A 72,089-nucleotide genomic window follows, 5' to 3' on the forward strand; every position below is an offset into this window, starting at 1 on the left:
TTTCTGATTGTCGCCGCTGTGCCGAAGCCTTCTGCGGACTCTATTTGCCACAACGATATGCCTTACGTTTAACCCGTTAAACACCAGGATTAAGGCTATTGGTATCAATGGTGTTAAAATACCATCCAGTAATGCGTATCCTCTCCACACGGGTGAATTAGCGTACTCATATGTGAGGGCGCAACGCCAGGGCATGTTGTCAATGATGACGTAAGGTTCAATGGCAAAGTAAAAGGGGGCACATTTCCCGCAGCTCACTATAACAACGGTCACGATAACCACCGTTGCTGTTCTCTCGGTGCAGTATCGCTCCCGCAGCTTTCGGCAACATATTGCGATGAAGCGATCGAAGGTAAAACTGACCGTAAACCAAACAGAACAGTCCCTCGTTACAACCCGAAATACAAGTGTCAGTGCGCATACAGGAGTGATGAGCAGGGATTTGGAATAAATGTAGATATTGTTGGTCTGTTCCACTAAAGCAACAACGATAACCACCATTAGATCCGCTGCTGCCATTCCAACCAGGTAACGGGTGATGCATTTGGAGAGTCCGCATTTTCCCCGAGACAGGATCACAATCGCCGTTAAATTAACTGCAAGAAATTTGGAAATAAAATAGAAATATGGTCAGCTCCCTGAATGCCCCCATTCTACCGATGCTATGCAGGTTATGGTCTGTTTGGAAGTGGAAAGCGGCAATCCAGTGTGTGCGGTCTCGGTCGCTGCACTCCGGCTGGAGGACAATGACGGATGTGAGTGTCAGTGGATTGGCGACATTCCCACAGTTTCGAGCGAGGCATCCGAGTTCCACGACTCACGTACCGGTGAGCAGTCGATCGCTCCTGTAAACAACACCATTTCCATTATTAGAGGTGAAATAGCTGAAGGGATTGTTTGTAGCCGTGACAAAGTGGCATCATGGAGATATAAAGCACGAGTGCTCATTTACTGACTCACGGAAGAACAGTCCTACATGTTGGAAATATACTGGACCTTCATTTAAATAAACTGCCACGTAGTTATATGGTCGAAGAGTCTGCACTGATAGAGACTCGGACCTAGAAAAGCAGAGACCAGCATCACTTAAGAAAGCCTAGGGTGGTTAAATTATGAAACTGTGGCAATGGCGGCACCAACATAATTGACAGAAGAAGAAAACACTGCGATCGAAGTACGGAAAATGGAAATAAAACCATTAGATGCCTGAATCCTCCATTCCGGAAACACGTTTCAGACGACGGTAGAATCTGTGCTCAGTAACAGTGCGGATACCGCAGCAGAGTAACGACGGCACCATACATAAAGTGACCAGCTCCGGCATCTTACCGGGGACACCAACCGCTACAAGTGTGGGATAGAAAATGGCCGCGATGTAGTAAATCGCCGCATATCCCATATTCCGTCAGAAGCAGCGTTCAGTTGTACGGTACGTTTCAGCTGCTCAGATGGACTGGTGATCGGTTTAGCGGACTTTTATTGAGGTGAGAGCAATTCCACTGAGGCAATTAGCGTGGCGATCACGTCAGGGACATGAGTGACGACCAACTGCACAAACAATAACGTTAAACTATTTTTACTCAATGTCCCTGTGTCATTAATTTTACTCCTCAAGGGATACTGCAATCTATTTACTTTAAAACAAAACATGATGTGAATTTTCCATGTTAATTTCCATGATACATGGCTTCAGCTATTTAAGTAGGACTTTTTTTGTATCTATGTTACTTTTAAAGTCGTCATGCATATTGAAGTCGATTTATTGTGTAATATTTGACCGTGCACATTCGCTTCTGAAATTGAGGGAAGGAGTTTGTTCTGGCGGGTGAACTGGAGAACACTTCTTTATTAAAGGGGAACATCCGTTCATTCTTTTCTTTCGTTCATTCCAGTCATTCCGGGCGGTGTGAGTGATGGAATTGACAATGCCAGCTGACATGTATTACAATAACACTGCACTTCTATTCCTCCAAACAATTTAAAAGATCGACAGTGATATTCCAGAGGCCTGTGATCAAAAAGGGAACGTGTCCTGGGAAATTAGCGAGGGCTGAGGACAGTTTGAAGAACAATGATTTCCAGCGCACACATGGGCCGTTTGGCAGGAACCTGACCTCTGCCAGTGAATGACCTGACCACCACATACCCGTGACGTGCGATGCATTCTATTTAACTTTAAAGATATGCTCAAACCAGCTACAATTCTACCAGCATTTTGTCATCCATTCTATGTTTGAACAAAAGTAACAGGTAAAATCTGTGAACATTCCGCAGGTTTTCAGGATATTAATTGCCACGTAGTTGTCTGTTTTTCTCCTGATCTGCTTTCCGGTATATTGTCTTTCATACAAACATAGAAAACCTACAGCACAATATAGGCCCTTCGGCCCACAACGTTGTGCCGAACATGTCCCTACCTTAGAAATTAATAGGTTTACCCATAGCTCTCTATTTTTCAAAGCTCGATGTACCTATGCAAAAGTATCTTAAAAGACCCTATCGTATCCGCCTCCACCACCGTTGTTGGCAGCCCATTCCACGCACTCGCCACACTCTGCGTAAAAAAAACATACCCCTGACATCTCCTCTGTACATACACCCAAGCACCTTAAACCTGTGTCCTCTTGCGTCAGCCATTTCAGCACTGGGAAAAAGCCTTGAAACTTGGTTCGAAAAAAGAGGGATGTCTACAATAGATATAGGCAGCATGGAGTAAAGGAATTGCTCGAGGAATATAAAGAATGTAAAAGGAAACTTAAGAAAGAGATTAGAAAAGCTAAAAGAAGTTACGAGTTTGGTTTGGCAAATAAGGTGGAAGTAAATCCGAAAGGCTTCTACAGTTATATTAAAAGCAAGAGGATAGTGAGGGATAAAATTGGTCCCTTAGAGAATCAGGGTGGTCAGCTATGTGTGGAGCCGAGGGAGATGGGAGAGATTTTGAACGATTTCTTCTCTTCGGTATTCACTAAGGAGAAGGATATTGAATGGTGTAAGGTGTGGGAAACAAGTAAGGAAGTTATGGAACCTATGACAATTAAAGAGGTGGAAGTACTGGCGCTTTTAAGAAATTTAAAAGTGGATAAATCTCCAGGTCCTGACCGGATATTCCCCAGGACCTTGAGGGAAGTTTGTGTAGAGATAGCAGGAGCTCTGACGGAGATCTTTCAGATGTCATTAGAAATGGGGATTATGCCGGGGGATTGGCGTATTGCTCATGTGGTTCCATTGTTTAAAAAGGGTTCTAGAAGTAAACCTGGCAATTATAGACCTATCAGTTTGACATCAGTGGTGGGTAAATTAATGGAAAGTATTCTTAGAGATAGTATTTATAATTATCTGGATAGACAGGATCTGATTAGGAGTAGCCAGCATGGATTTGTGCGTGGAAGGTCATGTTTGACAAACCTTACTGAATTTTTTGAAGTAGTTACGAGGAATGTTGACGAGGGTAAGGCAGTGGATGTAGTCTATATGGACTTCAGCAAGGCCTTTGACAAAGTTCCACATGGAAGGTTAGTTAAGAAGGTTCAGTCGTTAGGTATTAATGCTGGAGTAATAAAATGGATTCAACAGTGGCTAGATGGGAGATGCCAGAGAGTAGTGGTGGATAATTGTTTATCGGGATGGAGGCCGGTGACTAGCGGGGTGCCTCAGGGATCTGTTTTGGGCCCAATGTTGTTTGTAATATACATAAATGATCTGGAAGATGGGGTGGTAAATTGGATTAGTAAGTATGCTGATGATACTAAGGTAGGAGGTGTTGTGGATAATGAGGTGGGTTTTCAAAGCTTGCAGGGAGATTTATGCCGGTTAGAAGAATGGGCTGAACGTTGGCAGATGGAGTTTAATGCTGAGAAGTGTGAGGTTCTACCATTTTGGCAGGAATAATCCAAATAGAACATACAGGGTAAATGGTAGGGCATTGAGGAATGCAGTGGAACAGAGAGATCTAGGAATAACAGTGCATAGTTCCCTGAAGGTGGAGTCTCATGTAGATAGGGTAGTGAAGAAGGCTTTTGGAACGCTGGCCTTTATAAATCAGAGCATTGAGTACAGAAGTTGGGATGTAATGTTAAAATTGTACAAGGCATTGGTAAGGCCAAATTTGGAATATTGTGTACAGTTCTGGTCACCGAATTATAGGAAAGATATCAATAAATTAGAGAGAGTGCAGAAACGATTTACTGGGATGTTACCTGGGTTTCAACACTTAAGTTACAGAGAAAGGTTGAACAAGTTAGGTCTCTATTCATTGGAGCGTAGAAGGTTGAGGGGGGATTTGATCGAAGTATTTAAAATGTTGAGAGGGATAGATAGAGTTGACGTGAATGGGCTGTTTCCATTGAGAGTAGGGGAGATTCAAACGAGAGGACATGATTTGAGAGTTAGGGGGCAAAAGATTCAGGGAAACACGAGGGGGTATTTCGTTACTCAGAGAGTGATAGCTGTGTGGAATGAGCTTCCTGTAGAAGTAGTAGAGGCCAGTTCAGTTGTGTCATTTAAGGTAAAATTGGATAGGTATATGGACAGGAAAGGAGTGGAGGGTTATGGGCTGTGTGCGGGTAGGTGGGACTAGGTGAGATTAAGAGTTCGGCACGGACTAGGAGGGCCGGAACGGCCTGTTTCCGTGCTGTGATTGTTATATGGTTATATATGGTTATCCACACGATCAATGCCTCTCATTACCTTATAAACCTGAATCAGCTCACATCTCATCCTCCGTCGCTCCTAGGATAAAAGGCCGAGTTCACTCAACTGTTTTCATAAAACAATCGTCACTATAAGCATGTACAGAACAGCGGATGTGCTCAAGCTCACCTGTCAATCACACTTCCTTCTGCTCCTGCAGTGCACCGCTCCGTGCCGATTGTGGTTCTCGTACCGATGAGCGGTCCTCGGCTTATTGGAGGAAGTCTCTTCACTCTGTTTCCATTGTGGAACTCGCACTAATGTGCGGCCGTCGGTTGATTCGAGCAAGTAGTACCTCTGCCTTCAAATGTATTCTCCCAAAGAGAAACACCTCGTAACATTCAGATTGAGCTCCATATGTAACTTCTCAGGGCTGCTCTGCGTCCTGTCACTGTCCTGTTGAAATCGGTGACATCCTTCTAAAATCATTTATAAAAACCCAAAAGCCGGGGGTCTGAAACTGATCCGTGCAGGACACCACTGGTTACCGACATCCAGGGAGAAAACGCTTGATCTACAACTACAGTCTGCCTTCTGTGGGCGTCCGTCCTGAATCCACCAGCCAACTCTCCCTGGATAACAAGCCTTCTGACGCTATGAACGGTCCTACCATGGTTAACCGTTTCAAATGCCTTATTAAGATCTATTTATACCTGATAAACTTTTCTACCTTTACCAATCTGTTTTGTCACATCGTCACAGAATTGAACCAGGCAGTGAGCTATGACCTGCCACTCCCAAAGCCATTCTGATTCTCCGAAATCAAGTTCTCCCAAACCTTGCAAATTCGGTTTCTTGGAATGTTCTCCAATAATTTGCCCGTCACTGAAGTAGGATTCACTGGGCTATGATATACAATGGTATCTTTACTCCCTTTCCCGAGCAAAGAGATAGTATTTCCATCTCCAATCTCCTGATAGTGCATGTGCGGCAGTGATAACGCAAAGGTAATCGCCAAGGGCGCAGCAATCTCGTCCTCCGCCTCCCACCGTAACCTGGGGTTTCTCGCAACCTCACAAGAGGACTTATCTATCCGAATGTTTTTCAATCGTTCCTGTGCATCCTCTTTTCTAACCTCGTCCAGTTGTCGCACGTAAGCCCGTTTGACGCTTCCTCACAAACGCCAGGATCTCTCACTGGTGAAAATTGAAGTGAAGTCCTCATTAAGGACCTGTCCCACCTCCACCAGCTGCAGCCGTAAGTTTCATCTCTATCCCTGACCGGTCCTACTCTCACTCTAGTCACCCTCTTCTTCACACACAACCAGAATGTCGTGGGGTTTTCATTAATCCCGCTGTAGGCCTTCTGTAGAGGTTTCAAGTTCCCTAATTCCATTCTTTAGTTCGTCCCTGGCTGCCTTGTAACTCTACAGCCGTGTCCGATCATAGCTTTCTGAACCTGGTCAGTTTAATTCTTTCTCTTAACTAGATGAACATCTCTGTCAAACATAGTGTCTTCACCTACCCAGAACCCTTTGTATGTGCTGCCTAAAGTACCTCCTCATTTCCGTTGTGCATTTTCCAGGGTGCATCCATTCCCAGTTTTTGCTCTGAGATTCCAGCCTAAAACATCGTAATTCCATTTAGCTAATTCATTAATTTGGAAACTTCGGTCCTATGGGGAGATAGCAGGACAGTGCCGTCAGTTCGGGGACTGACATAGGTTCGTAGGGAGAGATCGTGGTAACGGGATTTGTTTGGGGACTGACAGGCGGGTGTGGGGACAGAGCAGGGCAGTGTGATTAATTCGGGGACTGACATAGGTTCGGGGGAGAGATCGCGGTAAGGGGATTCGATTGGGGACTGACACGCGGGTGTGGGGACAGAGCGGGGCAGCGGGTTAGTTTGAGGACTGACTCAGGTCTGTGCAGAATAAGCTGGGACTGAACGGGGCATTGGGGTTAGTTTGGGGTGACACGTGGCTGGGGAGATAGCGAGATGGTGGCATTATTTTGGTACTGGCACAGGCCTCTGGGATTAGTGTTGTTTTGTCTCCACGCCGTCCTCCTTTATTTCGAAACTTATTTAAAGTCAACATCTTGTGGCCACGGAAAGGCGACCGTTTCCACCTTAACGCTATCAACCCCGGCCAGGGTTAAACACACCGATAGCTCTCCACCGGCCATCCCTTTGTCCACACTGTGAGCAAAAGCCCCACCCTCGTCGTGGGCACTCAAAGCTCACCAGTGTCCTCCGTTCCTCAGGGGTCGTGTGTCTCCTGTGTGTCCCGTGTGTCTGAGTAAAAAGTCGACTGACCTGGCATATATCTCCAAGTGCTGAACACCAGCTCTCCAGCACATAGCTCCGCCTTTCGTTGTCCAAGGCAACTCATAGACTTTCTCCCTGCTGCTGAAATAGCACGCAAACTGTTCTCTCTCTCTCTCTCTCTCTCTCTCTCTCTCTCTCTCTCTCTCTCTCTCTCTCTCTCTCTCTCTCTCTCTCTCTCTCTCTCTCTCTCTCCTCTCCCTCTCTCTCTCTCTCTCTCTCTCTCTCTCTCTCTCTCTCTCTCTCTCTCTCTCTCTCTCTCTCTCTCTCTCTCTCTCTCTCTCTCCCTCGTTTAAAGGAACAGTCCACTTTAGAATAATCCTTCAGGTCTCGTCACACCCCTCTTCTTTTAGGAAGAATTTTGATGAAACAGCAAAATTTGCGTCTTAACTATCGATTATACAGCTAAAAGCAATACAGTGTAATTATTAGGTAACAGCAAAGCATTACAAACTTAAACTTCGCATCTAGACAAACAATCTGCTATATCACTGTCAGTGCCTTTCACGTGTTTTACTTCCATGTCATACTCTTGCAAGATCAGACTCCAGTTAAGCAACCTTCTATTCTTATCCTTCATTTTACACAGAAACACGAATGGATTATGGTCCGTGTAAACCACATGTGGTTTCCGCGCAGGACATATGTAGACATCGAAGCATTGCAATGTTAACATGAGCGCTAGCAACTCTTTTTCAACAGTGGAGTTATTTTCCTGATGCACATTAAATTTATTTGAGAAATAAACTACGGGATGTTCAATTCCATCATCATGCTTTAACCATATAACAACTACAGCCTGATGGAAACAGGCCATCGCGGCCCTTCTAGACCGTGCCGAACACTGACTCTCACCTAGTCCCACCGACCTGCACTTTTGCAACAATACCGCCCCAGCAGCTTCACCACGAGCGTCTACCGCCATTGAAAATGGTTTATTGAAATCAGGTGCTTTGAGCACAGGGTGACAACACAGAATGGTTTTCAGGCGGTCAAATGCCTCTTGGCAGAGGTCATTCCACACAAATCTTTCACTCTTCCCTAGGAGTTTCGTTAGGGGGAGAGAAATGCAATATCTGCGTTGTTCTTACAAAACTTACGGTAATACCCAACCATTCCTAAAATCCTTCATAACGCTTTCTTTCCCGTCGGAACGGGAACCTCAGCAATAGTCTGAACCTTGGCCTGCACGCGTGCCAGTTGGCCCTGGCCTACTACATAGCCGAGATACGTGACAGTGGCGTGGGCATATTCACTTTTAGCACGGTTTGCAGTGAGTTTTCCCTTGGACAGCCGTTCAAACAGTTTCTCTACTGCTGAGATATGCTCCTCCCAGTTGTCATTCCATACAACTAAGTCATCAGTATAAGCCCCAGTATTCTCTAAAGCCTGAATCACTGAATTCCTCATCCTTTGGAACGTCCTTGGATCATGTTTCATCCCAAATAGTTATACATTGTACTCATACAATCCAGATGGTGTCACAAATGCAGATATTTCTTTAGCTCTTTCTGTTAAAGGAACACACCAGTAAACTTTCAACAGGTTGATTTTGTAAGGTATTTAACCCTCCCCACTCTGTCAATACAGTCATCCGTTCTTGGGATGGGATAAGCATCTGCCTTAGTTGCTGCATTTACTTTCCTATTATCACTACAGAATCTCATACCCCCATCCGACCTTGGGACAATCAGGCACGGTTACGCCCAGTCTGAAGTGGTTGGCCTAATTATGCCGGCTGTTAGCATGTATTCAATTTCTTGTTCAACCATTTTATTTTTGTCCCGGCTCATTCTGTAAGGGTGCTGCTTAATGGGTTCAACTTCATCTACAACTACGTCATGCACCGCAGGAAGGTCAGGGAATAAATCTTTATGCTTGCTAGTTAAACTCTTTAGTTGTTTTCGTTGTTTTGACTGCAAATGCTGAGTCTTTCCATCAAGATTTTTCAAAACATCAGAATTTCGGAGTCTTGAGAAAATTACAGGGAGCTCTGGTATCCCAGTACCAGACACCACAATCTCCTCCGTTGTCATAACAGTCCTCACAGGTGCAGGATCGGGGTCATGATAACGTTTGATCAGACTTATGTGGACGAGCTGGGTAGCCTTTCACCGGTCAGGAGTCCTAACATAATGTAAATAATCAATTTTCTTAATTATTTCATATGGTCCACTAAATCGCGCTTGAAGGGGGTTGGTAAGGAGAGGGAACAGCATCAGGACCCTTTCTCCAGCACGATATCTCTGCTCCCTCGCTCTTCTGTCTCATGTTTATCCCTGTTTCATGTTTATTTGAGAGTGCTGTAAATTCTTCTTCACAAGGTCACAAGCCTTGTTAAGTCTGTCTCTGAATTCCAAAACGTAACTAAGCACGCTCCTACTCGCATTCTGATCTGACCATTGCTCTCTGAATAGGGTCAAAGGTGACACAATCTGCTTAGCTCTCAATTCATTAACTATCCCCGGGAATGTTTTCGAAGTATAGTTACTTCAGATTGGATTTCTTTTGGTAGACATACCAGTGTGAAAAATTTGTTAAGTGCTTTTACCACAGTCTTGGCCTTGATGTTCCTGAGAGGCACCGCTTCATGGAACCTAGACATCGCACACATGATGGTTAACAAATACTCATAGCCATCTGCAGTTCTTGGCAATGGGCCAACATAATCCACTATGATCCTAGAAAAAGTTTCACCAAAAGCAGGTATTGATCTGAGTGGTGCCGCTGGCATCACCTGATTAGGTTTTCCTGCAACCTGACAGGTATGACAAGTCCTGCAATAGTTCACACCATCCTTCCTTAAATTTGGCCAGTCGAATTCCTTCATAATGCTGTATACTGTCTTTCTCACTCCAAAGTGTCCACCTAAAGGCATACTATGAGCCATTTTTAAAATCTCAGTCCTGTAAACTTTCGGGACCACAACTTGATGTTCAATGGCCCAGTCCTCACTTGCAGGCACAGTAGGTGATCTCCACTTCCTCAGTAACATTCCATCTTTAAGATAATATCCTACCGACTCTCTCTAAACCTCCTCTTCTGTGAGAGCTGTCTCCTTCAGCGCAGCAATTTCAGAATCTCGACTTTGTTCCGCTATAAATTCATCCCTGGACAAGGACAAACCTTTCTTTCCGTCCTTACTACCCACATCCTGATGCAACATGGAAGGCAGAAAAGTCTCTGACTAATTCTCATCAATTAAACCACTGTATTTGCTAACTGCGTCAGCAGCTTTTTTAGACATGATTCGGGTAACTGCGCATGTGCGGTTCACATCAGTATCTGTGCGTGGAATGTTGCAAAATTTCATGGACGTACATACACGTGTAAGTCACGTGAACCTTTTCCCCGCTCCCATTTTATCGCAGATCTGCCTTGTTTCTGAGGCTCCGCCCCCAGCTCTGATGACATAAATTACAGTCTTGACTTCCCTTCAGTCCTGTGTTGAAGCGGGTCGGCGGCGGCGGCGGATCGTCTGCAGGATCCAGATTAGGAGACGACCATCACCCCCAGAGTCGGGAATCCGGGGGAGGGTTCACTGTCTGGGCGTGAAAACAAGTTCTCATCGGTGAGTACTGAGGCTGGTCCCGAGTGTGGACGTCTGATGTAAGGTAATGCACCCAGTTAACTTCCCCGATCTGGCGGCCTCTCTGCGCTTGCTGGACAGAACCTGCCGGGGTCGGTCTTTGTTGTGGGACCTTCACAACATACCGACTGAGATGAGCCGTCGCTCAGCCCCCCTTGCCCTGGTCCTAGGAGCGCGATGGGGTGGTGATACCGAGACTGCACTCATCCATTGTGGTTTATCCCGGGAACGTTACCTTCGTCACCCAGCCCCGCAACGGGTCCAAACTTCACCTGGATCGATAGCCGGTGTCTACAATTGTTTTACATCATTCCAGGGTGCGGGAAGCGGCTGTTCCACCTGTTGTGTTCTTGCAGACAGAGAAGGTTAAACCGAGTAACCGCACCTTCGGGGCACTGCTCCATCTGTCTGAGTAGATCCATCTTTCACCCGTTCAGACAAGGCAGTGAGATCCAGATCTCTCACGGCCTATCGTTCTGGGTGGCCATCATTGTGTTTATTTTTCAATGAATCCATGCCACTGTTCCGACTTGCCGAAGCGCAGTCAATGTTTCCGGTTTTATTAGCCCATTAAATGCGACAAATAAGCCTTTTCCAGTTATCTGGCCTTCTCAGAAGTGTACAGTGTACATCGAGTTAGAATGTGAGATCAAGAGTCCAACTTATAACGCGGGGAACATTCAATGTGCTTACAACAGCAGCCTGGAAGGTTTCCTGGAGCCTGGTGCTATGTGTTTTCAATGTTACTTTAAATCTTCGACCCGGCTGAGAAGAGAGAATAGCGAGGTTTATGAGGATCTTTGATGCTGCCTGCTTTACTGATGCAATGGGAAGTGCAGTCACAGTCCAGGGAGGGGAGTCTGGTTTCTGTCATGTCCTCAGCTGTGCCCACAGTTTTCTGCAGTTCCTTGCAGTCAAGGGTAGAGCGGTAGCCTTATGAAGGCGTTATATATCCGGATGGGATACTTTCTGTGGCGCTTTGATAAGGATTGGGGAGGAGCAATGTGCCTAAGCCAAAGTTATTGTTGTTTGATCTAGGTTTGTCATTTTAGGATCTTTTTCTATCGTATTATTCAGTGCCCGTGTATTGCTGAATGACCACCAGTAACTGTCCTTGATCCCTCACCCACATGGTTCCATCTCCTCATTCACTCACATCTAGTGCAACCTCTCTCCAGCCCGTGTGTACTCGCCTCAATGATGTACAGTACATCAGTAAAGTTTCCTGTAGCATTTGACTTCATTGTGAAGTATTATCTTGCACTTTCTATCTCATTGAGATTTCCAGGAATCGTTCTTTGTTAGTTAGGACTACCAGAGGTTGAATTGAATGCAACACCTGGTAAGGTGAGAGTTACAAGCTACGATCCTAGGGTGTGGCAGGAAAGATTCTAGCATTTATAGATCAGTCGTTGGTAGGCAGGAGACAAGGAGTGGGAAAAAAAGCGAGCCATTACTGTTCGGTTGCCTGTGACTAGTGGGTTCCACAGGGGTCCGTGACGGGATCGATTCTTTTTACCTTATATGTCAATGATTTGGATGATGAAATTGATGGTTGTTGCAATGATTGCAGAGCTTATGAAGAGAGGTGAAGGGGCACATAATTTTTGGAGAAGGACTTAGGACAGTTTAGGAGGACGCGCAAATGTGACAAATGCAATAGAGTATCGGGAAGGGTTTGGTCACTTACTTCGTTTGAAGAAATGAAGTGGTTTACTTGCTTTTAAATGGAGAGAAAACACAAACAACTGAGCTGCAAAGGGACTTGGGAGATATTGCACAGGATTCCATAAAGGTTAATTTGCAGATTGGGTCAGTGGTGAGGAAGGCAAATGCAATGTTAACATTCATTTCAAGAGGACTAGAATATAAAAGCAAGAATGTAATGTTGAGATTTCATAAAGCACTGGTGAGGACTCACATGGAATGCTGTGAACAGCTCTGAACGGCTTATCTTTGATTGGATGTGCTGAGACAGGCGATGGTTCAAAGGAAGTTCACGAAAATGGTTCCAGGCTTCTGCGGCTTGTCAGATAAAGAGCGTCTGATGACTCTGGGTCAATTAATCACTGGAATTCAGAAGACTGAGGGGTGCCCTAATGGATCATATCAAATGGTGTAAAGCGTTGATAGAGCGGATGTGGAGAGGGTGCTTCCTCTGGTGGAAGAGTCTAAGACCAGAGGTCACAGCTTCAGTAAAGAGAGGCGCCCCTTTGGAACGGTGTTGAGCCGGAATCTCTTCAATCAGAGCGGTGAATCTGTGGATTTCCTTGCCGCAGGCAGCTGCGGAGGCCGTTTGTATGTAGATTTAAGGTGGAGGTATCGGGAGAAAGGCAGAAGTTTGGGGAAAGGCAGAATATTGGAGCCGAAGAAAAACGTCACGATAAAATGACGGAGCAGACTCAATGGCCCAAATGGCCCAATTCTGCTCCTATATCTATGGTCTTAAAGGGCGAAAGCAGCCATTACAGTTTTTAGTTTCACCGTTACAAAATGGCTGCAGCATTAATATTTGTCACAATGAAGCTCACAGCATGTGATGTTGTTTGTTATTTCTTTTTTAGGTTATTTTAGGTTCATTGGCTTAAAAATGTTTCTTGATTTTGTAGCTTTTTAAAACATTATCTTGGAATGATTTGTGTTTTCTGGGAAATGGACTACCGTAGAATGCTCAGTTAAGATTTATTCCCCTACAGCGCAGAAGCAGTCCTTTCAGCCCATCTAGTCCGTCACATTCTCTGCCTGGACTCATCCACCTGCACGCAAACCACAGCCTCAATACTTCTCTCAACGATGTACCCCACGCAAACTTCTCTTAGACACTGCAATTGAACCCGCATCTACCAGTTCCGCTGGGAGCTGCTTCCACATTCGCCCCTCCCTCTGAGTGAAATAGTTCCCACTCTGACTCCCCTTAAATATTTCACTTGTCACCCTAAATTCATGACCTTACCAAAACCAAGGGGCAAATACCTAAATGCATCCCAAAGAACCATAGAAAATTACAGCACAGAAACAGTCCTTTTGGCCCTACTTGGTTGTGCCGAACCATTTTTCTGCCTAGTCCCACTGACCTGCACCTGGGCCATACCCTTCCAAACCCCTCTCATCCATATACCTGTACAAGTTTCTCTTAAATGTCAAAAGTGAGCCCGCATTCACCACTTCATCTGGCAGTTCATTCCACATTCCCACTCCTCTCTGCGTGATCCCTTTAAACTTTTCCCCCTTCACCCTTAACCCATGACCTTGGGTTTTTTTTTCTCCCCTGGCCTCAATGGAAAAAGCCTGTTTGCATTCATTCTATCTATACCGTTCATAATTTCATACACCTCTATCAAATCATCCCTCATTCTCCTACGCTCCAAGGAATAAAGTCCTAACCTATTCAACCTTTCTCTATAACTCAGTTTCTCAGGTCCTGGCAACATCCTTGTAAACCGTCTCTGCACTGTTACAAACTTATTAATATCCTTCCTGTAATTAGGTGACCAAAACTGCATGCAATACTCCAAATTCGGTCTCACGAATGTCTTATACAACCTCACCACTACATTCCATCTCTTTTACTCTGTACTTTGATTTATAAAGGCCAATGTAACAAAAGCTGTCTTTACAACCCTATCTACTTGTGACACCACTTTTAGGGAATTATGTATATGTACTCCCAGATTCCTCTATTTTTCTGCACTCCTCAGTGTCCTACCATTTACCTTGTATGTTCTACCTTGGTTTGACCTTCTGAAGTGCAACACCTTACACCTGTCCGCATTAAACTCCAGCAACCATTTTTCTACCCATTCCTCCTTCAACCTATATTCACCCTATATCCAGCCTGTATCCCACCACCTCAATGATATATATCAACCACTTTGTTCAACCTCTGTCCAGCCTGTATCCCATCACCTCAATGATATATATCAACCATCTTGTTCAACCTCTGTCCAGCCTGTGTCCCCCACCTTGAGGATATATATCGACAAGCCTGTTCAAACTCTGCCCAACTTGTATCCAATCCCTCAGTGCTATATAACAACAATCCTGTTCACCCTCTGTCCAGTCGTATCCCATGAACTCGATGATATATATATGCAATATTTATTCTAACATTGTTTTCGCTGTGAATTACTTTCTTCTTCCTTTTCCCTCACGGAGTCTTCCAAGAATTTTTTGTTTTGTTTTGTTTCTTTTTTTCTCTCTAGAAACAGCAGAAGGTTAATTGCATGCAGCTCGAAGCAGGGCTAAATTAGCCATTACAATTTTTGTCTCACAGTTATAAATTGGCTGTAGAGTTGATCCTTGTCACAATGAAACTCACAGCTGTGATTTGAGTTTGATATTTCCCTTTTCATTTATTTTCAGTTCTTCAACTTTTTAGTTTTTTTTTTCATTTGTGGCTTCTTAAGACATTACCCTGAAATGTTTTAATTCTTCTGGGAAATGGACTTGCATGGAACACTCAGTTTAGATTCATTCTCCTATAGCACAGAAGCAGGCCTTTCAGCCCATCTAATCCGTGCCATTCCTTGATTGGCCCCATCCACCTGCACCTAGAATATTCTCTTCCATAACTCTTTCATCCAGGTACTGTACATATAAACAACTGCTCTTAAATGCTGCAATTCAACCTGCAGCTACCACCTCTGCTGAGAGATGGTTCAATACACCCCTCGGTTAATCGGAGGAGTGCATGATATTAAAAAGTGTAGGAACCCCAGCTGGGATCTGCGCTGACTTTCCGATGCACCAGTTACTCAAGTTCAAATCTGTTCATCTTACCCCTGCCATCATTTCCTTAAATACCAGCAACATCCGTGTAATTTTCCCTGGATTCTTTCACGATTATTCAGATCTTGCCTTCAAGTAGCTGATGAGCAGTCCACACAATTCTGCAAATCTAGATTCACAGTGTCTTCTACAACTTTATCGTTAACATCCCAATTCCCCTGACCATGCCCTAATTTATTAAGACTAATATTCCCGGAGCTCTCTTTAAAATGCCATCGAACTCTAGTCCCACTTTCAGGGGATTCTGGATCAGTATTCCCATGTCAATTTATTTTGTCACACAGTGCAGACCTTTCCCATTCACTGTGTAAGTCATGTCCTGGTCTCCCCTGTCAAACTGCAGCAGCCCACCATTGTCCGCATTAAATGCCCTCTTCTAGATTTAGCCCAACTTTCCAGCTGGTAGAGAACACTGAGCAACTTCGGTAGCGTTTCTCACTGTCTCCTACATCCCCATCTCAGTATAATCCATGGATTTGCCGGTCCAGCTTGGTACATTCCCTCTTTCATCTAAATCATTAATATTAATACCAAGGAGCCCGTCCCTTTCCCTGCAGCACCCCGCAGGTCACATGTCTCTATTCAGCCGAGATGTACAATAATCTGCAAGCATTCTCTGGCTTCTACCCGTGATTCATCCTGAATTCTACGCACCTTACCGTTTTGGACCAGCCTGCCATGCAGAATGTTATCAAACACCTTGTTAACGTCAATATAGGCAAAGACCCCCACATTCACTTCATCAAGCTTCTTGATAATTTCCTCAAAAACGCTTATAATCAGATTAGATAGGGCCTGCCAGGTTGACTATCCCTTTCTATCGAAATCTTACATATATCATTCCTTGTGATCCCTTCCAATAACTTACCCAGGCCTGATGTCAGTTTCCCTTCTTATGTACCGAACCTTCCCAACACAAATGAGAACATTATGTCTCTCCTCTGTTCGGCTGGCACATCGTCTGTAGTTATGATCATTTTATATGTCTCTGGTAGCATTCGTGCAGTTTCAACACTAGAGTCCCAAATGCTTCCAGGGAATATGTTGTCAAGTCCTGAGATTTATCCATCCCAATTCAGCTCAACAGAGCAAGCACCTGTTCTGTAAACTGGATACAATCCAACACCTGGCAAACGTTTCCTCATTTCTATCATCTCTATAGCTGCCTCCCTAGTATATGCACACCCAAGGAAATCATTGAAGATCTCCCCCATTTCTTTTGGCTCCATGCGTACATGAGCAGGCTGATCTTCAGAAGTTCGTTTGTCCAGTTAATGGGGCTGTAAGGAAACAACAGGTTTTCTCAAATAAATATACTGCCACCAAATAGTTTGTTACTCGTGGAAATGTGCTCATTACAGTAGTTATTTATAATAATGATTTCTGGAATGAAAAGCTTAATGTATGTGAAGCATTTACTGTCACTGGGCCTGTTCTCAAAGGGATGATGGGGCACGCTAGCAGGGGGAAATTCATTGAAACATAGCAAATATTGGTGACTCCATAGAGTGGACGGATAAAGATATTTTCATCAGGAGAGGTGTCTTGGAACAGAGAACAAAACCTCGCGAACCACTGAGTTGTATCTACAAATCTTCTCCTCCATAATTCTATCCAGTAGCAGGGTCAGAAACTGGCCTGTATAGTCAACTGTACTTCTACATTTTTCGAAGCTACAACTAATTGTTTAAAAATTTTTAGTCGCTTAACTAAGCAAAGAAGGAAACTTCATGAATATCACCACAACGCAGTGTCATGTAGTTTGTAAATAACAGATAACCGACTTTTAAAGCAGACTGATCATATTTAATGACCAGCTTCAGCACTGCTGAAAGTGCTGTGGAGAAGGAGATGACAGCAGATCTACTGGTATATCAGTTTGAACATTAAAACTTTGCTGAGTGTTCAGTATTCATTGTGGTCATAAAGAAACTCACAGCATGTGAGTTTGAGACTGTTACTTCCTTTTTCATTTACTTCTGGTGGGCCTCTTCCTCAGTTACCAGGGTAACAGCCCACCAGAACTTCAAGGAGGGTTGAAAGTTTTATCGCACTGTAATCACTGTGGATACACAGTAGCCTCAGAAACAGGTGTGGATTCCAGGATGCTTTGAGCATTTACTGTATGGAATATATGATGCCTGTGTTGGAATGAAGAGATGAGTAATGAATGTTGGGATTGCATTTATGGAAATCCTTTCAGGCTGTCACGAACATCTTGCAATCAGTCAATATTTGTGTATCGGTAGAAAAGGCATATCTTCTCCCTCCACTCAACAATAAAATAATCAAGAAGTGGTTTTCAGTTTACCTGCGGAGACTAGCTGAAATATATCCGTGTCCGCGCTGTGACCCAAGGCCCAGGATCCAACCCCGATTCCCGTCCAGACAAAGCTGCCACTGGTTACTGAGATTTATCCATCACAATTCAGCTCAACAGAGCAAGCACCTGTTCTGTAAACTGGATGCAATCCAACACCTGGCGAACGTTTCCTCATTTCTATCATCTCTATAGCTGTCTCCCGAATACATGCACGCCCAGATAAATCATTGAAGATCCCCCCCATTTCTTTTGGCTCCATGCGTACATGAGCAGGCTGATCTTCAGAAGTTCGTTTGTCCAGTTAATGGGGCTGCAAGGAAACAACAGGTTTTCTCAAATAAATATACTGCCACCAAATAGTTTGTTACTCATGGAAATGTGCTCATTACAGTAGTTGTTTATAATAATGATTTCTGGAATGAAAAGCCTAATGTATGTGAAGCATTTACTGTCCCTGGGCCTGTTCTCAAAGGGATGATGGGGCACGCAAGGAGGGGGAAATTCACTGAAACGTAGCAAATACTGATGACTCCATAGAGTGGACGGAAGAAGAAGTTTCACAGGAGAGATTTTGCAACCACAACATCACTGAGTGTAATCAATCTTTTCCTCCATAATTCTACAAGATCGTTTCCTCCATAATTCTATCCAGCAGTGGGGTCAGAATTCCTTACGTCAACTCTTCGTAAGCTACAAAAATTTGTTAGAATTTTTAATCGCTTAACTAAGCAAAAAAGGAAACTTCATGAATATCACCACATGTTGTGTGATATATTTTGCAAATAACAGATAACCGACTTTTGAAGCAGACTGACCGTATTTAATGTCCAGCTTCAACACTGCTGAAAGTGCTGTGCAGAAGGAGCTGACAGCAGTTTTACTGGTATTTCAGTTTCAACATTAAAACATTGCTGAGTGTTCAGTTTTTATTGTGGTCATAAAGAAACTCACAGCATGTGAGGTTGCTTCCTTTTTCCTTTACTTGTGCTGGGCCTCTTCCTCAGTCACCAGGGTAACAGAGCACCAGAACTTCAAGAAGGGAAGATTTTATCCAACTGTAGTCACTGTGGAGACAGAGTGGCCTTAGGTACCAGTGTGGGTTCCAGGATGCTTTGAGCATTTACTGTATGGAAATAAGGCGGCTAACTAACCTGGTCGAGGTCTCACTCAACAATAAAATAATCACCAAATATGCTCAGTTTAGATTAGCTGAAATGTATCCGCGTCCGCGTTGTGACCCAAGGCCTGGAATTCAACCCAGATCCCCGTCCAGACAAAGCTTCCTCTATGTTACTATTCCGTCATGGGTTGGTTCAGGCGTGTTAGATTTGAACTGGGAATAGCTGAGACACTGCAGCACGTTACTGGTCAGTAAAAAATCCTGGGCCATGGGTTATAAGGCTAGGATGGGGAGACCAGGAATATAGTATTTGCAGTGTTTGGGCTTCGCCCGACCCCATTGCTTCAACAGATGGGACTGGCCTTTCCTCCTTCTGGAGGTCGTTTGGAATCAGTGAAGAAAATGATCTGTCTTTCCTCTCACAGTGAGAGGCTGTGAGTTAATGGGCTGCTCCGTGTTTACCACTGAACATGGTCGGGGGTTTAGTGTTCAATCCGTGTTTGGAAAGTCCCTCTCACTGTTCCCTGTCTCTCAGTTAGTGGCAGTCAAATAGAAACTCCAGAAGGAGAAGCTGAAGACAGGCGTATCGATATTACAGAGGTACCAGCATTACAGTGGTGAACAGGGAATTACAGAGGCAGGAGAGGGGAATTGGCCAAAATTGATTGGAAACGATGGGACGGCAGCAGAGCAGCAATTTGTGGGAAGTAGTTCGATTGGTAAAGTTGTAAAAACAAACAGAAGACAACAAAAAGTCATAAGAAAGGTAAAGGTGAAATACTACAGAAAACGAGCCAATAATATTAAAGATGTTGCTAAACATTTCTTCAGATATATGAAGTGTAAAAGAGAGGCTCGACTGGATATCAGAAAGCTGGAAAACGACACTGGGGAGGTAGTAAAGGGGGTGGGGCAGTAATGGCGGCCGAACTGAAGATACATTTTACACCAGTCTTCATAGAGGAAGACACTAGCAGTGTATTGGAAGTTCCGGGTGTCAGGGGGCATGAAGTGTGTGAAGTTAGCACATTTCGAGAGAGAGATTTCTTGGGAAACTGAAAGGTCTGAAGTTAGATATGTCACCTGGGCTAGATGGCATGTACCCCAGAGTTCTAAAAGCGGTGGCTGAATTGATCGTGAGACATTAATAATGTTCTTTCAAGAATCACTCGCTTCTGTAATGGTTCCGGAAGTCTTAAAAATTGCAAATGTCACTTCATCCTTCAAGAAGGGAATGGGGCAGAAGGGAGCCCATATGTCAGTTTGTTTGACCTCAATATTTAGGACGATATAGAAGTTGATTATTAAGGATGTGGTCTCAGGGTACTTTGAGATCCGTCAGAAAATAGGACGTAGCCTTGCCTGATAAATCTAATGGGGCATTATTTGAAGATATAACAAGCATGATAGACAAAGGAGAATCTGTTGATGCTGTACATTTGGATTTTCAGAAGGTCTTTGTTACGCTGCCACACATAAGGTTGCTTAACAAGCTATGAGATCATGGCGTTACCAGACAGATGCTGAAATGGATAAAGCAGTGTTTGATTGGAAACCACTCCCAGTGACTCGTGATACTCCACAGGAGTCGGCTTTGGGACCGATTTTCTTAAGTCATATGTTAATGATTCGGAGAATGTTATTAATGACTTTGTTGCAATGTTTGCAGGTGGTATGAAGATTGTTCGAGGAGCATGTGGTTTTGAGGATTTAGAAAGGCTACAGAAGGACATAGAATAATTAGGAAACTGGGCAATGAAATGGAATACAGTGTCGAGAAGTGTATGGTCATGCACTTTGGCAGACAAAATGGAAGTGTTAATTTTTTTCTAGATAGAAAAGAAAACTGAGGTGCAAAGGCACTTGGGGATCCTTGTGCAGGATTCTCTTAAGTTTAATTTGCAGGTTAAGTCTGTGGTGGGGAAGTCAAATGCGATGTTAGCATTCATCTCAAGAGGAATAGAATATAAAAGCAGGCATGTAATGTTGAAACTTCATAAAGCACCGCTGAGGCCGCACTTGGAGTGTTTTGAGCAGGTTTGGGCCTCTCAACTTCGAAAGGAATGTGTTTTACCTGTATAGGATTCAAAGGTTGTTCACGGAAGTGATTCAATGATTGAATGGTTTGTCATATGACCCGCGTTTGATGCCTCTGGGCCAGTATTCACTAGAATTCAGAAGCATGAGGGGTGACCTTTTTGAAGCCTGACGAATGGTGAAAATAACTTTGATAGAGATGCTATGGAGATGATGGTTCCTCTGGTGGGATAGTCTACAAGCAGATGACCGTACCTCAGAATAGAGGGGCGCCCTATTAGAACGGGGTGAGTAGCAATTTTTTTTGCCATAGAATGTTGAATCTGTGGAAGTTTATCTTTTGCCACAGACAGCTGTGGTGGCCAAATCTTTGTGTATATTTAAGACAGAGGTTGATAGATTCCTGATTGGTCAGAGCATGAAAGGATATGGTGAAAAGGCAGGAGACTGGGAATGAGAGGAAACTTGGATCAGTCATGATGAAATTGTGGAGTAGACTTGGTGGGCCAAATGGCCCTAATTCTGCTCCTATATCGTATGGTCGAGTGGAGATAGAACATAACATAGAAAAGTACATCATAGGAACACGCTCTTTGGGATCAAACCTGGAATCATTTTCCTGAACCGCCTTTTAATCCTCTCCATTGCTAACGCATCTTTTCTTATGTTAATGGCCCAAACGTGCTAAGAATGCTCTAAGTGTTGCCTCATCAGGACTTAATAAATGCTCAACAGTACATCCTTTCTTTTATATTGCAGTCCTCTTGAAATGAATCCATAGATCGCATTTGCCTTCTTCACCATCGATTTACCCTGAACACTAACCTGCAGGAAAACTACACAAGCACTCCCAAGTCTCTTTGCACACTTTTTAAATGATTTTTGGCCCAGTTTGTCCATTATCTCCACACAATTAAAATGGGAAATCTGTTTATTATTCCCCTGTAACGAAGTGCAATGAAAATCCCGTAGAGCATACCATCCATACCGATCAATAGAACAGAACAGAATATTGAAGTGATATCAGATAAAAAAAAATTAACAGAGAGTAGCAATGCATTATTGTTTCACAGAAATAGCAGGGCAAGTAAAGAAATGGTGCAACGTCATAGCAAGTTATATTGTTAGGTTAAAGTCCACCTTATTTTGCTGGGGACCGTTTATTTTTCTTATAACAGCAGAATGGAATCTGTCCTTAAGCCTGTTTGTAGTGTTTTTCATTTCCTTTCTATATTCTACCCAAGTAGGATTCCAGACTGTCCAGCGTTGTAAGGTAATTCTGTGCCTGCTTTACCGATCACACAGGAAGTACAGGCACAGTCCATGGTGGGCAGACAGGTTTCCGTGATGTCCTCAGCTGTCCACAGCTCTCTGCAGTTCCTTGCAGTCATGAGCAAAGCAGTAGCCGTACGAACGTGTGCAGTACCCTGATGGGACACTCTCCATGGTAGATTGATGAAATTTAGTGAGGGACAGAGGTCACAATTCAAAGTTCCTGTTGTTTGTTCCATCTTTATCATTTTAGAATCGTTTCATTCAATATTAATTTAGTATTTGCGTATTGCTGGAGGACAATCTGTGATTGTCATTGATCCTTTCTCCCACGTAGTTCCATCAGTTTACTCCATGACGATTTTGTTCAATATCTTTCCAGTCTGTATCCCACCAACTCATTGATATATATATATCAACCATCTTGTTCAACCTCTCTCCAATCCGCATCCCTCCACCTCAAGGAGAAAGATGAACCATCTTCTTCAACCTCTGTCCAGTCTGTATCCCACCACCTCAATGATATATATCAACCATCTTGTTCAACCTCTGTCCAGCCTGTATTCCACCACCTCAATGATATATATCAACCATCTTGTTCAACCTCTGTCCAGCCTGTATTCCACCACCTCAATGATATATATCAGCCATCTTGTTCAACCTCTGTCCAGCCTGTATCCCAGCAACTCAATGATATATATCAACCTCTTTGTTCAGACTCTGTCCAGTCTATATCCCACCACGTCATTGATATATATCAACCATCTTGTTCAACCTCTGTCCAGCCTGAATCCCACCACCTCAATGATATATATCAACCATCTGGTACAATCTCTGTCCAGCCTGTATGCCACCAACTCAGTTGTTATTTCCCGTTTCGTTTATATCCGTTTCCTTATATCTGGAGTGTGCCTTGCATTTGTAGCTTTTTAATACAGCTAACTGTGGGGTAAATCTTAAGCATTTGTGGATCTGTATTCCGATGTAAGTTCATTTTGTCAAATACCACAGAACCTTGCCATTACCTGTGCAAGTCAAACCCCGGTTTATCTTGCCAAATTGTAAGAGATTGTTGGTGTTTGCACTAAATTCCCTCTGCAGTTAGTAACCTGACTTTCAGCTTGTCCAGATCACAATGCACCTTTGGTAGCCTTTCTCACTGCCTGCTACGTCCCATCTCGGTATAATCCACAAATTTGCTGATCTAGTTTGCCACATTTTCATCTGTTATCTCAATCATTAACGTTAGTACCAAGCACCCAGTCACTTTCCCTGAGGCACCTCGTGAGTCTCATGCCTCCATTCAGAGAGGCAACCATCTGCCAGCACTCTACGGGTTCTCCACTTGCTTCCTCCTGAATCTTATTTACCTTTCCCTTTTGGACCAGCCTCCTATGCAGAATAATTTGATTAGACATGAACTCCCAGTCTGACTATCCCTCATCAAGCCCAGTATTTCGAAAACTATGAATTCCATTTCTTAAAATACCTTCCAAGGACATACCCAAGACTGACGTCAGGATCACGTGCCTATAGTATCCCTTCTTATTTTTCTAGTCTTTCTAACACAAATGAGCAAAACCAGCTATCTTCCCACCCTCTGGCATATCATTTATAGCCCTGTGCATTTCATATGTATCTAACAGTGTTCAGCAGTTTGTGCACTGGCCTTCCACAGTGTCCGAGGGAACACCTTTTCAGGCCCGGGGTATTTGTCCATTCTAATTCACCAAGCACCTGTTCTGTAATCTGCATACAATCTAAAACAAGACGAACTTTTCCGGATTTCTATAGTCACTGTATCTGTCTCCCAGGTAAATGCAGGCAAACAAAAATTATTGAAGATCTACCCCATCCTTTTCAGTGCCTTGACTAGATAGCACGCTGATCATTTTTGACAGTTAATTGGGCAGTACGAAGTAGTACATGTGTCTCAATAAATTATTCCGCCACCAAATTGTCTGTATCCGAGGGAATGTGCTCATTACTGTTGTTGTTTACAAAGTTCACAAGAGTGATTCTGGAATGAAAAGTTTTACGTATGAGGAGCATTTGGTGTTTCTGGGCCTGATCTCAATGGAGGAGTGGTGACTCTGGGAACAGGAACCTCAATGAAATCCTGAGGTCTGGATAGAGTGCATAGGGACAAGATGTATTCAACAGTAGGAGAGTCTAGTAACTGAGGTTACAAGCTCAATCTATTCAATTGTATCTGGGAACCTGCTCTTCCATCATTCTGTCCAGTAACAGGATCTGAATTGAACATGAATCAATGCCTGGGGTTGATCATAGATATAAGCTATTGGCAGCCACAAGAACATGATGGAATTTTAACCACTCAATTGAACAAAGAAGTAAACTTTATGTTTATCACCACAATGTATTGTGTGATATATTTTTAAGTATCCCATAGTTGCCATTTGAAGCAGATAGGCCTCATCCAACAACGTGTTTTTTTTTTTTTGGACCAGCTTCTGCACTGCTGGAAGTTCTGTAGAGATGGAAGTCACAACAAATTTATTGGATTGACCTCGGGACAGGGTTAACACAGCAACTGGAATTTTAGCTTCCCATTACAAAACGGCTGAGAGCTCAGTATTCATCTTTATCATGATGAAACTCAGAGCATGTGAGGTTCCTTATTTCCTATTTTCAGTTAGTTCTGCTGAGCCACTTCCTCCATCACCAGGGTAACAGCCCACCAGAGCTGCAGAGTGTTGAACATATTTATCACTCTCTGGCCACCGCCCCTCAGTGGCCTCAGGAGCCGGTGTGGATGCCAGGATGCCTTGAGCATTTACTATATGGAATATATGATGTTTATGTTGGAATAAAGAGATAACGAATGAATGTATGTATTTATTTATGCAAATTTCTTCAGGATGCCACAAACATCTTGCAGTTAGCCAATATCTGTGCATTAAAAAGACAAAAACCTGTACTGGGTTTCCAGTGATTTATTTTCAATTTTATATTAAAAGCATTTTCTTGTAGTTTCACTGTGGGAGAAGTGGCGGCGAATTGCACTGATCCAGGTCCCGTTCCTCAATACGATAATAAACAGAAGCGCTCAAATTACCTGCTGAAGACAAGTTAAAATATATACCCATCCACTGGCGACCAATGGCCCGGGTTCCCCGCCCAGTTAAAGAGTCATCAAGTTCTCGTTCTATTATGGGATGGAGCGGAGTGTTAATTTTAGAACTGGGATTAGACCAGACACTGCTGAATATTACCAACAGGAATGAATCCTGGGAGTGTTGCTGCTTGGGCTATAATCCTGGGATGGGACTCCAGGATTACGGAACTGGCAGTCTTCTCCTTAGAGATATTACAACTAAACATATCTTTACCATTCTCCCTCGCACCCCGCCTTCTTCTTTCAACAGGGTTCACTCTCTCAACAATTCCCTTGTTCATTTATCTCTCCTCACTGATCTCCCTCCGACAATTTATCCCTGCAAGCGCTACACCTACCCGTACAACTCCTCCCTCACCTTCATTCAGTCACAAAACAGTCCTTCCAGGTGAGGCAACACTTCATCTGCGTTTCTGCTGAGATCGCTTATTGTATTCCCTGCTCCCGATGCGGTCTCCTTTACATTGGTGAGACCCACCGTCAATTGGGAGACGTTTTGCCGAGAATCTCTGTACCATCTGCCACAAGGGAGACTTCCCAGTGGCCTAAGATTTTAATTCTGATTCCCATTCAAAGATCTCGATCAATGGCCTCCTCTTGTGCCAAGATGAGACTGCCCTCAGGGTGGAGGAAAAACACCATCTGGGTACCCTCCAACCCGATTGTATGAATGTTGAATTCTCCTTCCAGTAAACAAATCGCCCCCCACCCACTTCACTCTCCTCCACTCTGAACTTTTATTTCTGCTCACCAGCCTATTACGTCCCCCGGGTCTCCTTTTCCCGTTTCTCCTATTGACAACTCTCCGATTCTTTATTCTCCAGCCCTTGACCTGTCCATCACTTGACTTCACCAATCACCTTCCACCTCCCCCCTTTATCCTCGCCGACATTTTTATTCACATATCTTCCCCCTCCTACTCAGGAATGAAAAAGCCTCGTGGTCCAAAATGTCGACTGTTTACTCTTTTCCATACATGCTGCCTGTTGTCCTGATATCCTACAGAATTTTGTGTGTGTTGCTTTGGATTTCCAGCATTTGCAAGCTTTCTCGTGTTTAAGTGTGGCAATTACCGTAACAATTATTTGTGCTTTGCTGAGATTGTGCCTGGAATATGGTGTAAAATCCCGCTCCCCATACTAACACGGGTTAGACAGACAAAAGAACAAACTGCCGGAGGAACTCAGTGGATCGGGCAGCATCTGTGGAGGGAAATGGACTGTCAACATTTCGGGCCGATACCCTCCCTCTGGACTGAGAGTGGACGAGAAATAGTCAGAGAAAAGAGGTGAAGGGTGAGGATGGGGCAAGAGCTGGATCCAGTTGAAGGGGGGGGGGGGGTGGGAAGGTTGAAATAGTGACAGGGGTGGGAGGTGAGTGATTGGGACAACACGGGGCTGCAGAAATGGAATTCAATTCTATGGAGGATTATCTAACAAGTAAAAAAGAGTTTGTTTTAGAGATTCACCAGACTGATTCCTGGAGGACGATGAAGTCTCAGTGATCGTCTTCACATTAATCGGAGGCCGGCAGATGTGTGGAGACCGAAGGGATCGAGGATATGAGGATAAGGCAGAAACATGTGGCTGAGATGGGAGAGCATCCGTCATCTTGTTGATGGTTTGAGGGGCTGAATGGCCACCTCCTGTTTTTCACTTGATGTTTCAGTGTTCCTGTCCAGTGAGGCTCCAGAGGAATGTGAATAGAAATTAGTGTTTATAAACATAGAAGTGAATTCAACGAAACCTGCACAATTCTTCTTCGGGTGGGAATTCAGTGTCGGACCGGGATGAGAATTGATCCAGTAACTCTGAGAACCGGGTGGTGGAGCGATGGGGACGGGGAAGATGCAGACGGAGAGATTAAAAATGTAGCTGGGCTAAATATGAAATAATATATAAAAATGCGGCTGGTAGGTCGGGCACTGTGTAAGGGGCGAGTAGCAGAGTCACCGGTTCAGGTGGGAAACCCTCCACCCGTCACGTGATCCAGGTTCTCACTCCCATTTCAAACGCAGATTTGCAGCATCTGAGGTTTTCGCTTCCGAGGCCCCGCCCCCGCTCACACAGTCTCCGGAAGAGCGAATGTTTTCGTTCCGTTCTCTGTAGAACCGGGTCGTCGTCTGGGAGCCGGAGGACCGATCGCTGTCTGCGTGAACAATTGATCAAGTTCTCATCAGTGAGTATTGATAACCGGTTACTAGGGGTGAACGCGACCGATATTTTCCCATCGGTGAGTACTGAAGCCGATCCCGGGGGTAGTTGGGCACCTGATGATGGGCAGGGAGTCCCGTTAACATCCTTCAACCGGTGGTCTCGTCCCGCTTCCTGGACACAACCTGTCGTGGTCGGTCCGGGTTATGGGACCTTCACACCGAACCGCCTGAGATGAGCTGCCGCTCAGCCCCTGGTGTTCTGGTCCCAGGAGCGGGATGAGGTGGTGATGCCGAGACTGAACCCATCCATTAAGACGTACCTGGTGAACTTTACCTCCATCACCCGGCCCGGTATCGGATCCAAACTTCACCTGGATCGACGCCTGGGGTCGATAATGTTTTAAATATTTCCAGCACTTTGGAAGCAGCTGTTCGGCCTGTTGTGTTCTTGCAGACAGAGGGTTAAACAGAGTAATCGCACCCTCGGGAGACTCCTCCACGTGTATGAGAAGTTCATCTTTCCCCGTTCAGACAGGACAGTGAGATCCAGATCTCTCTTCCTCTCGGGGGACTGGGAAGTTTATTTCCATCTTCTTTCCATTGCTGCGACTTGCCGAAATGCTGACAGTGTTTCCCGATATCTGGCCCTATTAATGCGAGAATTAAGTCTTGTTCATTTATCTGGGTTTCTCGGAAATGTGTACACTCCCTCCAGAATTTCCAAAGGAGCGACCCAGGCTGTCTAAAATTCCCACACGATTGAAATGGGGAATGTTTTCCATCTACAGAGATAGAATGAAAATCGTGTCTCCGGTATTCTCCACACAGATCAATACATTGCAGCAGTACATTGAGGTAAAACAAATCATTCTGGTTACAGAGAAAGTGCAGTGCAGGTAGATATGTGGTGCAAGGTCACATCGATTTAGACTGTGAGGTCAGGAGTCCACTCATCCCGCTGTTCGCTTCTAACAGCAGAATGGACACCGTCCTTGAGCCCGGTGGCATGTTTCTGTTCTATTTTAACTTCGCCCCGATGGAGCATTAGAAGTGAGAATGTTCAGGGTTGTGGGGATCTTTCATTATGTTGGCTGTTTTACTGAGGCAGTGGGAAGAATAGACAGAGTCCATGGAGGGGAGGTTGGTTTCTATTACGTACTCAGCTCTATCACTGTTCTTCACCATTTCATTCAATTAAAGGAAGAACAGTAGCTATATGAAGATGTGAAGAATGGGGATGGGATACTTTCTGCGGTGAATTGATGAAGTGTGTCGAGTAGAAAATGACATATACCAAAATTCTTAGTGTTTGTTCTGGTTTTGTTTTATTGGAATCTGTTATCTACAATCTATTATCTATCACCTCAGGATCTATGTATTGCGGGAGGACCATCAGAGTTCGCCCTTCATCCCATTCTCACATCTGGTTCCATCTGCTCATCCCCTCCCGATCTGGTTCAACCTCTGTCCAGCCTCTGTCCCACCAACTCAGTGATATATATCAACCATCTTATCCAATCTCTGTTCAGACTGTATCCCATCACCTCAGTGATATATTTCGACCATCTTATTCAACCTCTGTCCAGTCTGTATCCCATCAGTATATATCAACCATCTTATCCAATCTCTGTCCAGCCTGTATCCCATAACCTCAATGATATATATCAACCATCTTGTTCAACCTCTATCCAGTCTGTATCCCACAACCTCAATGATATATATCAACCATTTGGTTCAAACTGTGCCCAACCTGTATCCCATCAGTATATATCAACCATCTTGTTCAACCTCGGTCCAGCCTGTATCCCATTGTTGCAATGATATTTCAGTAGTCTTTCTTCTAAACTTTGTCTTCATTGTGAAGTTTTGTTTTGCATCTTTTATTTATTTAGTTATTTATTGTTTGCTAGGACTACCAGAGAGTTAATTGAACACAGCACGTGGCAGGGTAAAAGCAGCCATTTCAATTTTAGTTTCACCGTTACAAAATGGCTACAGTGTTAACCTTTGCCATAATGTAACCCATAGCATCTGAGGCTGAGTTTGTTATTTCCTTTTTTGTTTATTTTCGGTGAGCCATTTCCTCTGTTTCCAGGGTAACGGCCCGTCAGAGCTGCAGCAAGTGTTGCACTTTTTATCGCTCTGTGGTCACCGCCTCTCAGTGTAGAGACAGTGGCCTCGGGAGCAAATGTAACAGAGTGATAGTGGGAGGAAAGGATGTTGTGAGCATTGACTGTGTGGGATGTGTTACACCAGGGTCAGAATGAACTCAGAACTAACAGAGTGGTTGGGGTGGGGGTGGAATTTACAGTTTAGGGTGGCAATCAGTTTACTATCTGTGCATTAAAATGAAGAGGGAGAAATACTACAGTTGCAGGAAATTTAAAGTGAAGAGCAGAAAATACTGGAGACGCTCAGCAGATCGGCAGCATCTTGGACAGTCTCAGTTCTGGAACTGGGTCTTCCGCCATTTGTCCTTTCAGAGATGTAGTCTGATGTACTGAGATCCCAGCATTTTCTACTTTATAATTTTACATTTTGTTCCTGCTACACTGCAGGAAACATGGCAGTCAGCTGTGCTGCGCAAGATCCCACACAGCAGGAAGATTGTGATCAAATGTGCTCGGTTTATCTGCTGGGTTCAGGCTGAAGTATATCCGCATCCTCTATACAGACCGGGGAACCAGCCTGAGCACCGGCCCCGGCAGAGGGTCATTAGGTTCCAATTCTAACTCAGTTTGTGAATCGGAAATGGCAGGAACACCACGGCAAATTGCCGGCACCAAAGCGTTTTTGTATGGGTGATAATATTGGGCTGGTGACTCTGAGGATATGGAACTGGCAGTTTACGGGCTTCTGTCCAGGTTGGTAATTCGACAGCTGGGATCGGAATTTTCTCAGTCTGCAGTGAAGCTGAAATCCCGGAATGTTGGACATTGGTTATCGGGGAAATCACCGTCAACACTGTCCAATAGGATATCATATCTGTCAAGTATTTAGGGGATTATTTTCGAGGTAACTAGGGAGTTAGGTGAAGTTGGGCAGTGATGTTGTTCATCTGAACTTTGTTAAAGTCTGTAACAAGATCCCGCATGGCAGCTGATCGGGAAGGTTCGGTCACGTGGGAGTCACTGGGAGCTGGCGAGGTGGATTCACACCGGGCTGCAGAACAAGAAGCAGAGGAAGATGATCGAAAATGGTTTTAGCGAATGGAGACCTGTGACGGGTGGGATGTGTGTGTCAGTGTCGAGACCTCTGTAATTCACTATTCATGCCATTGATTTGTATATGAATGTACATGGCACGATGAGCAAGTTTGAATTGAATTAAATTGAATTGATTTCTTAAATCCTTCACATTCATGTGGAGTAAAAATCTTTACGTTACGTCTCGGTCAAAATGTGCAATGTGCAATGAAAGTAATTTATAATAAATTATAATATATTGAACAGTCCATGTAATATAGAGACACTCAATTGAGCGTGAGTTAGCTAGTCTGATGTCCTGGTGGACGAAGCTGTTCTAGAGCCTGTTGGTCCTGGCCTTTATGCTGCGGTACCGTTTTCCGGAGGGTAACAGCTGGAATAAATTGTAGTTGAGGTGACTCTGGTCCCCAATGATCCTTCGGGCCCTTTTTACACACCTGTCCTTGTAAATGTCCTGAATCATGGGAAGTTCACAACTACAGATACGCCGGGCTGTCCGCACCACCCTCTGCAGAGTCCTGCGATTGAAGGAAGTAAAGTTCCCATACCAGATAGTGATGCAGCCAGTCAGGACTCTCAATTGTGCCCCTGTAGAAAGTTCTTAGGATTTTGGGGCCGATACCGAACTTCCTCAACCGTCTGAGGTGAAAGACGTGTTTTTGTACCTTTTTCACCGCACAGCTGGTGTGAACAGACCACCTGAGTTCCTCGGTGATGTGGATGCCGAGGAACTTAAAGCTGTTCACCCTCTCAACCCCAGATCCATTGATGTCAATAGGGGTTAGCCCGTCTCCATTCCTCCTGTAGTCCACAACCAGCTCCTTTGTTTTTGCGACATTGAGAGGAAGGTTGTTACTTTGCCACCACTGTGTCAGAGAGATGACCTCTTCCCTGTAGGCCATCTCGTTATTGCTTGAGAGGAGGCCAATCTATGTGGTGTCGTCCACATACTTAAATAGCAGGTTAGAGCTGTGTGTGGCGACACAGTCATGTGCATACAGGGAGACTAAATTCGGGAGACTGGCTTATAAGGCAACAGGTGACAATGAATTTCAAAGACATCTTGGTCAGTTATGGAGATGGGACTGGGTAATGTCAAATGGTTTTCAACTTGGACAAGTGAGCGATAGTGCATTGTGGACAGTCAAACTAGGTGGGGCTGGTGTAGTGAATGGGAGGGCACCAAGTGTTGTAGAACAGAGCGACCTGGGAGTACAAGAGTACAGTCACTGAAAGTGGACGGGCAAGTATAGAGGGTGGAAAAGAAGGATTTAATCATGCTGGCCTTCATCAGTTAGGGCATTGAGTTCTGGATTATGGGCATTATATTGTTGGTGTGGCTACACAGAGTATTCTGTACAGTTGTGTTGACCCTGCTATAGGAAAGATACTATCAAGTTGGATCGGTTGCAGACGAGATTGCTGAAGATGTTGCCTGGACTAAAAGGCCGAGTCATAGGAAGCGTTTGGCCGAGCTGGATCTTTATTCCAGAGGAGAATGAGGGTGACATTGTCTGAGTTGATGAAATCAAGTGGGAGCATAGATAATGTGGTTGGTCGTGGTATTATCCCCAGGGTTCAAGATTCAAGATTGTTTACAAGTGTAAAGGAGAACAAAATAATTGTTATTCTGTATCAAAAGCAAGTCCTTATAAATCTCCTCTGTGCTCCCTCTATAGCAGCCATATCATTTCCTGTAGTGAGGTGACCAGAACTGGAGACAGTACTCCCAAGCGGGGTCTAATCAAGGTCTTATATAGCTGTAACATTACCTCACGCTCTTGAACTCAATCCCATGGCTGATCAATGTCAACACACCATATGCTTTCTTATCAACACTGTCAACGTGTGCAGCAGCTTTGAGTGTTCTATCGACACGGAACCCAAGATCTCACTGATCCTCCAGATTGACAAGAGTATTACCATTAATATTATATTATCTTGAAATTTGACCGAAATGAACCACTTCACGCTTATCAGTATTGAACTCCATCTGCCGCTTCTCTGCCCAGTTCTGCATCCTATCGATGTTGCACTGTAAATTCTGACAACGCTGCAGACGGTCCACAACAGTCCCAACTTTTGTGTCTTCATCGAACATACTAACCCATCCTTCAACTTCCTCATTCCGGTCAGTTGTAAAAATCAAAAAGATAAGGGGTCCCAGAACAGACCCAACGGAACACTATCGGTCGTCGTCATCCATTCAGAATATGGAACATTTACATCCGCCCTTTGCCTTCTGTGGACTTGCCAATTCTGGATCCACAAAGCAAGGTCTCCTTGGATCTCATCCCTCATTATTTTCTGAATGGGCTTTCCATGGGGAACCTTAGCTAACCTCTTACTGAAATGCATATACAGTACTTCCACTGCTCTACCTTCATCAATGTGTTTTGTTACATCGTCAGAGAATTCAATCAGGTTTATAAGGCACAACCTGCCCTCAGCAAAGACTTGCTGACAATTTCTAATCAGATTATGTCTCTCCAAATGTTCAGAAACCCTGCCTCTCAGGATCTTCTCCAAAACTTGCCCATCACTGAAGTAAGACTCACTGGTCTATAATTTCCTGGGTTATCTCCCTTTCTTGAACAAGGGAACAACGTTTGCAACCTTCCAATCGTCTGGTACTTTTCCTGTCCCTATTGATGATGCAAAGATAATCGCCAGAGGTTCAGCAATCTCGTCCCTCACTTTCCAGAGTAGCTTGGGGGTACATCTCATCCAGTCAAACGGCTTATTCAATTTTATGACTTCCAAAAACTCCAGCAATCCTCTTTGTTGAAGTCTATGCACACAAGCGTTTCAGTCCGCTGTAAGTCATCCCGACAACTTTCAAGGTCCTTTTCACTTGTGAATAACGAAGCGAAGTATTCATTAAATACATCAGAATATTTTAAATGATCGGCGGATTGCGAAACATCTGTTGAGAATGTCGCGGTGAATTCTAACCATACCAAGTTGCCGTTAATGGCAACACCACGGATTTGTTATATTTGCATGGCGTCCCCTCAGCTCCAGTGATGATTGTTACAAATGTCGGTGATATGTATTCGATCCATTATTAGCAATCAGCAAACATACAATCTTGAAGGGATGAAACTGAAGTGTACCCAAGTGTAGGTTCAACGTATTTGATAGGATAATAACAAAAGTTATGACATCCCTCAGACCCCAGATGTGAACCGCATGGAATAAAGCACAAATATTTAACTGATTCCCTTCGCTTTTATCACAATCCCACTGATGTGACTAGTTACCAGAAAAAGCATCATATATAAACCACGCAGAATACAATGCAGATCGAGAACATGGCTCCCACACTCAGGCTCAGCTCTGATAAAGGGTCTTACACCTGAAATATTAAAATAGAGTCTGTCTTGTTGAATAATTCCAGCATTTTATATTATTTATGGCAAAGATTCTTTTCCCAACTTGCTGTTGCAATGTATGACGGTTCTACTTTGTGCTTAACAAGGTGCCATGTAACTATCTGATAATAGCCAGGTGATATGGTCAAAGAAATCTTGACCAAGTTTCGGTAGTAATAATGCTTTTAAAGTCCTGCCGGAGAAACTATAGTGGTTCAGGTCAAGATGTCCTGATGCTGTGGTTGAGATTGCATTGTTCGGGATGTCAGAGTGTTTCTACATAGACTCAAACCATATATTGTCATTGGTGTCAATGCCAGGCAATGTTAAACTGAAAGGAGACGGTGAGATTCAGGTGTGACTGAGAAATTTACAGACTACAGTGATGATAGGGATAGATGTCCCATTGGGCAGCAGACATGTTTCAACCCAAACTGCTGTAACGCTTGTCCATTACTCACCACAGCGCCACCAGTGGTAGGAGGACCAAAGCAGTGGGCGTTGTCTGCTCAATCTGCCTTGCCATTTCGTTGACACATCACTCCCGATCCAAGACACAAGATTGGTTCCTAAAAGGGATTTGCCTGCAATATAGCGAGTAGATACCCCGGAGAATCCCGGCACAGTGTACAATCCATGGAGAGAGCAGAAATGGACATTGTGTGACTGTGGGTGGATGGGCACAGCTAGACCAGGCCATGTCAAGGCTTCAGTGGACAGGTCCAAGATGTTTGGAAGTGTTTGCCTCAGTTTAAAAACAAAACCGTGTTCTCCTTTAAACCTCAATTATTGTTTGACCCTCTTGGTATTTTTTTTTGTTACAGAACAGCAAATACTGATCACAAAATGGATCAAGGTACCAGCAGTGGAGGAGTTCCAGTGACGTCAACATCGGGAAAGGACACGGGTATGTTGGCGAATTATTTTAATTTATAAATACTCTGCGGATTCTGCTTCTGTGTTTAATTCAATATCGATAATTCACAGAATATTTGTGAAAACTGAGCACAGAGGGAGAGAGTTAACATCTCTGGGGGAAACACAGTCACACGTGGAAGGAGTACAGTTACCGTCTGCTGCTGCTCCTCTAGCAGATTGTGATGCACAGATTATCCATAGCGAGATTATACATAACACAAGATATTCTGCAGATGCTGAAAGTTTTGGGCAATAAAAAGGCACACAAAATATTGGCAGAACTCAGCTGGTCAGGCAGCATCCATGGAGAGGAATAAACATTTGACATTTTGGATCAGGACCACCATGAACCGAAGGTACTGTGGCAATATCTAGAATTTCTGTCCCCTCATTTCCAGTCCGATAAAGGGCCTTGGCCCGAAACATTGATTGTTTATTCTCCTCCATAGATGCTGCCTGACCTGCTGAGTACCTCCAGCATATTGTGAGATATTCCAGAGATTTGCTGAGGAAGGGGTTGACCAGGCAGGCAGACAGTAACACAGAGCAAAGCGGTGGTGACGGGCAGTACCAGGAGAGTGATGGTGATGGGTTACTATATTCTCAGCAATAAGCAGAGTCCTTTCAAAACAGAGAGGTATATTCGCTAGGAAATAGCAGCCTTCAACAGACGGAACTATAACTCCTCCTACATGACCGGCGCCCCCCACCCTCCGGCCCAAGCCCGTTCCTCCCTAGACTCCACCCCCGTCCCCATATATATATTTCGGACTGTGTTTGGTGATCCTTAGGTTCCAGAGGGAAGGTTGCTGCCCAATATGGAGTCAATAATTATTTATTTTTCCCCATTGTGCTTCACAGTGATCTCTGAGCTCCTGGCAAGCTGGAATGACTTCCAGCTGCTGCAGTTGACGGACTTCTACCAGGACAGGCTGGAGCAGGCGATGGAAGGAGGGGTGCACGGAGTGAGCCTGGCGTTAACGGCCGAGAATCAGTTCAGCGGAGAGGAACATCGGGTGAGTGAGAGAGAAAATGGGTTTGAATTTTCACACATCACAGGACTGATGGGTGTCAGAACTCTGACTCATCAGATATTAAATTATAACATATAACAATCACAACACGGAAACAGGCCATTCCGGCCCTCCTAGTCCATGCCGAACTCTTAATCTCACCTAGTCCCACCTACCCGCACTCAGCCCATAACCCTCCACTCCTTTCCTGTCCATATACCTATCCAATTTTACCTTAAATGACACAACTGAACTGGCCTCTACTACTTCTACAGGAAGCTCATTCCACACAGCTATCACTCTCTGAGTAAAGAAATACCCCCTCGTGTTTCCCTTAAACTTTTGCCCCCTAACTCTCAAATCATGTCCTCTCGTTTGAATCTCCCCTACTCTCAATGGAAACAGCCTATTCACGTCAACTCTATCTATCCCTCTCAAAATTTTAAATACCTCGATCAAATCCCCCCTCAACCTTCTACGCTCCAATGAATAGAGACCTAACTTGTTCAACCTTTCTCTGTAACTTAAGTGCTGAAACCCAGGTAACATCCTAGTAAATCGTCTCTGCACTTTCTCTAATTTATTGATATCTTTCCTATAATTCGGTGACCAGAACAACTGGGAAATAAATACTCAAATGTGAATCTGAACCAGTGATAGAAATGGGTGAAAAGACCCGGCGGACTGGTGGTTAGGTTAGGTGCTCAATGTTCAGAGTGAGTTGAAGAAGTAACAGCAGTGTGGGCTTACAGTATTAAATGGAAATATGACAGGACGTTTCGGTTTGGGGAGACCGGCAGGATGCGTGACGGCAGGATGTCAGTGAGAACTGTGGTGTTATCAGTGGATGCCACAAAGGTTCGAGTGTGTTCTGTTCTGGGTGGAGATCATTCTGTTACAATCCATAACTGTAAACGGTGTGGATCGGGGAATACAGCCATGTTGTAATGTGTAATAACTAAATAAACCTCCACTGGAAAAGGCAAAGGAAAGGTATCACATGTCATCCAGTAATCCGCTGTCATGTTGGACACTGGCATCGTCATCTTTTCTGCAACTTTTCTGTGACCGCTCAGATCGTCATAAAAAAAAGCTCCTGCTTTATTTCTTCATCTGTGATGGTTATTTTCTGATTTCTGTTAAACACTGTCGAATGAGATGAGGAATTATTTATGGATTTGGAGCCACGTCAATGAAGCGGTCACAGACCAGCCAGGATCTCATTGACTGGTGGACCAGGTTCACGGTGAATGTCCGCCCGTGTGCTCTGCACTCAGAATGTACAGTCCACGTCCAGACAGGATCAGTACCCGTCCGGGTGACTGCTCAGTGTGATCCCGTTACAGAGCACATCATTTACTTCTCATTCTCTGTGTGAATCTGTCAGTCCCCAATAGGTTCACCATTAATCTTCACAGACAATCTCAGATCTCGCTGATAAGGGAGAGCGGGCGGACAGTTCTAAACTCCTCCTGAGCCTGGTGATGGAGAAAGGCTCCCGCGCCCCGAGGTTGATGTGGGAAACCTTTGTGAAAATGCGGATTGGTGTCCCAACGTTGGACAAAATACTGAAGGAAATACAGATATATGGTGAGATAATATCAGAGACTAATTTACATTTGAATCGCAACACAGCACACTTTAAAATATTACAAAAAATGATTTCCTCAATTTGTTTAATTTCAAACAGGTTGTGATCCTTCCCATCGACCAATTTCCGCTCAACTTTTACTAAAGATTCTTAGTGAGCTGAAAGGTAAGTGAACGTGCATTGAACATTGAAGAGTATAACACAGGAATAGGCCATTAGGCAAATAATATTGTGCTGAAACAGCTATGAAATAAATCAAAAAAACCTGAAGTCTAATCTCTCCTTCCTTCACCATGTCCACATGACCTAATCCATGTGCCTGTCTTTTACAAGCTTCTAATAATTTTCCTCTATCACCTTACCGGGCAGTGCGTTCCAGGCAGCCACGACTCTGATTTAAAAAATAAGCTATCGCTCACATCCCCTTTCATTCTACACCCTCTCACCTTCAATATATATCCCTCTGGTAATAGACATTTCAACCGCGGGAAACCGATTCTCTCTGTCCACTCTATCTATGCCTCTCGTAATCTTGTCATCCTGTGTCAGAGCTCCCCTCAGCCTCCGATGAACCAGAGCAAAGAGTCTAATTTTATCCAGCCTCTCATGATAGCACATGCCCTCTAAACCAGGCAGCATCCCGGTAAATCTCTTCTGCTCCCTCCCTAAAGCCTCAACATCCCTCCGGTAGTGGGGCAATCGGAACGGTACGCAATGGCCCAGATGAGGCTGAAGCAGAGTTTATAAAGTTGAAACTTGACCTCTGTTTCCACCAACGGTTGTAATTTGCGTCGGGCGGTTCAGTTGTTGAGCCACGAGGATCTGACCAGGTAAATACTGGCACTGTGACAGAGAACACAGTGAGACACAGGGAAACGAGTTTGCTAGAGGGAGAGATTTCAAAGGACATTTTGAGGAAGGAGGCAGAGAGCTGGCGAGTTTGAGGGAAGTGGTCACAGCGCTCTGGGGCCTGCAACTACAGATCCCCACCGGAGTCTGAGTGGAGAAGGGGGCGATCTGGAGAATGGAAAAAGAACTTATATTTTTTCACACCAAAAAGTCAAAACCTTCTCTTGTCAGCCACTGTCCCCTCCTGAACAGCCTCATCCTTAACTATTTGCTAAACTCCCCCAGTTCCTGCAGATTATTTGTTCTTAGAGTTGGGCGTCCACTGAGGTTCCAGTCACAGAATAGTAATAATAGCATCACTTTAATTACAAAAGCAGGGAACATCCCAACTGGTCTGTTCAACCACAGAGCAGCAGATGAACCCCGCTGTGTTCACATCTACACTCCCTAGTGCAAACACTGCTACAGTGTTAGAGAGGGTGAGACTGGGGGACATATTCCTCAGCTCAGTCCACAGAAGCTGAAATTCCTGTCTGCCGGTGTTGTGTGATGGACACTGTGGAAGGGTGAGAGATGGGAATTAGGACAGGGAAACCGAGGGTTGTGGGATCGCGGCAAGGAAGGTGCAAAGGACTGAAAATATCTATAAATACTATTGCAATTAGTTAAACTGTGACCGTCTGGATGAGAGCTCACTACATCCATAAGCCCATCATGTCTGTGAAAATGGAGCCCGGGGCAGTGCAAGGGTTCAGAGATTGTAAGGCTCCATCATTGCAGACTGAGTTGGATCACACAACTGCACAATTACCAGAGGAGAGAGCGAAGGAAAGACAAATATCACAAAACTTGTTGATATTGCATCAGCCCATGTTTTATCTGATATTTCGAAGCTCTTAACATAAATATAGGGAATCTGGGCCAGAACCCTGGTTCAGTCTCTCTCACTTACAGGAACAAATCCCAAAGATGATCATTTAAATTTGGTACCAGAGATAGACCAATCAGGAAGTTTACAAACTACTCAAGTCTCTGAGAACTCTGTTAATGCTGTTCCAGTCCACACCCGGTCAACGAAACCCCTCAGTGTCCCTGAACACAGGTTTAGTAAATCGCTACAAGCTTGTTCCTCATTGTCCTTCATCCGGTTTATGGAGGGAACACACCCGACAGTGAAATTTCCACAGCCATTTCTGAATATGAAAGAGATACACCCTGTTTATTGAACAGCATCCCTTCTACCACTGTCACATTCTCTAAATTAAATATGTCCAAGATCAATGTTCTCCTACGCTATCACAGCTGAATACATTGAATACAGACCACACACACACCTGACAGGGTGATGACACACTGTGAGACCCTGGACACACCTGACAGGGTCCTGACAGCCTGTGAGACCCCACACACCCCTGACAGGGTCCTGACACACTGAGAGCCAGCACACACCCCAGACACGGTCCTGTCACACTGTGAGATCTCCCACACACTGAAAGGATCCTGACAGACAGTGAGACTCCACATGCCCCTGACAGGCTCCTGACACATTGTGAGACGCCACACACCCCTGACAGGGTCCTAACACACTGTGAGACGACACACACACATGACAGGGCCCTAACACACTGTCAGACGCCACACACCCCTGCAATGTCCTCTCACACAGTCAGAACCCCCACTCCCTAGCATGGTCTTGACACACTGAGAGACCCCACACACCATTGGCGGAGTCCTGACACGCTGCGAGACCTCATATACATTTGGCAAGGTCCTGACACAGAGTGAGAACCCACACACCCCTGACAGCGTCCTGACACAATGTGGGACGCCAAACACCCTTGACATTTTTCCTAATAGACTGTGAGACATAACACTCCCCTGGCAAGGTCCTGACACACCCTGAGACCCCGCAGACCCCTGGCAGGTACGCGACAGACTATGAGATACCACACGCTCCTGACTGTGCCCTGACACACAGTGAGACCCCACACCACACTGCTCAGGACTGACATACAGTGAGCCGCACACATCCCCGGCAGGGTCCCGACACACTGTCTGACCCCACACTCCCCAGCATGGTCCTGACACACTATGACGCCCCACACACGATTGGCAGGATCCTGACACACTGTGAGACATCACACACTGCTGACAGTGCTCTGACCCACTGTGAAACCCCAAATATACCTGACAGGGTCCTGACCGACGTTGATACACTACACACCCTAGAAAGGCTCCCTACACACTGTCAGAACCCACACTCCCCCGCTGGGTCCTGACACACTGTGAGACCCGACAACACCCTGAGAGAGTCCTGACACACTTTGATACACTACACACCCCTGACAGGGTCCTGATAGACTGTGAGATCCCATACGACCTTAGCAGGGGCCTGACACACAGACAGACCCCACACACCCCTGACAGGATGCAGAAACACTGTGACACCCCACAAACCCATGTCAGGGTCCTGACACACCGTCGGACCCCACACACACCTGCAGGGCCCTCTCACACAGTGAGACCCACACACCCTTGACAGGGTCCTGGCACACAGTGAGACCCCACACACCCCTGACAGGGTCCTGACACACAGTGAGAACCCACACACCCCTGACAGGGTCCTGACACACTGTGAGACCCGACACATCCCGGACAGGTTCCTGATATGACTGGGAAACCCCGTACTACCCTGGCAGGGTCCTGACACACTGTGAGACCCCATACACCCCTGACAGGGTTCTGACACATTGTGACATCCCACAGACCCCTGACAGGATCCTGACATTTGTGAGAATCCCTCACCGCTTACAGGGTCTTGACAGACTGTGAGACCCCACACACCCCTAATAGGTTCCTGACACACTGTGAGACCCCAGGCCACCCTGTTAGTGAGCTGACACACTGTGAGACCACACTCACCCCTAACAGGGTCCTGACCCTCTTTGATACACAACACAACCTTGACAGGGTCCCGACACACTGTGAGACACCACACACCCCTGGCAGGGTCCTGACACACTGTGGGACCATAAACACCCCTGGCTGGGTCCTGACACACTGTGAGACCCGACACATCCCGGACAGATTCCTGATATGACTGGGAAACCCCGTACAACCCTGGCAGGGTCCTGACACACTGTGAGACCCAACACATCCCAGACAGGGTCCTGACACACTGTGAGACCCCACACACCCGTGGCAGGGTCCTGACATTTGTGAGACCACACACGCACCTGACACGATCCGGAAACACTGTGAGACCCCAGACACCCCAGGCAGGTTTCTGACACACCGTGTGACCATATACACCCCTGACAGGGTCCTGACACACTGTGGGACCATATACACCCCTGGCAGGGTCCTGACACACTGTGAGACACCACACACCCCTGGCAGGGTGCAGACACACTGTGAGACGCCACAACCCTCCACCAACAGGGTCCTGACATCTGTGAGACCACGCACACTCTTGACAGGCTCCTGACACACTGAGAGACCACTCACACTCCTGACAGAGTCCGGACACACTGTGAGAACCCAAGGACACCTGTTAGGGCCCTGACAGACTGTGAGACCCCACACACCCGTACTTTACTGTACGAACATCCATTGGTGAATCCATTAATGAAATGGCTTTGAGCTAACTCGTGTGTGCTTAAATACTGAGTTCTGAGTTGAGGCATCTAACAGTTTGTCCACTGTCTGTTCCCATGGAAGATGTTCAACAGAAACACAAGGAGACTCTGCGGGCACAAACTGAAACACTGAGAGTGAACACGATCCTGATGAGGGAGAAGGTGAAGGTTTTCCAGCTGGTTGATCGATACGCTGAGCTCACCGTCATTTCTACTGTTCGAGATTGGAGACTGGTGGAACATGAGCTGCTGGCAAGAGGCAGAGACCACGAGGAGTGGAGAGAAAAAAATCTCCGTGGACTCCTGGAAAAACTCCGGACGGATCAGCTGTTCCAGAGCAGCTTTTCCCGAAGTAAATCCAAATCTGGGAGTTCGGCAGCAGTGGCCGGAGTCCCGGGGATCGGAAAAACAACAATGGTACAAAAGATTGTTTATGACTGGGCCACGGGGAAAATATACCAACAATTCCAGTTTGTCTTCAGTTTCAAATTCCGCGATTTAAACACCATTAACTGCAGAATAAACCTGAGGGAACTGATTCTGGATCAGTATCCTTACTTTGGGAATTTCCTGAGAGAGGTCTGGAAGAACCCAGAGGGATTGTTGTTTATATTCGATGGTTTGGATGAATTCAAGCACAGAATCGATTTTGCTGACAGTCGGAGAGATACAGAACACAAACACCAGTGCCCGGATCCCGAGTGGTGGTGTGAAGTGTCTGACATCGTGTACAGTTTAATCCAGGGCAAGCTTCTCCCAGGGTGTTCAGTGCTGGTGACCACCCGCCCCACTGCGTTACATTTATTGGAAAAGGCAAAGATCGGTGTCTGGGCTGAAATCCTGGGATTTGTTGGTGAGGAACGGAAGGAATATTTCATCAGGTATTTTGAAGATCAGACGGTGGCGGCAGCTGTTTTCAAACACGTGAAGGAGAACAAGATCCTGTACACCATGAGCTACAACCCCTCCTACTGCTCGATCCTCGCTCTGGCACTGGGCCCCTTCTTCACACAAAGAGTCAGGGACCCGCAGCGAGTTCCCAAGACCATCACCCAACTATATTCCTACTATATTTACAACATCCTGAAAAACCACGGCCGTGAGATTGAGAACCCCCGTGATGTGTTACTCAGGGTTGGTCAGATGGCCTTCAGAGGAGTGTCCGAGAAGAAGTTTGTGTTTACAGGTGGAGATTTGATCAAGTACAATCTGCAGCCTTCCCCGTTCCTGCCCGGGTTCCTGATGGAGCTTTTGGAGAGAGAGGTTTCTGCCCGGAGTGTGGTATACACATTCCCACACTTCACCATCCAAGAGTTTGTAGCTGCAGTCGCACAATTCCTGAATCCGTATCCCGGGGATATCCTGAACTTCCTGACTGAAGTCCACAGCACGACAGATGGGCGATTTGAGGTATTTCTCCGTTTTGTTGCTGGGCTCACCAACCCAATGACAGCTCGGGGCCTGGAGGAGTTTCTGGGTCCATTTCCTCATCAAACGACCTGCCGAGTCATTGACTGGGTGAAGGAGGAGGTTAAACGCCAGAGTAGAAACACAGGGAGTGAAGATGGTAAAAGGAGCCTCCTGAACACATTGCACTACCTGTTTGAGTCTCAGAATAGTGGACTGGCTCAGGCTACACTGGGATCTCTGAAAACATTTTCATTCAGTAAAATGACACTGACCCCGATTGACTGCGCGGTCCTGTCTCATGTCATCGGACTCTGTGATACAATAAAACACCTCAACCTGGGGAACTGCCACATTCAGTGTGAAGGAATCCAGCTGCTGGGACCCGGGCTGCACAAGTGCCAGGAGTTGAGGTAACTGGATTTATCTCTCACTCTGAACTGTGAAACTGTCTCATTCTGTTGTTTCAATGTAAAGGAATTTCGGTAAACTTGTAGTAAATCAGATTGTGAAGAATTGTGACAAATGCCCACGGGGTCACTCAGTAATTCCCCAAGGACGGGAGGGTTCTGTGGTTCCTTCTGAAGGGATGTTGGAGACTTCATCAGATCAGCGAACAATGGTAGTAAATCACAGGAATGGCCGTGTTTCTCACTGCCTGTGACACGTCCATTGACAATATTCCTTCTCACTGTTACTGACACCCAGAGCAACGGTGAATGCAGCAAGTGGGTCAGAGATTCACAGCCCCTTCCCGGTGAGGGACAAGAGACCGTAAACAGATTGTCCAAGTGAGAAGGAAAGAAATACCATTGTGAGATTGTCCTCCCACTGCCATTCCCCGTGTGTGACTTTACTGACTTCCAGATACGCAAAGAGCGAGGGCGCATCTCCTCGGGGACACTGTTCAGACCCAACACACACGTACAAAAAATTTCTGCATCCTCTCGTCTTGTAGGATTATCGTTTACCCTTGGAATCCTCCTGTGGGACCTCTCATCCCAATCCCCCTTCCATTCTTTGGAATCTTGTCCCCATCTCCATTTCTCCTGTGGGCTCTCTATTACTCTTTTCTCATCCTCCTGTGGGATGTCTTTTCCACAACCCCCCCCCCTTCCTCTTGTGGGATCTCTCCTCCCCATCCCTCTTCCTCCTGTGAGATCTCTCTTCCCCATCTCCCTTTCATCTATGGGATCGCTCTTCCCAATCCCCCTTCCTTCTATGGATTTCTCTTCCCCACCCCTTCCTGCTGTTGGAACTCTGTTCCCCATTCCCTTTCCTCCTGTGGGATCTCTATCCCCCATCGACTTCTTCCTGTCAGATCTCTCTTTGGTATGATCCATTGTACTGTGGAATTTCTCTTCCCCAACCCCCTTCCTCCTGTCAGATTTCTCTTTCCAATCCCACATCCTCCTGTGGGAACTCTCTTCCACGTCCCTCCTCCTCCTGGCCGATCACTCAACCCCATCCCCCTTCATACTGTTTAATCTCCCTCTATATCCTCCTTCCTCCTGTGGGATCTCTCTTCCCCATACCTCATCCTGCTGTGGGATCTCTCTTCCACACTCCCATGCCGCCTGTGGGTTCTCTCTTCCCCATCCCCCTTCCTCCTGTGGGATCTCGTTTCCCCATCCCCTTCCTCCTTTGGGAATCATAAAATCATAAAACACCAGTGCACAGAAAACAAGCCATTCGGCCCTTCTACTCTGTACCAAAACCTTATTCCGCCAGTCCCATTGACCTGGACCCAGTCCTCTCTCGTCCATGTATCTATCCAATTTATTCTTAAAGCTTAAGAGTGAGTCCACATTTTCTACATCAGATGGCAGCTCGTTCCACACTCTTACTACCCTCTGAGTGAAGAAGTTCCTCCTAATGCTCCCCCTAAACTTTTCCCCTTTCACGCTGAAGCCATGTCTTCTCATTTTTATCTCTCCTAATCTATGCCTATTCGCATTTATCCTGTCTATACCCTCATAATTTTGTAAACGTCTCTCAAATCTCCCCTCATTCTTCTATGCTCCAAGGAATAAAGTCCTAACCTGTTCAATCGTTCCTTGTAACTCAACTCCTGAAGACCCAGCAACATCCTAGTAAACCTTCCCTGCACTTTTTCAAACTTACTGATATCCTTCTATAGTTAGGTGATCAGAACTGCACACAAAACTCCAAATTTGGCCTCACCAATGTCTTATACAACCTCACCATAATATTCCAACTCCTATACTCAGTCCTTTGATTTATTAATGCCAGGGTGCCAAATGCCTTCTTTACAGCCCTGTCTACCTGTGACGCCACTTTCAGGGATTTATGTATCTGAACCCCCAGATCCCTTTGTTCCTCCGCACTCTTCAGTGCCCTACCGTTTATCGTGTATGTCCTACCTTGATTTGTCCTTCCAAAATGGAACACCTCATACTTGTCTGCATTAAATTCCATCTGCCATTTTCTGGCCCATTCTTCCAGTTGGTGCAGATTCCTCTGCAAGCTTTGAAAGCCTTCCTCGCTGTCCACAACGCCTCTATCTTAGTGTCATCAGCAAACCTGCTGATCCAATTTATCACATTATCATCTAGATCATTGATACAGACAACAAACAACAATGGTCCCAGCACAGATCCCTGAGACACATCACTGGTTACAGGCCTCCAGTCTGAGAAGCAATCATCCACTACCACTCTCTGTCTTCTCCCACACAGCCAATTCGAATCTAGTTTACAATCTCTTCATGGATACCTAGTGTCTGAACTTTCTGAACTAACCTCATATGTGGGACCTTGTCAAAGGCCTCACTAAAGTTCATGTAGACAACATCCACAGCGTTTCCTTCATATGCATTCTTGGTAACCTCCTCGAAAAACACTACAAGATTCATTAAACACGATCTACCACACACAAAGCCATGCTGACTATCTTTTATCAGCCCTTGGTTGTCCAAATCCTGGTATATCCGATCTCTCAGAACACCTTCCGATAACTTACCTACTTCTGATGTTAGGCTCACTGGCCTGTAATTACCTGGTTTACTTTTGGAGCCTTTTTCAAACAGCGGAACTACATGAGCTACCCTCCAATCCTCCGGCACCGCACCCGTGGCTGAGGACATTATAGATTTTTCTGCCAGGGCCCCTGCAATTTCTACATTAGCCTCTCTCAAGATCGGAGGAAATATCATGTTAGGCCCGGAGATTTTTCTACCTTTATTCACTGTGAGGCAGCAAGCAGCTCCTCTTCTTTAATCTCTATATGTTCCATGACACTACTGTTTGTTTGCCTTAATTCCATATCCACTATGCCAGTTTCCTGAGTAAACACTGACGCAAAACACTGTTTAAGAGCTCCCCCATCTCGTGAGGCTGCACACATAGACGACCACTCTGATCTTCTAGGGGACCAATTTTGTCCTTTACTATCCTTTTACTCTTAATTTACTTGAAGAATCCCTTCGGGTTTACCATCACATTATCTGCCAAAGCAACCTCATGTCTTCTTTTTGCCTTCCTGATTTCCTTCTTTAGTATTCCTTTACATTTTCTATACTCTTCAAGTACCTCATTTGTTCCTTGTTGCCTATACCTGCTAAAAACCTACTTAACCAGATCGCCAATATCCCTTGATGTCCTTTGAACCAAGGTTCACTCTGCCTGTTAACTTCGCCTTTAATTCTGGCAAAAAACATGCAAACTCTGCACTCTCAAAATTTCACCCTGGAAGGCGTTCCACTTACTGAACTCATCCTTGCCAGAAAACAACTTATCCTAATCCACTCTTCCCAGATCCTCTCTCATTTCCACAACATTGGCCCTTCTCCAATTCAGAACCTTAACTGGTGGACCAGTCCTGTCCTTATCCATAATTATCTTGAAACTAATGACATTATGGTCACTGGACCCAAAATGTTTGCTTACACATACTTCTGTCACCTGACCTGTCTGGTTCGCTAATAGGAGATCAGGTACTGCACCCTCTCTCATTGGTACCTCAATATATTGATTTAGAAAACTTTCCTGAACACATTTGATAAACTTCACGCCACCTAACCCTTTCTCAGAGTGGGAGTCCCTGTCAATATGTGGAAAGTTAAAATCCCCTACTATTACAACTTTCTGTTTCTTACAGTGGTGTGCTAACTCTCTGCAGATTTGCTCCTCCAATTCTCTCTGACTATTGGGCCGTATATAATAATACCCTATTAGTGTGGTCACACCTTCCCCGTTTCTCATCTCCACCCATATGGCCTCTATAGACGAACCCTCCCGGCTGTCTGTCTACGCACAGCTGTGATATTCTCCCTGACTGGTAATGCCACTTCTCCCCCTTTCATCCCTACCCCCTATCACGTCTGAAACAACGGAACCTCGGAACATGAAGCTGCCAGTCCTGCCCCTCCTGCAACCAAGTCTTACTAATAGCATTAATGTCGTAATCATCATGTGCCAATCCACGCCCTAAACTCATTTGCCTTACCTATAATACTCCTTGCATGGAAATAGATGCACCTGAGAACATTTCTATCACGTAAAAACCTTTGATATCTGTCTATACAAGCAGTCCTCGCATGACCCTTATCCTCCTCCACCTCACTATCTGCTCGAACACTCTGGTTCCCCTCCCCCTGTAATCTAGTTTAAAACCCCTGTAGAAGAACTTGCTAACCTACCTGCAAGGATGTTAGTCCCCCTGCAGTTCAGGTGCAAACTGTCCAATTTGAACTGGTCCCACCTCCCCTGGAAGAAAGCCCAATTGCCCAGAAACATGAAACCCACCCTCATGCACCATCCCCTCAGCCACGTATTTAGCTGCATTATCTTCCTATTTCTAGCCTCACTAGCACGGGGCATGGGTAGCAATCCACCTGTGAGATCTCGCTTTCCCATCCCCCTTTCATCCTCTGGCCTCTCTGTTCCCACTCCCCCTTCCTTCCAACTGTTGGATCTCTCCTCAGCATCCACCTTCCTCCTGTGGGATCCCTCATCCCCCTCCCCTTCCTTCTGTGGGATCTCCCTTCCCCTTTCCGTCCTGCTGTGGGATCTCTCATCCCCATCCCCCTTCCTCCTGTGAGCTCTCTGTTCCCTATACACCTTCCTCTTGTGGGATCTCTCATCACCAGCTCCCTACCTCCTGATGAATCTCTCTTCCCCATACCCATTCCTAGAGTGGAATCTCTCTTCTCCACCCCCCATGCTCCTGTGGGATCTCTCTTCCGCATCCCCATTCACCCTCTGAGACCTCTGTTCCCATCCCACTTCCATCTTGCGGGATCTCTCTCCCCATCAACTTCCTGCTGTTGGATCTCTCTTCCCCATCCTCCTTCCTCCTGTGGGATTTAACCTCCCCACCCCTTCCTGTGGGATCTCTCTTCCCCATTGTTATGGACGGAAAGTTATCCGACCAAGCAGGAACGTGGTATCAGAGAAAATGTATCCGCGACAAGAATGAGACTGTACACCAGTTCACAGTATTACACTTGTTTATTGGTAAGGTAAAATATTAGCATAAATGACACTTCATTGCGGAAAGCGGCTTAGCTTAACTACCCACGGCTGTGCAACTGCCCTTTTCCCGATACAAGCAATACTTATAAACGTGTGGTTAATCCCACTCCCACACGACTCATACGGGGCCAGGAACAGGTGTGATGAAGCACCCACGCCAGCGAACGCGGTCTTCACCTGGGATGTTTCGTCCCCACCTGGGGTTCCTTCTGGTCTTGCTAGTTGTTGTCCTTCTCCACGGACTGCATATCGTCCTCTCCCTGTCTTCTCCTCTGCACCTCACAGCCCCTGGCCCCTTATATATCCCCTTAAAACAATGAGAACAATATATATTCTCTTAGAACAATGACATCCTGTTCAATGCCTCTACATGCCTACATGGTACAGTTACCACAGGACAATATAGGACGCGTTGCGGTTGACGAGCTGGGACCGATTGCATTGTCCCATTTACTGGCCCGACGCCATCCGTTCTGCTACATTAACAACCCCCACTACCCCACCAAACACCACCTGCTCAGTGGAAACTTACAACAACCCATTAACCTCTCAAGTCCCATGTTCTTTTCCTACAATACACTCCACCCCCTCGGTACCAACTCGTCAACGGCGGCGAGGGGTTACACAGCGTTGAATAACCTGCTTAATCACAAAAACACATAAAGCCACAAAAATTATCAACAGAATAGCAAAAACAAACCATTGTACCAATTACAAGTTAACCGGCCAACCCTCCATCCACTCGCATGACACATGCAGCTGTCACCGACGGGTAAGTGTAGCTGGTCGGTGCCATCGTCACAAGACCAGATACGAGAGCTGGTACTGGATCCGAGAAGAAGGAGGGTCAGCAGGCCGTACAAGAGCATCATCAAAGTCCTGAAAACAGACAATCATTCGCGTTTAGTCAGGCGTTCTGTATTTAAACATTCCACCCGATCATGCCCTTCCACAGCCACCCAACGGGTGTTCCCCTGGCCCACAGCAATAATCTCCCCCGGGAGGCGTTCACCTGTAGGATAACGGACCCATACCTGTTGTCCTACAACAGACACCATTTTCTCTTCCTCTTCTTCCTCAATGTCAATGCCGGCCTGGTTACCATCAGGGGGAAACAGGCGCTCCAACGGGGTGCCCCCCTTCCCCACCCGCTGGTTTAACCGGTCCACTGCTTGTTGCAGCACAATACAACAGCCTTTAAGCGTATGGCTGGGGGTCAACAACCGGATCTGCTCCTTTAGCAGTCCGTTCATCCGCTCCACTAGTCCTGAGGCTTGTGGATAATAAGGTATGTGAAACACCCAGTATATCCCATGGGCCACTGCCCAGTCGGCTACTTGTCCTCCGGTAAAATGGGACCCATTATCGGATTGTATTTCTTCCGGGATACCGTAGTGGGATATCAATATCAAGTAGTCAAGTCCGGCCACGGTGGAATCTTGATCCGCTCTGGCGCTGGGGCGGGCCAACACCACCCCTGAATATGTGTCTACCATGACCAAACAATACTTCTTCCCCCGACATTCAGGCATGGGGCCAATATAGTCCACTTGCCATACCCGGGCGGGGGCTTTCCCACGTTTTATTGCAGCGGGAGGACCTTGCATCACCCGACGGGGTTTTACCTCCTGGCAGGTAGGGCAAGTATGCACCAGCTCCTTTACCGTGTCACCTGTTAGAGCAATCCCATGCCGCTGAGCCCACTCCCGAGTACCCTTTTCTCCCCTATGTCCACTCTGTTCATGGGCCCAGCGACCCAGAGCCAGCACGTCCATCTTTCGGATCGCGGCTAACATGTCTACATGCTCATTATGAGTTGCCGTTTCAGTGGGCCGCTTATCATGGGCATCCACATGCCATACTGTTAGGGTCCGTGTCAGCGCAGCTGCCCACAACTTCTTCCATAACTCCTGTCCCCATATGGGCTTACCGTGCACCATCCAATCGTTCCGTTCCCAATCAGGCATCCACACGGTCAGTCCATTGGCTACGGCCCACGAATCTGTATATAAATACACAGCAGTGTCCACAGCACTAGGACCCATAGCATCTGATTCCAAATTACTATGATCCAGAGGCAAAGTGACTGCCACCAATTCAGCGAACTGGCTGGAGCCGGCCGTACCCTCTTCGGTGAGCTCGGTTCCGGAACTAGGATGATAAGCGGCAGCTCGCCACCGCGGCACGCCGGACACACATTTACTTGATCCGTCGGTGAACCAAGCATATTTCTTTTCTTCGTCGGTTAGCTCTTCAAAGGGCCGCCCCCACTTCACGGGTGAGGTAGGTAATACGTCGATCTTCTCAGCGACTGGTTTCGGCTCCAACGGCTGCTCGGCTACCAGCTCGTGTATGCGACTCACTCCGTCAGGTCCCTTGGTAGCTCGATCTTGAATGTACCACTTCCACTTAACAATGGAGGACTGTTGGGCTTGCCCTTGCTTTAAGTTAGCGGAGTCCGATAGGATCCAGTTCATAATGGGGAGGCTAGGTCGAAGAACAATAGGTGCGTCTCCAGTCATCCGCTCCGTTTCAATCAACGCCCAGTAACAGGCCAGGAGTTGTCGCTCAAAAGCGGTGTACCGTGTTGCAGCATCTGGCATCTTCCTTGACCAAAAGCCCAGAGGAACTCGCCGTCCTGCTTGTTTTTGCCACATGCTCCAGTGAGCCGCATCCACATCGGCGGTCACTTGCAGTTCAAACGGTACACCAGGTACCCTTGGAGACAAAGGCAGCGCTTGTTGTACAGCTAGCTTAGCATCTTCAAACGACTTCTGTTGTTCTTCGCCCCACTCAAAAGGGGCCTTTTTTCGGGTGACCACATAGAAAAAATGGAGGCCGGACAGGTGCGGAATATACCTCCGCCAGTAACCTAGCAACCCAAGGAATCGTTGCGTATCCGTCTTGTTAGAGGGGGTGGCAATATTAATTATTTTCTGCCGCACCTTTTCCGGAATGACTTGCTCTCCCGCATGCCACTGAATGCCCAGGAACACTACTGACTGACTTAGTCCCTGGACTTTAGCGGGGTTAACCGCCCAGCCCCGTTGTGTGAGGTATGCGGTTAGGGATTCCAGGGCCTCTTGTACTGTGTCCATATCACAACCCTGAACCATAATATCATCAATATAATGGTGTATAATAATACTAGGTATGGTGGTGAATTCTGCCAGGTCTCGGGCTATCAATCCATGGCATACGGTGGGAGAGTGGAGATAACCCTGAGGTAGTCGGGTAAATGTATACTGTCGCCCCTTCCAAGTGAAGGCAAATTGATCCTGCGATTCGGGGCTAATAGGAATACTAAAGAAGGCATTGGCCAGGTCAATCACAGCATACCAACTCCCGTTCTCCTGCGCGGCGATATTTTCAATAATAGTTACTATGTCCGGAACGGCCGCCGCCAATGGGGGAGCCACTCTATTCAGCCGGCGGTAGTCGACCGTCATTGGCCACGAGCCGTCTGGCTTCTGTACTGGCCATATTGGGCTATTAAACGGGGAAGTGGCTGGTCGCACAATGCCTTCCTGGACCAAAGCCTGTATCGTCTCGGTTATGGCATCATGCCCCCCAGGAATGCGGTATTGGGGAACGCTGACCGGAGAAAGAGGAGCGGGGATGTGGACCGGTTCCCACCTCGCCTTTCCCACAATTACTCTAGTAGCCCTTATCCCAGAAGTGAACGCGCCCCTTGTGGTTTGTAACTGTAACCCTCTTAAGATGTTCATACCCAGTATACGTTCTTCCGTGGGAGCCACCAGTACCCGCCGCACCACCGGGGTATGATTGCCAATAGTGAGGCGGACCGAAATCTCTCGGGCCCGCGTCAGAGCTCCTCCCATACCCTCAACGTGGTACGGAGGTCCTTTCCACTTGTCTGGATTGCCCGGTATTACCGTATGTTCAGCCCCAGTATCAACCAAGGCTAGATGGCGCTGGTCATTCCCCTTACCCCAGTGGACCATTACAGGTATATAAGGCCTGGGGTCACCCTTTGTCCACTCTGTGGTGATGTGATACACCAGGGCGACCCCGCCAACCTCCTATTCTTTACATGGCACTGGTGCCTTCCATTTAGCCGCCTCCTCCTGCAATGTTTTACGCACCAGCTGTTGCACATCGTCCAAGCTGGGATAAAGGGAAGGGGACGACTTGCTCACATCATTACTCTTCAGACCCGGTCCTTCCTCCACCTTTCCCTTCACTTTGGTCTTATACAATGCATGCAGGACAGAGGTGGGCTTACCATCTATTTCTTCCTTACGGACACCTGCCTGAAACAGTGAGAGGAACAGTTCTCGCCTACTTGGTCCTGGCGGTCCCTCTTTCTTCTGCCGATCCGTAGACACGGGTCGAGCCCGGCTACGGGGGGTGGCTATCTCAGACAATGTCTGCATGGCCCCTATAACACGGGCGATAGGGCTCCTGATCAAGGGTCCCGTTATTGATAATACAACTCCCCGTAATGCGGGAGCCGCTGAGCGGACCAGGCGGGTCTGCATACCGGCGGTAAAGAGTTCATCCTCTGGCCCTCCCCCATGGGCCCACTGGCCCAACCGATGGGCATATAGGGCAGCCGCCAGGGCTTGCTGCCGCAGCACCTGTGCTCCTTCCTCCCCCGTCTCCCAATCCGCAACTTTATGGTCCCAATCCATAGCGGAAGGGAAGACTCTATGGGCGGCTGCAGTAACAGTATAGAACAAATAATCAGTGTCGACGCTCCGACCCCGCAACTCTTGGTTAAGGCGAGGTTCTGTAGCTAACGTCCCCATACCTACCAACTCCTCCGGAGTTAGATAGATATGCCCCCCTCCTTCTTCCCATATCCGTAATAACCAAGCCGCCAAAGGTTCCGATGGTTTCTGCCGGAACCTCTGGCCCATCCCGGACAATTCCTTCATGGTGTAATCCTTATATTGTACCTGCCTCCGACCCGCGTTTAGGGCCTCTCCCGGTCTTACCCGCGCATCGCCCTCGGCTTGAGCATAGTCAGAATCAAAATCGTTTCCCTCCGCCTCATCCTGGGGGGTAGGATAAGTATACGTGGTGACCATTGCCGGCCGGGCTTGGGCTTGGGCGGTATCCTCTCCCTGGCCATTGCCCGGGAGAGGTGGATAAGATGGTTGATCCGGATATCGGTTGTCATCATCATACCAGATATCACCATCCCAGGTATCAATGTCATCCCCTTGTGCTAACATTGCCCTTACTCGGGCGGGATCCGGGGACATAGATCCCTTTTGCTTATACAACTGGTGTTTCAGTTGGAGGGCCCTACATGCCAATTTGACCCCCGTTTCCTCCAGCTCAGAAGCCCGATTCTGACTGGTGCGCACTACTTCGCCCATCATAGCACACCTCTGTTGCATGGCTTCAACTTCCTCCCTTAATTCACCCAATTCCTTCTTCTTAGCAGATAATACTCCTGATTGATGCCTCAGGGCTGTGGCCAGCAGCCAAAAAGCATCCGTCAGGGACCCCTTTTGCTCCGGAAAATTCAGCTCTCGCAATAACCGTGCCACACTGTCCCCGATAGGGGTTTCCCGTGGTAGCAGGCGATCCTCCCAACTGAGAGGAGAGCCCAACTGAGACAATGTATTTGCCAGCATCCCGAACCCGGCCGAATTATCCGTCCAGCCGGGAATAAGAAACTGTTCGGGAGTGGCCTCCTTCTTGCGGCGGAACAAATTAATCCTGATACCCTGCTCGCAGCGCCAATTGTTATGGACGGAATGTTATCCGACCAAGCAGGAACGTGGTATCAGAGAAAATGTATCCGCGACAAGAATGAGACTGTACACCAGATCACAGTATTACACTTGTTTATTGGTAAGGTAAAATATTAGCATAAATGACACTTCATTGCGGAAAGCGGCTTAGCTTAACTACCCACGGCTGTGCAACTGCCCTTTTCCCGATACAAGCAATACTTATCAACGTGTGGTTAATCCCACTCCCACACGACTCATACGGGGCCAGGAACAGGTGTGATGAAGCACCCACGCCAGCGAACGCGGTCTTCACCTGGGATGTTTCGTCCCCACCTGGGGTTCCTTCTGGTCTTGCTAGTTGTTGTCCTTCTCCACGGACTGCATATCGTCCTCTCCCTGTCTTCTCCTCTGCACCTCACAGCCCCTGGCCCCTTATATATCCCCTTAAAACAATGAGAACAATATATATTCTCTTAGAACAATGACATCCTGTACAATGCCTCTACATGCCTACACGGACAAGGATATCCTGTACAATGCCTCTACATGCCTACATGGTACAGTTACCACAGGACAATATAGGACGCGTTGCGGTTGACGAGCTGGGACCGATTGCATTGTCCCATTTATTGGCCCGACGCCATCCGTTCTGCTACATTAACAACCCACTACCCCACCAAACACCACCTGCTCAGTGGAAACTTACAACAACCCATTAACCTCTCAAGTCCCATGTTCTTTTCCTACAATACACCCATCCCATTCCCTACTGTGGGATCTCTCTTCCCCAACCACCTTGCTCCTGTGGGGGCTCTGTTCCCTTCCCCCCACTTCCTATGGGATCGCGCTTCCCCATTTCCCTTCCTCCTGTAGCATCTCTCTTCCCCATTACCCATCCTCTTGTGGGATCTCTCTTCCCCAAACCACCAGCTACCGAGGGATCTGTCTTCCCAATCCCCTACGTCGGGTGGGATAACACTTCCCCATCCCACTTCCTCCCGTGGCATCTATTTTCCCCATCCATCTTCCTCCTATGGGATCTCTCCTACTCATCCCCCAACCTCCTGTATGATCTCGCTTCCCTACCCACTTCCTCCTATCTCATCTCTCTTCCCCATGCCCCATCATCCTATGGGATCTCTATTCCCCGTTCCCCTTCCTTCTATGAGATTTCTCTTCCTCATCCCCTTTCCTCCTGTCGGATCTCTCTTTCACCTGTGGGAACTCTCTTCCCAATCTCCCTTCATCGGGTGGGATCCCGCCTCCCCATCATCTTCCTCCTGTGCCATCTCTCTTCCCCATCCAACTTCCTCCTGTGGGGACTCTGTTCCCATCCCCCACTTCCTAAGGGATCTGTCCTACTCTTCCCAGTTCCTCCTGTCGGATCTCTCTTCCCCGTCCCCCTCCTTCTGTGGGATCCCTTTTCCCCATCCCCCTTCCTCCTTTGGGATCTCTCTTCAACATCCCTCTTCCGTAGTTGGGATCGCTGGTCCATCCGACTTCCTCCTGTGGGCTCTCCCTTCCCCATCCCACTTCCTCCTGTGGGTCATCATAATGCCCCCTCTTGCGGTGGGATCTGTCTTTTCCCTCCACAGTTGATCCTGATGTATCACTCTTCCCCATCCCACATCCTCCTGTCGCATCTCTCTTCCCCATTCTCCTTCCAACTGTGGGGTATCTCCTCCCCACCCTCGTTCTTCCTAGGGATATATCATCCCCAACGCCCTTACTCCTGTGGGATCTCAAATCCCCATCCCCTTCCTCCTGTACGCTCTCTACTCCCCTTCAAATTCCTGCTGTTGGATCACACTTCCTCATGTGCGATCACTCTTCTCCATGCCCCTTCCTCCTGTGGATCTACTTATCCCATGCCCCTCTTCCTGTGGGATCTCGCTTTCCCATCCTCATTACTCATGAGGTATCTCTCCTATTCATCTCCCTTTCCCCTGTACCATCTCTCCTCCCCATCCCACATCCTCCGGTGGGATCTCTCTTCCGCGTGCTCCTTCCTCCTATGTGATATCTCTTCACAATCCCACTGCATCCTGTGGGCTCTCTCTTCGCTATCCCCTTTCCTTCTGTGGGGTCTCCCTTCCCCATCCCCCTTCCTCCTGTGGTATTTCTCTTACCCATCCCCCTTCCTCCTGTGGGATCGCTCTACCCCATTCCCCTTCCTCCGGTGGGATCTCTCTCCCCCATCCCCCTTCCTCCTGTGGGATCGCTCTTCCCCATCCCCCTTCCTCCCTTGGGATTTCTCTTCCCCATCCCACTTCCTCCTCTGGGATATCTCTTCCTCACCCGCCTTCCTCCTTTGGGATCATTCGTCCATCCGACTTCCTCCTGTGGGTCCTCTGTTCCCATGCCCTCTCTTCCTGTGGGATCTCTCTTTCCCATCTCCATTCCTCCTGAGGTATTTCTCCCACTCATCCCCCATCCTCCTTTATGATCTCTCTGCCCCATCCCTCCTCTTCCTATTGGATCTCTCTTCCCCATGCTCCTTCATCCTGTGGGATTTATCTTCCCCACCCCCATTCTTCCTGGTGGATTCCCCTTCCCCTTCCCCCTTCCTCCTGTGGGATCTCTCTTCCCCATCCCTTTAGCTCGGGTGGGTCTATTTCACTGTATCCCATTGACATTTCTGCATTTCGGTCAGGAACAATTTTCTCTCCATCGGAAAATGGGACAGAATATGTGGAGTTTACAGGGTCACACCGACAGACGAAATTACTGACATTCGGTGAATACCCTGGAGCTGGGCAGTGAGGGACATTGACAGTGATGGGATCTCCGATCAGTGATTTACTGAAGGGTTTAATGTTTCCTGAAATATCCAAGTGAGAGAAATTCCCTCAGACCCACGGTTTGAATCACTTTGTTCATCAATCGGTCTGTTTGTGTTTAGCCTTGAGCAGAATAAACTGGGAGATTCAGGAGTGAAACTGGTGTTTGCGGCTCTGAGGAACACGGAGTGTAAAATACAGAAACTGTGGTAAGTACCAGACTGTGGGAGATTGTGTTTACAGTCACTGGGTGTCTGACACTGAACATTAATGTGATCAGTAATTGTGTTACTGATAAACACTGGGGATTTGTACCGTCTCCTGTCTCTCTGTGTCCTTCACCCTCACTCTCTCTCATCTCCAGGCTGTGGGATGTCGGTCTCACAGATTCTGGTGCCGAGGATCTCGTCTCCACTCTCAGTACAAACCCATCACTGACAGAGCTGGACCTGGGATCAAACTCGCTGACAGACCGATCTGTCCCCGCTCTCCGCCGCCTCATACTGACGCTCCCGAGTCTGGAGTGGATCTGGTGAGTGTTTGTGTTAATGTTCAATGTGACATAATATCAGCGAATCCGCGGGTTTTCTGGTGATATTTGTCTGTGAGTGTTGTTGAAACATTAACCCTGGTCCCCTGTTAATGACACTGTTGTGTAATCTATTTATTTCATCTTTATTCTCCCATCTGTTTCAGGCTGGTGAGGAATCGGTTCAGTGAGATCGGGAGGAAGGAACAGAGATCTCTGCAGGAACTCAGACCCAGACTGAGAGTGTGGATCTGAACATCTGAATGTGTGAATATCCCCGCACGCGGGATGGGGACGTCTTGGCCGATTCCCCGCCCTCCCCTTTAACTCCCGCCCTTACCATTAATGGCAGCGCGCCGGGGGTGATTCCCAACGGGTTTAACGGAACCAGCTCAGGTCTCGCGCTGTGTGTCGCTCGGAGCTCGGAGGTCCCGCAGTGACGTGTATCCGCCTGCTGTCTGCGGGGCAGCTTCCGCCGGATGTGCGTGTTCGAGACTCCCACGTGACACCACGGAGAATTACCCAGACAGGAAGAGCCCGGGGGCCAGGGCTCAGTCTGGGATACCGGTGTACCGGGTTGGGATTATCCCGGGAGAGAATCCTTTTGCTCCCTTTGCTGAGGACGGTGCATTCGGCAGTCTAACCGATATAATGATGTTAAATTGACAAATCTCCCGGCACTGACACTGGATCTGCAGCGATCTCGGAGGCGGCCCTGAGGTTGATTTTATAGTCGGAGCTCCTCACACTGACACAGTAGCGTCTCAGCTCCAGGCTGAGGGAGGTCGGATGCCCAGGATCTCATCTCCACCAAAGCCTCTTCCTGGCTAACTGATCCCCGCAGACAGATAAAATTGATGATAATATCACACGTGAGAACACTGAAGTCCCGAGTACGAGACGTGTGGGGGATGTAATACCGACGTTACACACCAAGTGAAGCTCCCTCCACCGTCTGCCATTATACACTCCCAGGGTCAGACACAGAGTGAATCTCCCTCCACACCGTCCCATCACACACTCCCAGGGTCAGACACAGAGTGAATCTCCCTCCACACCGTCCCATCACACACTCCCGGGGTCAGACACAGAGTGAATCTCCCTCCACACTGTCCCATCACACACTCCCGGGGTCAGACACAGAGTGAATCTCCCTCCACACCGTCCCATCACACACTCCCGGGGTCAGACACAGAGTGAATCTCCCTCCGCACCGTCCCATCACACACTCCCAGGGTCAGACACAGAGTGAATCTCCCTCCACACCTTCCCATCACACACTCTCGGGACCAGACTCAGAGCGAATTTCCCTCCACACCGTCCCATTACACAGTCCAGGGGTCAGACACAGAGTGAATCTCGCTACACACCGTCCCATCACACACTCCCGGGGTCAGACACAGAGTGAATCTCCCTCCACACCGTCCTATCACATACACCCGGGTCAGACCCAAAGTGAATCTCCCTTCACACCGTCCTGTCACACACACCCGGGTCAGACAAAGAGTGAATCAACCTCCACAACGTCCCATCACACACTCCCGGGGTCAGACACAGAGTAAATCTCCCTCCACACCGTCCCATCACACGTTTGCAATGCCAAACACACAGTGAATCTCCGTCTGCACCATTCCATCACTCAATTAATTCCACCCTGCAAATTCTCATTTGAGGGAAGCAGGCACCATCAATTTGCGGGAGACTCCCGGAACTCCCGGGAGAGGTGGGATGTCTGCAATAGAGTAGCTCCTTAGCGGCCAGCCAGCTGGTTTAAATAACGTTAGCTATGCTAATGAACGAATGACACCCGTTAAACTCACCTCAACAGTGATTTGCAACACAGTTACAAACAGTGCAGCGAGCAACACTGTCATTATTCTTGACCTCTAGTAGGCAGGGGTACACTTCAGTGTAGTCTGGGGTGACGTACGTTTTATATTTCATTTTTTGGAATACTCTACCATGTCACGCTCTCTCTCTCTCTCTCTCTCTCTCTCTCTCTCTCTCTCTCTCTCTCTCTCACTCTCTCTCACTCTCTCTCTCTCTCTCACACACACACACACACATTCTCTCTCTCTCTCTCTCTCTCTCTCTCTGTCTCTCTCTCTCTCTCTCTCTCTCTCTCTCTCTCTCTCTCTCTCTCTCTCTCTCTCTCTCTCTCTCTCTCCCTCTCTCAATCGTTCTCAAAATATCGATTTCCAGGATCTTGTATACAATTTGCGGTCGTCAGGGAGCCGCTGACAATATGCGGCAGACTCCTGGAACTTCCGGGGGAGGTGGGATGTCCGACGCTTCACTTGAAATGGCCGCTGGGGAGAGGTGGAACGGCTTTGGTAGAAGTGAGCACGAGAGGGAGGGACGCGCTGATTTAAAATTGTTTAATGTGGCGCCAGGGATGGAGCATCAATAACTTTCGGAGACTGGAAGTGAGTGAGGCTTTTATTAGCAGCAAAAAGCGAGCACGACTTCTCGGAGACCGAGGGAGGAGCAGTGCCTCCAATCGCCTTTATACAGGGGTCTGAGGGAGGAGCCACATGAGCAGTCAGCAGAGGGGCGTTTCCAGACAGGTATACATAGTTTACCACAGACACTGACTTACAATGGTCACTGTCGCACTCAGAATCTATGACGAAGGAACATGCGGTGCCAATGGATACAATCCCGGGATCGAGTGTGTTATTGATTGTAATAACAGTATTTTAATTTGTGTTTTATATCGTCTTGCGTATTGTATATATGTTCTAATTCTAATGATGTTGTAATTGAATAAACTAATGTATATATCTCAGGTATACACACATGCACATATACATGTGGGTTTTGAGTAGGAGGTGTGAGGGGTTTGGAAGGTAGAGGTGTGACGGGACGAGGAGTGGACTGATGAGACGGTGAGCGTGGCGAAGTCACTGACTCAATAGGGGACGGAAAGGGGAGGGGCGAAAGTCCCTGTCAAAAACTGGTGGTCGACATGGAGAAGACAAAGACGGGGTATAGAGGAGTGAAATGACAGGAAGGGAGCGGGAGTGATACGATGGGGAGGGAGGGGCATGATGGGACGGTGAGGGAGAGGGATTGATGGGACTGGGAGGAAGGGGAAGTAATGGGGCGTGTAGGGAGAAGAAGTAGTGGGATGGGAAGGGTGAGGATGTAATGGGACGGGAGGGAGTGTTCTGATTGGACAGGGTGAGTAGGAACAGGGTGGTGAGTGTGGGGGAGTGACTTTTTCAATAGTGGAGGATGAATGGGTTTTGACTTTTCCTTCGCAAATAGGACGAGCTGCCAGAAAGGGGGGCGTGGACGGAGAAAAGGGGAGGAGGGGTCGGGACGCGGTCAGGGCTGATGGGACGGAGAGTTGAGTGTCTCAACAGAGAGAGAGGGGAGCGATTCACTCAACGACGGAAGGAAGGAATTGGGTGTGGGAGCGAAATTTCCCATCAGAAAATGTTCACCACCCAGGATGTGGTGGATGGTGGGAGAAAGGGTCAGAGAGTGGAGGTGTCAGGGCTGACGGGGTGAGTAGGGGAGTGACTCACTGGGTAACAGAGGGAGAGACAGAGAGAGGGCGATGAGAAGAGGCGAAGATTGACATCGCAAAATGGCAGCCAACCAGCATACGGTGCAGAGCATCAAGGTGGTGGGGAGAGGAGAGCGAGGGGAGGGAGGGAAGGGGTTTGCGAGTGATGGGATGGGAAGGAGGGTGACAAGATGGTGAGTGTGAGGGACTGACACTTCGTGGTGGAGGATGTGGGAGGGAGGGTCAGACCCTGTCACAATATGGCTGTCGGCAGAACGTTAAATGGAGAGATGTGAGAGTGGGCACAGAGGGGAAGGAGAGGAGGGATGAGGAGTTGAGATTGGATAAAGAGGGAGGGAAGTGAGTGGAAGGTGAGGAAAAAGGGTTTGCCCCATTGTATGATGCGGGGAGAGCTGTTGTCAATGGTAACCATCACAAAATGGCCGCCGGCCAGGGTGAGATGGGCGGTGATAGAGGGGAGAGAGAGGGGACAGAGAGCGGAGTGTTTCAGGAGTGAAGGGAGCCGAGGGTGGGAGAGGGCGGCTCGTAACAAGGGAGATGGAACTGGGGGGGTTCCCATGCAGAGGAATGTGACTACGGGAAGTGGCTAGCACCGTTACACTCCTCCCCCCTCCGTCTCCAATATCCCGCCTCGATTTTTTCTTTCGGGCTGAGTCTCAGTTCGCTCGGCCCTAATCCTTCAGGCTGTCCCGTGGAGTAGGGGGATGTGTCGTCACTGGGGCCCGTCAAAGGCAGGAGTGGGTGCCGGCTTGCCGGACAAGACGGAGGCGAGGTCTGGCGGTGCGGGCTGGTTGGCGTGGATCACCACCATTTTTTGCAGGGTGGGGGAGGAAGCAATCAGATGGAGGAGATGAGTAGAGCAGAGAAAGAGAAGGTGACAGGAGATGAGACCCACTACCCACTCCCTCAGCCTCTCTCTCTCTCCACAGTCCCCTATCACCCTTCCTGTCCCCTCTTCTCTCCCCATCTCATCCCCCACCTCTCTCTCCACACCCTATCATCCTCTCTCCACCCCTCTGCCCACCCTATCCTCCTTTCTCCACCCTATCCTCCTCTCTCCACCCCTCTCCACACTATCCTCTCTCCAACCCTATCCACCCTATCCTCCTCTCTCCACCCCTCTGCCCAACCTATCCTCCTCTCTCCACCCTATCCTCCTCTCTCCATCTCTCTCCCCACCCATCCTCCTCTCTCCACCCCTCCCCACTCTATCCTCCTCTCTCCACCCCTCTCCCCACCCTATCCTCCTCTCTCCACCCCTCTCCCTACCCTATCCTCCCCTTTGCACCTCTCTCCCCACCCTATCCTTCTCTCTCCACCTCTCTCCCCACCCTATCCTCCCCTCTCCACCCCTCTCCACCCTATCCTCCTCTCTCCACCCCTCTCCACCCTATCCTCCTCTCTCCACCCTATCCTCCTCTCTCCACCCCAGTCCCCACCCTATCCTCCTCTCTCCACCCCTCTCCCCACCCTTTTATTCCTTTTCTGCCTCCATCTCTCTCTACCCCTCCCGCTCTCTTGCTCCCTCCCCACGCTGTTCACCTCCCCCGTCTCTTGTACCCATGCCCCATCCCTCGCCGCCCACACACACACCCCCGTGCACAGGAAGATCCCACACACCACCGGAGGCTGTGCGGCGCAGCACTCGAGGTCCCTGCAGTTGGCGATGGCCGTGAGGACGGACATCACCAGCGAGTCCAGGCAGTTGACCAGCAAGATCACCGTGATCCCGCTGGCAAACCTCTGCGAGATTCGGTGTTTGGCGGAGGGACAGAGCGGAGGGGGGAGAGAGCCAGACGGAAAGAGAGGAGTGCAGAGGGAGAGAGAGAAAAATGGGGTGAGAGAGAGACGTGCGAGATAGAGAGGAGAGAGAGAGAAAGGGGCATAAGTGGAGATGGCCGGGGCAGAGAGAAGAGGGAGGGTGAGGGAGAGACAAGAGGGGGAGAGAGGGTAGATTTGGGAGTGGGAGTGTGGAGTAGCCGGAGATGGGAGACCCAGACCTGGTGGAAAAGAAGGGGGCAATAGGTGAGGAAGCGAGGGGGTGGGTGGGAGAGAGAGATGGGGTAGGGAATGGGGAGAAAGCAGAGAGGAGGCAGAGGACGGTTGATAGAGGGACAGACATGAGAGTCAGATGGGGGCGAGAGAGGTGAGACTGCTGGAAGAGAGAGTGGTGGGAGATAGAGGGTGGAAAGTGTGGTGAGAGAGTGCGAGAGAAACGTGAGGCAGGAGATGAGAGAGGTCTGACAGGGAGGGGAGAGAAAAGGGGAAAACGTGGGGAGAGGGGTGAGAGATGGAGGGAGGGTGAGAGACGGAGAGGGGGAGAGACGGAAAGGTTGAGAGTCGGAGAGGGGTGACAGGGTGAAAGAGGGAGAGGGGACAGAGGGGTGAGAAACGGAGAGGGGGGAAAGGAAGGTGAAAGAAGTAGGTAAGCAGAAGGAAGATGGAGTGTGGGAGAGAAGGAAGAGTTCCGAGCGAGGGGAAGAGAGGGGTGAGAGACAGAGAAGGGGACAGAGGGGTGAGAAACGGAGAGGGGGGAAAGGGAGGTGAAAGAAGTAGGTAAGCAGAAGGAAGATGGAGTGTGGGGGAGAAGGAAGAGTTCCGAGCGAGGGGAAGAGAGGGGTAAGAGACAGAGAAGGGGAGAGAAGGGGAGAGTGTGGGAGAGAAGGAAGAGTTCCGAGCGAGGGGAAGAGAGGGGTAAGAGACCGAGAAGGGGAGAGTGTGGGAGAGAAGGAAGAGTTCCGAGCGAGGGGAAGAGAGGGGTAAGAGACAGAGAAGGGGGAGAGAAGGGGAGAGTGTGGGAGAGAAGGAAGAGTTCCGAGCGAGGTGAAGAGAGGGGTAAGAGACAGGGAAGGGGAGAGAAGTGGAGAGTGTGGGAGAGAAGGAAGAGTTCCGAGCGAGGGGAAGAGAGGGGGTAAGAGACAGAGAAGGGGAGAGAAGGGGAGAGTGTGAGAGAGAAGGAAGAGTTCCGAGCGAGGGGAAGAGAGGGGTAAGAGACAGAGAGGGGGAGAGAAGGGTGAGAGACGGAGAGGGGGGAGAGAGCATGTGAGAGGGAGAAGGGAGGGAGTTCCGAGGGAGAGAAAGGGAGGGGTGAGAGATGAAGAGATAGTGAGAGGGGAAGAGGGAGATGGAGAGATGGCTAAAAAGAAAGAGGAGAGGGAGATGTAGTTGAAAGGTGTGGGTAGAGTCGTTGGGGAGTGGAGCGATGGGTGGGGAGAGAGGGGGAGTGTAGGAGAGGGAGATGTGTTTTGGGGGGGGGGAGTGGAGAGAAATCTGCGTTAACTCTTGTCTCAGAACTTCAGCTTGAAGTGGGGTCACAGGCAGACGGGGCGGTGAAGGCGGCGTTTAGCATGACCGCCATCGTCGGACAGGGCACCGTGTACCGGAGGCGGGAGCTCACGGGGATTTACGAGGGTGTCGCCGGGACTCGAGGGGCTGTTACGGAGAGAGGTCGGGCAGGTTGGGTCTTTATTCCCTGGAGCTGAGGGGTTGCCTTACAGAGGTGTGTAAAACCACGAGGGGCACAGATAGGGTGAATGTGTACAGACTGTTCCCCAGGGTCGAGGAACCTAGAACCAGAGGGCACAGGTTTTAGAGATTTAATAGGGGTCCAAGGGGAAACTCTTTCACCCAGGGGGTTGTCCGTCTTTGCAACGAGCTGCCAGAGGAAGTGGTCGAGGCAGGTACATTAACTACACTCAGACAGGGACACGGATGGGAAATGCTTAGAGGGATACGGGTGGACCGTCTATGGAACGAGCTGCCAGAGGAAGGAGTCAAGGGAGTGAGGGGGGAGGAGTGGAGACAGGAGACGCTACAACAGAGGGGAGGTAGGGTTCGGAGGCAGCCGGCAGGAGGGATAGAGACGTGGAGAGAGGGAGCGCTACCGCAAGGCGAGGAGGATATCGCCGCGGGAGAAAGAGAAAGCCGAGAGGAGATCTCTGTGGTTGGGGTTATGAGGGCCGGTTCGCCAGCGAGTGGGTGGGGGAGGTGCACTCACTATCCGGCATCCGGTGTAGCAGTACCCAATGCAGGGGAAGATGTGGACGTTTATCGAGTCCAGGATGACGGCGGGAGTGCAGAGCAGAGCGCAGATCACATTCACAAACAGGCAGGCGATGGTCTGCCTTGAGAGAGAGAGAGAGAGAGAGAGAGAGAGAGAGAGAGAGAGAGAGAGAGAGAGAGAGAGAGAGAGAGAGAGAGAGAGAGAGAGAGAGAGAGAGAGAGAGAGAGAGAGAGAGAGAGAGAGAGAGAGAGAGGCGAGTGACGGGGGGAGAAAAGAGGGAAAGAGTTGAAATGTAGAGCAGCGACAGAAAGAAAGAGAGAGGGGAGAGAGAAACTGGAACGGGAGGTGGAGGATGGAGGGGGATGGGAGAGTCAGAGACGAGAGAGGAAGAAAGGGAGAGAGTAATAGAGGGAGACACGGAGAATGGAAATGGAGAGTGAGGAGGGTCTGAGGGGGAGAACAAGAGGGAGAGCGAGAGACATATGGGGAAAGAGAGGGGGAGAAGGACAGAGTGAGAGGGCCAAAGAGAGAAAAGATAAGAGTGGAGCGAGGAAGAAAGAGAGAGTGTAAACAAGAGATAAAGAGAGGTGGTGGAGATGGGAACCAGGGAGAAGGGAGAGGGGACAGAAAGAGAACAGTCAGAGAGATGGGGGAGATGAAAGTATAAGAGATAGATGGAGCGTGAGAGACACAGCGACTGGGGACAAAGGGAGGGAAGGAGAGAAGGAGAGGAGACATGTAGAGGCACTGGGTGGGGCAGGGAGGGGGAGAGAGAGGGACAGACAGAGAGAGTTAGAGGGGGACACGGTGCTGGTGTGAGAAGGTGAGACGGGGAGAGAACAATATAGATTACAGGCGATTACACGACAGAGTGACGTCGGCGTACGGGGATAGGACGTTGGAGATTGACGAGGGAAAGGGAGACCTCAGCGTAAGGGATAGGACTCAGATCATGAACGGTGGAGTGTCGAGGGAAAGGGAGACCTCGGCGTATGGAGGTAGGGCACAGATCATGAACGGTGAGGCGTGTCGAGGGACAGAGGGACCTGGGCGTACGAGGGTAGGACACGCACCGGAAATGGTGAGGATTGCCAAGGGACAGGGAGACCTCGGTGTACGAGGGTTGGACACGCACAGTGAACGATGGGGAGTGTCAAGGGACGGAGGGACCTGGGCTTACGAGGACAGGACACGCACCGTGAACGGTGAGGACTGTAGAGAGACAGAGGATCCTTTTTGTCCGAGAGTAGTACACCCTTCTGAACGGTATGGTTTATCCCTTCCCTCCCCCCGATATCGGCAGAACCCCGCAGCCGATCCCTCGCACACCCACCGCCAGTTTTCTCAATTTCCTCCTGGTCGCCGCCCTCTCCGCCTCGGCCGCCTCTCCCTCGAGGCCGGTCATCACTTCCGTCCCTGGCGCGCTGGGGTATAACGGTGGATATCCCCGGGTCCGGCACAGCGGCTCCGTCACCAGGAAAGTCGTGTCCGCCTTCGCCGTATCGGCATCATAGAGAGAGTTTGTGTGAGGAAGAAGAGGGTTTTGACCGGTGTACTGTCCGTTAAACCCTCCCTCAATCCATCTTATATTCCCCTCCCCGTGTTATAGACCATAGAACAGGAGAGTACAGCAAAGGAACAGACCATTCGGCTCACAATGTCGTGCTGAACCAGCTAAAAAGCAAATCAAAAGCACCCAAATACTGATCCCTCCTCTCCACACCATCCATATCCCTCCATCTGCCTCACATCCACGTGCCTCTCCAAGCATCTCTTAAAAGCCTCTGATGTGTTTGCCTCCACCACCAGAGCATTGCAGGCATCCACCTCTCTCTGAGTAAAAAAACTTACCCCTCACATCCCTCTTGAACCCTCCCCCTCTCATCAATGCTTGCCCTCTGGGACTAGACATTTCGACCCCGGGAAACATATACTCCCTGTCCACTCTATCTACGCCTCTGATAATCATGTAAACCTCTGTCAGATCTCCCCACAGCTTCCGGCGCTCCAGACAAACCGACCCAAGTTTGCCCGGCCCCTCATTAGAGCACATGCCCTCTAAACCGGGCAGCGTCCTTGTTAACCCCTTCTGCACCCTCTCCAAAGCCTCAGTATCCTTCCCGTGGCGGGGCGATCGGAACTGTACGGAATACTCCAGGTGTGGCCCAACCAGAGTTTGATAAAGTTGCAACATAACCTCCTGAGTTTGAACTCAAAGCCTCGACTAATAAAAACAAGCATTCCATAAGCCTTCTTAACCACCTTCTCAACTTGTGTCGCCGCTTTCAAGGAGCCGTGAACTTGGATCGCAAGGTCTCTGCTCCGTGACACTGTGAAGGACTTTGCTCTTAACAGTGAACTTTAAACACTCCGTCTCTTCCAATATATCTCCCATTTTGCCCCCTCAACCCTCCCTGAATCCACCCTAATACCTCCCCAGCTGCATCCTCCAGACATTCCCTATCTGCTCTAAAATCCCCCTGCTCTGAGTCCTCTAAACTCTCCCCTAATCTGCTTTCTCATCCACAAACCCCCACCTCCTATTTTACTCGGTTCCTTGAAGTCTCTGCAATATCACCCGATGACTGATGCCTCTAACCTCTTCCTTAATAGTCTGTCATATTGGACACAGACCACACCCCCAATTCCCCCTGAATCGCCCAGTTACTCTCTTTACTGCGCCCCTGTAAGCCTGCCTGAAACTCCTGGTTAGACCATAAGACATTGGAGCAGAATTGGGCCATTCCACCGTGGCTGATTTACTATCCCTCTCGACCCCATTATCATGCCTTCTTTCCGGAACCTTGAACCCCATGGCGAATCAAGAATCTATCAACCTCCACTTTAAGTATAGCCAACGACTTTGCCTCCGCAGCCGCCCGTGGCAGTGATCCTCAAATTCACCAGCAACTTGCAAAATAAATTCCTCCTCATCTCTGTTATAAGTGAACGTCTGAGGCTGCGTCCTCTGGTCCTAGACACTCCCACCACAGTAAACATCCTCTCCAGGTCCTCTCTGTCTGTGTCCTCTGGACCTAGACATTCAAACCAGAGTAAACATCCTCTCGACATCCATTCTGTCTGTGCCCTCTGATCCTAGACTCCTCCAGTATAGGAAACATCTTCTCCACATCCACTCTGTCTGTGTCCTCTGGTCCTAGACTCCCCCACTATAGGAAACATCCTCTACACATCCACTCTACATGTGCCCTCTGGTCCTAGACACCCCCACTGTAGGAAACATCTTCTCCACATCCACTCTATCTATGTCCTCTGGTTCTAGACTCCCCCAGTATAGGAAACATCCTCTCCACATGCACTCTATCTATAACTTTGAATGTTTGATAGTTTTCAATGAGATCCGCCCCCCCCGCCTCACCCGCCACCAGCGAGTTAAGCCCCCGAGCCACCAAGCGCTCCTCATACGTTAACCCTTTGAATCCCTGCATCATTCTAGTGAACCTCCTCTGGACCGTCTCCAATTACCAGCACACATCCTTTCTCAGATACGAGGCCCAGAGATGATGAGAATACTCCAAGTGCGGCCAAACCAACGCCCTCCATCCTCAGCATCCCATCTCGAAGTGTCAGTCCATAGCCTCCCCTCCTGTCCCGATGTTCACTCAGGTTGGAAGAGCAACATTTTAATCAACGAGATGGCGTGAACATCGATTTCTCCTGCCGGTTAGTTGCCTAATTCCTCTCCTTCACAATTCTCCTTCCCCGTTTCCCCTTTACATCTTGTCTTCTTACCTGCCCATCACCTCCCTCTGGTGCTCCTCCCGCTTCCCTTTCTTCCATGGTCTTATGTCCTCTTCTATCAGGCACCCCCTTCTCCAGCCCTTTCACCAATCAACCTCCCAGCTCTTTACTGGGACACCTCCCCCACCTTTACTTCACTTTCTCCCGCTTTCAACAATCACCTACCAGCTTGTACTTATTCCTCCTCTCCCCCACCTTCTTCCTCTGAACTCTTACCCCGTCCGCTCATTCTTGGCCAGAAACATCCACAGTTTCCTCTTTTCCATAGATGTTGCCTGGCCTGCTGAGTTCCTCCAGCATTGTGTGTGTGTGTGACTTTGGATTTCCAGCATCTGCAGGATTTCTTGTGTTTCTGATCACATCCTTGTTTTTATACTCTAGTCCTCTCGAAATGAGCCTCGACATCTCATTTGCCTTACTCGCCACCGACTCAACCTGGCGAGTTTTTAGGGCTGTTACCTGTCCCGCGAGTATTTTGTGCCTGTCCCGTGATAGTGAAATGATGTAATCATTGAAGACAGAAACGGGTGAATATATTATGGGGAACAAGGAAATGGCAGATGAGTTGAACAAGTACTTTGGATCAGTCTTCTCTAGGGAAGACACAAACAATCTCCCAGATGTAATAGTGGTCAAAGGAACTAGGGTAAAGGATGAACTGAAGGAAATTTATATCAGACAAGAAACGGTGTTGGATAGACTGTTGAGTCTGAAGGCTGATAAGTCCCCGGGACCTGATGGTCTACATCCCAGGGTACTTAAGGAGGTGGCTCTAGAAATCGTGGACGCATTGATAATCATTTTACAATGTTCTATAGATTCAGGAGCAGTTCCTGCTGATTGGAGGGTGGCTAATGTTATCGCACTTTTCAAGAAAGGGGGGGGGGGGAGAGAGAGAAAACAGGGAGTTATAGACCGGTTAGCCGGACGTCAGTGGTGGGAAAGATGCTGGAGTCAACTATAAAAGAGGAAATTACGACACATTTGAATAGCCGTAAAAGGATCAGTCCGAGTCAGCATGGATTTATAAAGGGAAAATCATGCTTGACTAATCTTCTGGAGTTTTTTGAGGATGTAACTATGAAAATGGACAAGGGAGAGCCAGTGGATGTAGTGTACCTGGACTTACAGAAAGCTTTTGATAAAGTCCCACATAGGAGATTAGTGGGCAAAGTTAGGGCACATGGTATTGGGGGCAGAGTACTGACATGGATTGAAAATTGGTTGGCTGACAGGAAACAAAGAGTAGTGATTAACAGGTCCCTTTCGGAATGGCAGGCTGTGACTAGTGGTGTACCGCAAGGTTCGGTGCTGGGACCGCAGCTGTCTACAATATACATTAATGATTTAGATGAAGGGATTAAAAGTAACATTAGCAAATTTGCTGATGACACAAAGCTGGGTGGCAGTGTGAAATGTCAGGAGGATGTTATGAGAATGCAGGGTGACTTGGACAGGTTGGGTGAGTGGGCAAATGTATGGCAGATGCAGTTTAATGTGGATAAATGTGAGGTTATCCACTTTGGTGGCAAGAACAGGAAGGCAGATCACTATCTAAATGGAGTCAAGTTAGGAAAAGGGGTAGTACAACGAGATCTAGGTGTTCTTGTACATCAGTCAATGAAAGCAAGCATGCAGGTACAGCAGGCAGTGAAGAAAGCTAATGGCATGCTGGCTTTTATAACAAGAGGAATTGAGTATAGGAGTAAAGAGGTCCTTCTGCAGCTGTACAGGGCCCTGGTGAGACCCCACCTGGAGTATTGTGTGCAGTTTTGGTCTCTAAATTTGAGGAAGGACATTCTTGCTATTGAGGGAGTGCAGCGTAGGTTCACGAGGTTAATTCCCGGAATGGCGGGACTGTCATATGTTGAAAGATTGGAGCGACTGGGCTTGTATACACTGGAATTTAGAAGGATGAGAGGGGATCTGATTGAAACATATAAGATTATTAAGGGATTGGACACACTGGAGGCAGGAACCATGTTCCCGCTGATGGGTGAGTCCAGAACTAGAGGTCACAGTTTAAGAATAAGGGGTAGGCCATTTAGAACAGAGATGCGGAAAAACTTTTTCACCCAGAGAGTGGTGGATATGTGGAATGCTCTGTCCCAGAAGGCAGTGGAGGCCAAGTCTCTGGATGCATTCAAGAGAGAGTTAGATAGAACTCTTATAGATAGCGGGGTTAAGGGATATAGGGAGAGGGCAGGAACGGGGTACTGATTGTGTATGATCAGCCATGATCACAGTGAATGGCGGTGCTGGCTTGAAGGGCTGAATGGCCTACTCCTGCACCTATTGTCTATTGTCATTGCCCCTAGTGATATTGACATGATGTAACTGCCTGGTGATAGTGGGATGATGTGATGTCACGTGATGGAATCTTCCAGAGGTATAGAACTGTAAACCACAAATTGTTGCGCTGTTCTTTTTGTGGTGCATCCCTTTCGATACACAGTTGTTTTGGTTAGGGAGTTGCAGCCATTTTGTTGCGCAGGCGCTTTGAGTCGAGAGAGAGTGAAGTTTGTGTCGACCGAACTCCAAGCATTGGGTTCATCAGCGGCGTTTCGGGTGCGACTGACACTTGGAATATTCCATACCTGGCACGCACTTGTGTGTTAATCCCTGCATGGTCTCTGGTGTGTGGTGACCACTTCCGGCAAAATGTCAGTTACTTTGAGGAAACTTATTCTTCGTGATCTCTTCGAAAAGATTTTTTTTTCCCGGCTGTGATCTGCGTCAACGGGTTCATCTTTTCTTCGAAGATCGCTCGAACGCTGCTTTGGAAGTCTCTCCTCTCACTTACTTCATGAATCCTATGGACTTCTTAAATCTAACACTTTAAGACTGTGCTTGGGTAAGATCTGTTCAGAATTGACTTTAAGTTCGACTGTTTGGATAGCTA

The 72,089-nt window shown here is 47.7% G+C and overlaps 1 protein-coding gene across 1 annotated transcript; it reads left to right on the forward strand.

Moving 5' to 3' along the window:
• The first annotated feature begins 5,612 nt into the window (after positions 1-5,612).
• LOC140721754 (NACHT, LRR and PYD domains-containing protein 3-like) lies at positions 5,613-59,930 on the forward strand. The gene is made up of 11 exons (XM_073036552.1): positions 5,613-5,782; positions 8,755-8,809; positions 10,394-10,524; positions 34,781-34,863; positions 35,736-35,890; positions 37,306-37,477; positions 37,578-37,643; positions 42,048-43,785; positions 57,481-57,567; positions 57,723-57,890; positions 58,055-59,930. The coding sequence occupies exons 1-11, from the start codon at positions 5,613-5,615 to the stop codon at positions 58,140-58,142; spliced, it is 2,913 nt and encodes a 970-aa protein (XP_072892653.1). The 3' UTR covers positions 58,143-59,930.
• The last annotated feature ends 12,159 nt before the right edge of the window (positions 59,931-72,089 follow it).

The sequence above is a fragment of the Hemitrygon akajei genome, unplaced genomic scaffold (assembly GCF_048418815.1).
Source record: "Hemitrygon akajei unplaced genomic scaffold, sHemAka1.3 Scf000061, whole genome shotgun sequence".
Taxonomy (NCBI): Eukaryota; Metazoa; Chordata; class Chondrichthyes; order Myliobatiformes; family Dasyatidae; genus Hemitrygon; species Hemitrygon akajei.

What these genes read in the sequence shown, in the direction of transcription:
- LOC140721754 (XM_073036552.1), top strand. Translation starts at nt 5,613, where the DNA reads ATGTGCGGCAGTGATAACGCAAAGGTAATCGCCAAGGGCGCAGCAATC. An exon ending in TCAGCGGAGAGGAACATCGG is followed by an intron (nt 35,891 to 37,305) that starts GTGAGTGAGAGA and finishes TAATCTTCACAG; the next exon opens with ACAATCTCAGATCTCGCTGA. An exon ending in CACAAGTGCCAGGAGTTGAG is followed by an intron (nt 43,786 to 57,480) that starts GTAACTGGATTT and finishes GTTTGTGTTTAG; the next exon opens with CCTTGAGCAGAATAAACTGG.